This window comes from Jaculus jaculus, chromosome 6 (genome assembly GCF_020740685.1).
Source record: "Jaculus jaculus isolate mJacJac1 chromosome 6, mJacJac1.mat.Y.cur, whole genome shotgun sequence".
Taxonomy (NCBI): Eukaryota; Metazoa; Chordata; class Mammalia; order Rodentia; family Dipodidae; genus Jaculus; species Jaculus jaculus.
The window spans coordinates 73,925,926-73,998,014 of record NC_059107.1 but is presented as its reverse complement, the minus strand read 5'-3'; positions in this window follow the sequence as shown (position 1 = coordinate 73,998,014).

Here is a 72,089-nt window from a genome sequence, read left to right as displayed (position 1 = left end):
CTCCGAAGGACAAATTTAATTACTTCTTTAACCTAAAATTTAAGAACAAGGACTATAAAACTGGTTATTTGATATTAACTGAAAGTTTATAGGAACATCCAAGTTGATTATTGTGACATTATATTGAGACAAAGAACACTGACCTCTGATGCTATGATTTTATAAGTTACATCATCTTTCTGTTTGGGGGGTTATGATATATATATATATATATATATATTTATATACACGCACACACACACACACATACATACATACATATATATACACACACATACATACATATACATACATATATCTATATATGTATATATATATATATATATATACACACACACACACATACATACATATACATACTTATATATATGTATATATATATACACACACACATACATACATATACATACATATATATACACATACATACATATAAATATAAATATAAATATATGATATAAATATAAATATAAATATATATATATATATATACTCATGGAGAGACCTTGGTAACCACTATTACACAGTAGTATCAGACAAAGCCAAGTTGTGACTTTGGCATGTCTGGATAAAACACAAGACACAGTCACAACTGAAGACAGATAAAATATAAACAATGCCCAAGACATAAAAATGACCAAAAATACCCATCATTGACAACTTGAATGATGGTGCTCCTTCCACAAATCACAGTCTAGCTTGCTCTCTGCCTCCAATTTCTGTATAGGGTTTCACCATCATAGAATTCCCCACACTGCCCCTGCAGCTCACCCCAGATCCCCAGATTGAGCAGATTTCTCAAATGTGCTGACATATGCTTAAGTGCCACATGCTAATTCCATCATTGTTTCCTTAATTTTTAATTAGATATTTTTATTGATTGATAATTTTATACATATATAATGTATTTTGATCTTAATCCCCTCCAATTACTTTCTCTTGACCACTCTCCCCATCCCCTTTCCAGTTAACCTCTTCTTCCCAACTATTACAGTTCTAATTTGTTGTTTTCTTTGGTGTGCAGATAAGTTTAATTAGGGTTGCATACATGGTCAGGAGTAGCGGGTTGTTTACCAGAGTATGTGGGGCCTAGCAGTGGCTATGCCTCTATAGAATATATCTCCCACTCACACAGAAAAGAGCTATCTGTAACTCCTTATGGAGGGATTGGGGCCAATGCCTTCCTTCATATTCTGTGTTGGAATAGAGACTGTCTCAATATTGTGTGGGTCTTGTGCATGTTAACAACATGATTTTGACTCATTAGGGGCATTGCATTTCCCAAAAATGTGAAGTAAGATCAACTTGTTTATATATAGGAGTGTTGCTGATGATTTTTGTGTCTCATTTTTTTTTTTTTGAGAATAGGATATAACAGAAGAAGTTATTCTACTTCATTAAATCTAAGAGGCAAGGAGTTGCAGGAACAATCATGACTATGCAAATGTACTGGAATTGTCCATCTTAGAATTAGAGTAAAACTATGTTTTTGGATCACATTTACTTTGTGAAGTTGGACACATATTTAGCAAAAAATTAATTGAATGTTGAAAACAATATTTTATTTTGAAAGAAGTATGTTCCCTTTAACAGGCTCCTAAAAGGGCTGGAGGGATGACTTAGCAGTTAAGGTGCTTGCCTGCAATGCCAAAGGACCCAGGTTTGATTCCCCAGGATCCATGTTAGCCAGATGCACAAGGTGGCACATGTGTCTGGAGTTTGGTTTTGGTCATTTTTATGACTTGGGCAATGTTTATATTTTGTCTGTCTTCAGTTGTGACTGCAAGGCCACAAATTAGAACTGTAATAGTTGGGAAGAAGAGGTTAATTAGAAAGGGGATGGGGAGAACGGTCAAGAGAAAGTAATCGTCTGGAGTGCCCATTCTCTCTCTCTCGCTCTCTCTGTCCAATAAATAAATGAATAAAATATTTTTTAAAAAAGGAAAGAAATAGTATTAAAAATAAAAATAAAAGGCTCCTAAAATATACTACAAGGAAAAATGTATCTGGTATCAGCCTGAAGGAGACTTGGGAGAAAGCTAGCTTCTTTTAGGTAGTCTCAGTTAGGGACAGAGGCCCAAGGAGAGCACCAGAAAGTGACACTCTACCTTGGCTGGAATGGAACTCTTGGTGGGAATGGTGTAGATTCACCTACAACATCTGCAATGCCCCTCCTGCCCACAGTCTAGCATACTACCTAAATTGGCTGGACTATGGCATCTGCCCTTTGAATCTACAAAGAGTACCACAGCAGCACTTGCTCACTGTGGATTAGAGCAGATGGTAGAAAGAAAAAAATTATATAGAGATATACACACATATATTTAAAAGCTGTTCAGAACAGTCCATGAAGGCAGAGCAAGTTGGCAATTGCCATACCATATTATCTATTATTTTTAGTTAGCAGATTCCTATTTATTTCACACAGGGAGTGTTCCTATCTATACTACATACTTTGAAATAAGAGAGTCTGGTAAGAGTGGGTAAGATTAGGAGAGAAAAGTGACTCAGTGGAAAATGAGCACACACGCTATAGCAAATTGCCTTATCATCTTCCTAGGCGAGCAAATAGACTGGCTAATGAAATTGTCTCAGGGCTTTGGGGGCTCCTGAGCTCAGTGCCAGAGACTGCGGTAAGGTATAGTCATGCTTCACGGCCCGCTCCCATTCTTCACCCTGTCACATGCACTACCAGTGTTGTTAGGTTCATAAACCCCTTCACTGGTGTCTGGCTTTAGCAACAACACAATGATTTCAGCACTTTGGCTTTCTGTGAACAAAAAGATATCTTAAAATTTTCATTGTAAGGGGGCTGGAGAGATTCCCTAGTGATCAAGGCACTTGCCTGCAAAGCCTAAAGACCCAGGTTTGATTCCCCAGGACCCACATAAGCAAGATGCACAAGGTAGTTCATGCATTTAGAGTATGTTTGCAATGGCTGGATGCCTCGGTGCCATGTCTATTCTCTCTCTCTCAAATAAATAAGTAAAATATTTAAAAACATTTTATTGTAGTAAGTGAGACACAAGCACTAGGAATAAAACCTTGCACAAATTATCAGCCTCAATAGTCTTGATTAATCCTTTTCTTAAGATCCATTTTTATTTATTTATTTACTAGAGACAGAGAGAGGGAGACAGAGAGTGACAGAGAGAAAAAATGGGTGTGCCAGGGCCTCTGCAAATGAACTCCAAACGCATATACAACCATGTATATCTGGCTTACATGAGACATGGAGAATTGAAACTGGGTCCTTGGGCTTTGCAAGCATGCGCCTTAACTGCTAAGCTATCTCTCCAGCCTTTTGTTTGTTTGTTTGTTTGTTTGTTTGTTTGTTTGTTTGTTTTGAGGTACAGTCTCACTCTAGCTCAAGCTGACCTGGAATTCACTATGTAGTCTCAGGGTACAATCAAACTCATGGTGATCCTCCTACTTCTGCCTCCTAAGTTCTTGGATTAAAGATATGTGCCACCACACCTGGCTCTAATCCATTGTGTATTTATTTATAAAAATATTTTATACAATATATAATTATTGCTAAGATGCCCCACCCCACTCATTTATAAATAGCAGAGTAATGGGAAGGGAAACATAAATAAATGAAACTGCAGAATGACCTCAGTGTTTAGGGGCACCTGTGAACATTAATTTTTCTTTCTCTTTGACTATGGTCACACTGTCTCAGGGTCCCTACCTCCTCTTTCTCCTGTCTCTCTCTTGTTCATATATATATATTGCACATATATATGTATGTGTGTGTGCATGTATCATATATATATATATTCATATTCAAACTAGTTTAACAAACTTAGAAGTATGAGAAGAACAATCCATTTACCTTATAAAAGTTTGGGGAAGGAGAGATAGCTCAAATGCTAGCCTTGTAACCATGAGGACCTGAGTTCAATGTCCAGAAATCATGCAAAACAGCCTGGTATGGCAGGCACTCACACTTGTAACCCTAGTGCTGAGAGCTGGGTCTGCCTTAACTGGTAAACTGAAAGCCAATGGTAAACAGTATTCCTGAGAAGAAATACTTGAGGTTTTCTGCCTACTTTCTTCACAGGCCAGAATCAGATAGTGCTCAAATGAATTAATCAAGGCATTTAGACCATTTTTTTTTTCCTTTAGTCCAAACAAATCATTATAGGAAATCCATGAATCTAACACACAGTGAGTTAGGTATTTTATTGCCATGGGGGCAGGAAGCTAAATTAGCATGAATTGAAGTCAGGAAGTCAAGTTTGGATATAATTAGAGTTACAGGTAAAATAAATACACATGAAAATCATTTATTCATTTGTTTTGCAGTAATGTAATTTTTATGGTTTTGCCACAACTAACAATAATTATAAAAGTTTTAATAACAAACATATTTTTTAATACTATACTTATGTGCAAACTAAAATCTTGGCATTCATTACTTCTTTAAACTTAAAAAATTCCTTTGCAGTAAGTGTACCAATGTTCTCACACCTCAGAGGGAAAAGCAGGAGAGGACAATAAAACTTCTTTCTACTCTCTTGTCACTGGAGATGCAAAACTATATTCTAATTTAAAGCCACATATTTTTGCATTTTACTTCATATGTACTTATAATTTTCTACACATTTCAATATTCTTTTTAGATATACACTGTCTTATTCACAATTCTGCAATGTTCTTATAGGTACATGCATGCAAGTTAAATATAAATAATAATACATGATTCCCCATCATTCTCTTATGTTATGGAAAATTAGTTATCCTTTCCCCAAGTACCAATATTATTTTAGCAGTTTTCAATACAGGAGAAGTACTTGTCTTTACTCTCAGTCAGCCACAATACATGAACACATTATGCTGTACTACCAGGACATTATTGTAATGCCTAGTCAGAGCCTAGTATATCTCTAACACGAACTGCATCATCACAGATCTTCAACAACCAACACCTCAGCAGGGGAAGCAAGGTGATGATTCTAAGTAATAAAATATTAAGTAATGTTAGCAAAAATAAAATTAAAATAAAAAGATGTACTAAGGTCACTCAGTGGCACTAAGAAGTTCAAACACCCATTGAACTATGATATCAGTAGTAAATGTACTGACTGAGGAGTTAGTAGAACAAAATTAATTACTAAAATAATAAAACAAACAAAACCAGTATTTTCAATTTTTTTATTGCTAAAAGAATTCATCAAAAATATACTTGAAGTACTTTAAAGCTAAGAGTCCACCAATGATATATTGCTATACCAAAGAACTATAGCAGTTATAGTTGAACAGATTTCTAATAGAAATGTAAAATAAATTTTACCCTCTTATTCTCAGGTATTGAAGTGAAAAAAGTTTATGCATCAATATATCACCTGTAACTTAGTAGGTTATGGGTTTTTTTAATAATACAAATACAAATTCTAGTGAGTGTTGTTGGCTTCATTCCTTCCTAAATTCTAAGAAGGAAAAAGGATAATACAGTGGTATGTTTTCAAAGATTTTCAACTAAAAACTTCAGAACTTTCTGACTTTAAAAGGACTAATGTCTATGAGGACTTAGATTTGATACAGACAAAATCTGGAAGGGATTTGTTATTTATTTTTATTTGTTAAAGAGAAGTCATTATTTGAATCTAAATGGAGGTATGTCATAGGTAGATTTTAGAACATATTTGGAGGATGATAAAATTTTATTATCAAGACAATTGCCAACGGAAACCAATGTGTAACACATAAATTTTGAATTCTTGCACAAAAAGGATAAAATATTTCTATAATTACAAGGATTATACATCTCAGGGCAGACAACAGACAGAATGGGATCAGTGACCTGCATAAGAATAGCAGGATTTGACAAGAATAAAATTATGCCTTAGGGAGGAAAACCCAACAGACCAGTCCTCAGGCATTGTCTTAGTTACATATTCTGTGATAATATATGTCAAGCAATATGAAGACAACATATATCACTTATGATAAAATAATTTTTAAGGATATGATGTGACAATTTATTAACAATTTAAACATAGTAATTGTCAGATCATACAATCATATTTTTGGCCAGAATTGAGGAAAAGCTCATTTCATTTATTTCCTAGAAAATATGAAAGAATATGTGATAATAAAATACTTGTGAAAATTAAATTCTTATTTCCTAAAAAATGTAATTTGCTTGAGTGATCACATATTATACATCTGTTTCTAAATATAAAAGTCAAGGTTTTCTTTCTTGAAAAATTAGAAAGTACTTAGAGTGCTTTGTCAGTTAAGATTGAGTCCTTTATAAAGACAGAAATGTAAATTCTTTCAATCAATAGAAGTATTTACCTGATAGTTTACATGAAAATCAATAGACTAACACTCATTAACTATGACCTAGCAATATTTCAGAAATAGGGGAAGCTTTTAACATATATATTATATATAACATATACCTTATTGCATCTCAACAATCAAGAAAATGTATCAATTTTTAGGTAGTGATAAGAAATCTACAAGAGATCTTATTTATAGATTTGTGTAAAATTAAGGTTTCATATTATTTTGAGATTAAAATCAAGATTTCCTACATTCTCAAACAATGCTTAAAAAGTGGTGCACCTCTGTACAAAGTGTTCAAATTTTAAAATATTTACCATAATATAGAACTTTTTCCATCATATATTTGGCCAATACCATAGAGACTTTCTAAAAGGGTACACTTGAACACCATCAATTTTATAAACTAAAAGATCAGGGTTTCTTGACTATCCTTCCAAGACACTACTCAGAACTTGATTAATGAATACAAAAGATTTGTGCAGAACATATCTTCTGTTAAAATTTGAGCTACTACATACTTTAAGATGCGGCTTTCTGAAATATTTCTCATTGAGAATGAACAGCAAAATTGGAGAGAGAGTATGTTAAACCCACAACACAAAGAAGAGACCACCAACTCCAAAATTTGGCCAAACTGAAGCAAACTGTTTTGTGCACTTGGAAAATAGCCAGTGACTGTCTTACCCAAATGCAAGGTTTATGAGAGTACCCCTGAACACAAGAGAAGTGAGGGTTTTATAATTCATAAGCTGTAAGGTTGAAAGATTTTCAAGAGAGCTTGACAAGCAAAATGCAGAAGCAAATAGCAGTTAACAATTACTTGGCATAACATCTTGGGAGGGTATGAGTAGAGGCCTTGTCAGAGTGGGGAGTAACTCAGGTTCCAGGAAGGATCAGAGGTGGGGAAATTTAGGCAGGTAGTCAAAGTGCAGTCAGGCCAAGCAGAAACTTAGGTTTTACAGTAAACAGAAATGAAACTATCTTGACCTAACAACAGGAGACTTCTGGTTAAGATGGCACCGTAGGTACCACGCCAAAGCAGCCTGGGGGGAAAAAAGACCAAAAACACTCAGCAAAATACACACTTTTACTAAAAAGTGAGGTGCATAGGAAATTGAAGCAGCAGCAGAGAAGTAGGAGAGATCCAGAGCATCCAGAGCCCGCACAGGCCGGCAAAAGCAGCTCCGGCAGCTCAGCCAACCGCCGTGATGGCGGGGCGCACCAGAAAGCCGCCAGACTCGGCTCCAGCCACAGGAAAAGCCCAGTGCGGGCGCTTCCCCTCACACCATGCTCTCCACAACTCAGGAAATGTGAAGGGAGAGCGGCAGTGAGCTACAGAGGAGCAGACCACAAGGTAGAAGAACACATGGAACAGTGAGAGAACCAGAGCAGCTGCAGCTCCCTCCCCTCCCCCACCGCCTGAGCCCAGCTCCAGAGAACAGAGCAGCGGTCCAGGACCCGGCCATGCCAACTTGGGCCGACAGCGGGACCCAAGCAGGAGCAGAGTCCAGGAGCAACATCAGCGGCTCTGGCACCGGTAACAGTGGCCCAAGCAGCAGCAGACCCAGGAGCGGAAACAACAGCTGACCCAGCAGCAGAAGCTTCAGCTGCTGACAGACCCAGCAGAGGCAGCTTTCGCAGCAGCAGTTCAAGCAGCTGGGGTGCTGATCTGCAGGGCCACAGTTGCCAGGCTTGGCTTGCCCCACAGGAAAAGCCAGTGCCCAGCTCCAGAAATCACAACAGCAGCCTGACGACCCAGGCAGCAACTTGACTGAGACCAAACTCATCCAAGGTAACTGGGTTTGCACCAGGGAAGGGTCTCACTTGGTCACAAGCTGACTTGGATCCCTCAACAGACCAGAAATCTTAACCTCTATGTTGATAGAGGATCTGGTTGTTATAATAACTACTCTGGCATACATACTTGGGGCTGTTTTTGACTGAATGGGTACAGTGTTTAGTTAACTTTTAGAATCTACCAGTATTTTATTCCACTCAGCCTACTTGAATACCCCCATAGCAGGGTAACTCAACCCCTAGGAGCACCTTTGTAGATACTCTCAGAGTCTTAAGAGCCACATCTAACACTTTAAGCTCCTACACTGAAAATATATAACATCAAACCAATTGATACAGCTAAGAATACCCAGCTAGCTAGAAAATCCAAGCATTAACTTGACCTAACAACAAAATGGTTCCAGACTCTAAAATGGAGTCAGACTGGTTCATCATTGCCCCCTTGTCTTATGTGTCCCTTTCAAGTCCTTGATTGGGAACTGAGTTCTGTCTGTTGCATAGGTTGATAATGCTGGTGGAGGGCAAATACCTTCACACTTTTTCTTTGGCAAGAGACAAAATTTGTAACACATCAGAAAATACAAGGTCCCATTCTGAGTAACATCAAAAGGAGTGTTAAGGGACCTGCAGCAAAAAAAAGAGTAGTTAGCCAGGGGAACCAGTTGACTAGTGATTGATAACTATTTATTTTTTCCTTCTTGATGGTCATATAGTTGGTTTTAAATTTGTTTCTTACCATAGCTAGGGTTTTTCTAATTATGCCTGACTGACTGGCATAGAAGCAACAGGTTTCTCCTAAGGCCACACATAGCTCTCTCTTGTTTCGTGAAGAATAAGTCAAGGCCTCTCCTACTCTGTAACACCAAGGGGTCTACCTGTCTTTCCAGCCTAGGAACTGAGTTTTTTAGAAATCCTAGATCTTGTTTAACTTGAAAGCTTAGGGTTTTGAACTCTTGTATTTAAAGGACTAGTGCTGATGTTCCTAAGGCTGCTAATCCTATTATTCCTGCACCCACTAACAACAGAACTATAATGGGAACTTGCTTAACCAGAGGTTGTCAGATGTTAGAGCTAAATGTAAGGGACCTGAGTCCCCGTCATAAACATAAACTTGAGGAAGAATGGGAATGAGGATATAATACAATGGATGTGTCCCATGTGTAATGTGAGAGACTGACAGGCATTGTGTAATACCATTGGTGCATGCCCATCAGGCATCAGAGGGGGCATGAAGGAACAATTGCTTTTCCTCTGTGCCTTTCCTAGTTAGGTCTTGTATAATGGTAGCACAATTTTCTGAATAAAGAGATGTCATTAGAAAGGTTGGACATGATACATAGTCCCTGTACATAATCTAGGGTTAATTTGGGCTGGGACCAGGAACAAACATCAGCAGTGGCTTGTGGCAACACTGTAAGAGATAGATTATTAGTTATTCTTACATAATAATGGGGTTTTGGGTCTAGGCAAAGCCAGAAATCTTGTGTTAAGTTAGGTGCAGAATGATTGAGTTAGAAGATAGTCGCCATGATCATAGTTAACAGGGAACCTCCACTGGGAGGGTAGACATGGGTAGTGGGATCTTGAGCAAGAATGATTTACTAGAAGTCAGGACTAGTGTTGTAGGGGTGAATTTCTCTCAGTAAGGAGTACAACGGGCCCTCAATAAGGCAAAAGGCAGGAGATTGACCCAGTTACCACCAGTCTCAAGGATAAATCTAGTTTCTTCCAATGTTCTTTCTATTCATCCTCTTTTCCTGAGGTCTGTGGATGGTACCTACAACATAGTTTACAATTTATGTTAGGAGCCTTTGAAATTCCAGTAGAGTCTGGTGGTACTCTCTGAGTGACCTCCTACCTTCTTCCATCCTATAGTCCCATTGTGATCTCCTTTTGGGTAAAACTTGGTCAATTGTTTCCATTCTTTGATCATTAGTAAGAGTGCTTATCTTGGGCAGAGCTTAGCTGCCTCTGTCAAGACTTGTTCTCTCTCTTCTTTGAAGAGCGTGTGGAGAATCTGTTGGCAGTCATCCCAAGTGGGGAGGTGGTTAAAGAAAACAGTTAATCAGGGAAATCAAAGAACTAGGGACTTCCCTGAAAGGGGAAAGGTTTCTGGTTTTTCCAACTGTAAAGATCCATCATAGAAAATGGAACATACATGTACCAACCATCAGGGACTTATCAGAGAGGAAGGACTGGCACTTGGGTCACTTCTGCTTCAGGAATAGAAATAGAAATGGAAGTCACAGGCTGGCCAGGGGAAGAAACTGAATCTGGCCATGCATAGGGGTGGCCCTGATGAGTATGGGGAGGAAAGAGACAGGAGGCGTCTCCACAAAGAGGGGTGGGGCATACGGAGTAGTTGAGTGAGGCAATTGCAGGGCAGGCTGAGGAGGAAGAAGAGACAGTAGGGTTGGGATAAATGGGGAGAGGGGAGGATAAAGAGGAGTACATGGGAGAAGAAGAGGATTCTCCTGAGAGTCCTATAAGACAGGGCTTTTGAAGATTTTTGATTTCCAGTTGAGGGCTCCTGGCGGTTTTTCCTTGTCACAATCAGGGCTTGGCTATTCTGTCCATTCCAGACCATACAAACCTTCAAACATGGGGGTGGATTGATTGTTGTCTCTGCATAAGGTAGAACATATACTAACTGGTCCAGGTGGCCAGGACTGCAAAGAGGACCAAAAGTGCCTTCAGGGGGCCAGTCCATGCCTAAAGTGGACCATACTATCTCACAGAAGATCCAGAGGTGACTTTCAGTGATGGGGTAGACATAATCCTATTTAATTAAAGGGAGGAAAATTTTACCAAAGTTTCGTACAAGTTAGAGGATTGTCATGCTTATTTGTCTGTCTTATTACCCATTCTATCTGTTCAGTCACCCCAAGTCCAGACCAGAAAAGACAAAAAAATAAAGAAGACGAGACAGAAAGAACACAGAGCAAGCCACAGGGGACCAAAAACCAGAACCAAAGAACCCAGAAGGCAATGTGAAAGCTTGCTAGTTCCCTGCACAGGAGTTCATGTGCCTAATCAGGCACCTCACTGTACCCCAAAAGCAATCCCACCAGAATCAATACCAGATGTCACAGAAGGATACCCCTTACTATGACTTATCCTTGCAGGCCTACTTAATTAGGTGCCTGCTAGTTCCTTGAAGTGTGGCAGTTCCCTCCAACAGTCCACCATACTGAAAGTACACCTCAGAGCTTTGGAACATTTTAAGGTGTGCACCTCCTGAGGCAGCACTCTGGTCCCAGAATTCTGGAATGAAGTTCTGGCTTCAAAATTTGGGTGGGTAGTCCTATCCCACTGATGCCTCCCAATATTAACCCACCATGCAAAGAAGAGACCACCAACTCAAATATTTGGCCAAATTGAAGGAAGCTGTGTTGTGCACTCAGGAACTAGCTAGTGACTGTCGCATCCAAAGGCAAGGTTTATGAGAGCAGCTGCGAGCACAAGAGAAGTGACTTTTTATAATTCACAAGCAGTAAGGTTGAGGGATTTCCAACAGAGTACTTGGCAGACAAAATACAGAAGTGAATAGTACTTTACAATTACTTGGCATAACATCTTGGGGGTTAATGAGTCAAGACATTGTCAGAGTAGGGAGTAACTCAGGTTACAGGTAGAGCCAGGGTTGGGGAAACGCAAATAGACAGTCAATGTACAGTCAGGCCAAACAGAATCTTAGGGTTTTTTTTTTTTTTAATTAATTTATTTATTTGAGAGCGACAGACACAGAGAGAAAGACAGATAGAGGGAGAGAGAGAGAATGGGCGCGCCAGGGCTTCCAGCCACTGCAAACGAACTCCAGACGTGTGCGCCCCCTTGTGCATCTGGCTAACGTGGAACCTGGGGAACCGAGCCTCGAACCGGGGTCCTTAGGCTTCACAGGCAAGCGCTTAACCACTAAGCCATCTCTCCAGCCCCAGAATCTTAGGTTTTACGGTAAACAGAAATGAAGCTATCTTGAAATAACAACAAAATGGCTCCTAACTCTATGATGGAGTCAGACTGGCTCATCAGGTACTTTGTGTGTGAGAGAGAACAACTGTTTAGAAACAATAGTCATCAAAAGTCTGAGGGTCTAGCTCAGTGGCATAACACTTAGTGTGGTTGGTTCAAATGGAAAATGTCCCCCATAGACACATCTGTTTGAGTAGGTAATCCCCAGTTGATGTCATTGTTCTAGAAGATTAGGGAAACTTTGTTAGGTGGAGGCTTACTAAAGAAAATAAGTCATTGGGGGCAGGCTTTCAGGTGTGACAGCCCAGTAGGTCTTGCTATTTATCCTGTACTACTTCCTCCCTGTGGATTTGACAATGTGGCTGACACTGGCTGTCTGTTCCTGCCATGCTTTCCCAGTCATGATAGATGGTCTGATAGACTAACCTGGAAACTTTAAGCAGGAGTAACCCTTTTTCTTTCCTAAGCTGCTTCTGCTTGGATATTCACTCTAGTAAGCAAGTAACTGATAGACTTATGATACACAAGGTCTAAGGTTCCACTACTATTACTGTAAATGAGTATTGACAATCATTTTATGAGCCATGGTTTTCATAGAAATTTAGGGATATTGGCTACTATCCCAAAACCCATGAAATAGCAATTGTTTAAATTAACTCAACTTGAAATTTTGTTTATCCTAGTAAAAATGTAAAAATTATTGTATTTCAATGTCAGATGGCCCTATGATTTGGAACTGTCTCTGGTAGTTATTAGAAATGTTATGCTAAACTACTGTAGAGGATATTTTAAGGTAACAAAATCAAAGGCAATTGCAAGGTGAGATGATACATCCTATATTTCACAGTATTTTACTACACAGTCTCATATAGCTCAGGATATACTGGAACTCACTGTGTAGCCAAGGTGACTTTGAACTCCTGATCTTACTCCAGCCTCTACCTCTCTCCTGTCCAATGTGATACTAGAGATCAAACTACTCTACCAATTTTGCTACATCCCTGCACTGAAATGTTACTGTTGCATACCAAAGTACCTGGCAGCAGCTCAAGACTTGTTCTTGCCTTTCAGTATCAAGAATCTCAAGTGCTTTTTCACAATATTTAGTTACTCTATCAGTTTATTGTAAGGGAGAGGGAAGATCACTCCACCAGTAACATACTTAGCACAGAGATCTTAATGCCTATGCTCCATTTGTTAAAAATAAAATTCCTTTAAGAAGCTTGATTTCATTATAAGTTTTTTTAATTTTTATTTATTTATTTAGTTTTATTCGTGTGGGTGTGCGTGTGTGCTTGTGAGCATAAACACACGTGCACAAACATGACAGGGTATGTTGCTACTACAAATGAATACTAGTCACTTGTATCACTTTTTGAAAGCAGCTTACATGGGTGCCTTGGCAATTGATCCTAGGCAAGCAGGATTTGCAAGCCAGTACCTTTACCCACTGAGCCATGCTCCAGCCCTAGAACTTGACTTCTTTTTTCTTTCCACTTCTTTTTTTGATATTTTATTTTTATTTATTTATGTGAGATAGAGAGAAATGGGGGATGGGCATATCAGGACCTCTAGCTAAGGCAAATGAACTTCACATGCATGTACTACCATGTGTATCTGACTTCTGTGGATCCTGGGGAATTGAACCTGGTGCCTTTGGTTTCTCAGGCAAGTAACTTAACCCCTAAGCTATCTCTCCATTCCAGAGCTAGACTGCTTAAGGTAGAAATTTGACACTGGAGCAGAAAACTTCAAGATGAAGGAAGGTCATTTTACTCTTTTGGAAAGTAAGGAAGAGTTTGAGCAAATAAAGAAAAATGTAATCATCATGTAGAAACTAACATAAGGAATCTCCCACAATCATACCTGGGATAATTTTATTGTTAAAAGGGATAATAATATTAACAGACTGTATAGAATTGGTTAAAATCCATTGTCTGTTGGGCCCTGAAAGGCCCAGGCATGAGGCCTAGTGGAACTTCCTGAGCCTAGCTAAAGTTTGGCAACCTGTCTCTGGCCAGCAAGGACTCAACAAGATGCCTAATGGCTTCTGGCCTGCTATCTCCGCATGGCAATTGTAATTACCATTTCAATAGTTAAAGTTTACTATTGGCCCTTACTTCTTCCCCCATCCTAAAATCCCCACCTTCGTCCCCAACATGATATAGGCAACTGCTCAGAGTAATGAAGCGAGTTGTTTCTGCGAGTTCCTGCATCGAAAAGTCTCCCAACTCTGTGGTTTTTATCCGGTGGCCAAGAGAGGTTTCTGAGTCCTCCGACGTTCATCCTCCTCCTCAACCCCTAGGGAGGAACCAGCAGGCCTGGTCCTTCCCTCAGCACTACCTGACCGGAAAAGAGCCCCTCAATTGTCTACCATATGCATCCATGAATTCACACTAGGTTGAAAATATAAATTAATTAGTAAATGACTGAATGATGAATAAGAAAAACTTGCTCCTATTTGAGGTAAAATGTCATCTAATAAATTAATAATGTAATTGGAGTAACCAGCAGACCTCTGATTAGATTTGAGGCCCTTTGGTGGGAGACAATTCATCCCTTATAGTAAAAAATCTAGTCAAAAATTAATGGTTGGAAAGATCATAATCCCTACTACTATTGTTTGGCTAAATGGATATGTTATAAACAATAAATTCTAAGTATTTATGCCAGTATATGAATGCTGTCTCACTTTTGATTAGATAAGCTTCTTGTCTCAGATGGCAGTGACTACTGGTGGAATTCAAAGCTGAAGAGAAGTGACTAATGAGTTTTCATCTCTATCACACAGAGTTCAAGGCTGAAGGGCCATTGCAGAAAGAGTGGAGGAAAGAATGTAAGAACTAATGAATGGAGTGAAATGCCTTGGAATGTGGTCTTCCCTAGACAAAATGATGGCTACGTTCATGGCCTCACAGCTGCTGTCACTACTGTACAATGCCTACATAATATTATGCCCACTAATAGGTTTTCATGGAGGATAAAGGATTACAAAAAGTCCATAAAAATATCAAAGTAGAAGGCCTAGTTGTAAAAGAAGAAGAGATTTCATGTGGATTGGGAAAAGGAGGCCACGGAATCTGGTGGGAGAGGATTATGATGAGTGAACATAGTGCATATGTAGAGAGTTTGTTAATACAAAGATTTTTAAAAATAACAAAAAGATAATACAGCCACAAATATTAAATCACCATTTACTGATATATCAGAATTCATATATTTCAATTTTTTAATATTAATTCTAAAGAGGAAAGCTACATGTACAATGGAAAAAGCTTCAAGAAGTCATTGTAAATGATTTACTAAAGTTTGCATCATTGTCATCAGTAATGGTATAAACTGACCATATGATAAGAAAGACATTTTTTTTCAATAATATAAAGCTTAAATCACATTATGAACAACATGAAGCAAACCCAAAATGAGCTAATCTCTAAATAGCAAGTGAAATTAGTCTCCACAAAATTTGATATCAAGCACTATAGCACAAAACCAAAGAGAAATCATAAATTAAGATGAAAAAGCATAAAATTTAATGGCACGCATGGACTAAAATTTTTGTTGTATAATGAAAATTTTAACAGAAAATTGTGAAATTTGAATAAGTCTACAGAAGGCATTAAAGGAATTATTTTACTTTTCTCAGTTAAACTTGAAGTCATATAGAAGAATGTATCTAACATGAATATTAGTTTTGGTAAAACAGCAGCATGTCCTCAATCTATTCTCAAATAGATTAGCAGTGCATATAATATATATTAATATATTATACTGGTACATTATTTATATATGTAATTGGTAAGATAATATGTTAATACAAATATGGTTAAATACAAATAGGGGACTCTAGAAAAATGACACATGGGAATTTGTTTAACCATTCTTGGAAATTATTAGAAATATTATATTAAAATAAAATTATTATATTAATATTTTGATCTTTTCTATCCTAGGTGTTCTGGGGTTCGGTCAATTCAGCTTCGATTCCTTAAACACAGAGGTTAATTTACTGGATTTTTTTTTTTTTTTTTGAGACAGGGTCTTTATCTATATCCATGACTATCCTAGATCGTGTTATATATATAAGCCTGATCTTAAGATTGCTGCAATTTTCATGAATCTGTTCTATAATTTTTGGCTTTATAGATATTAGAAATGTATTTTATGGTTTCTGGAGTGGCTCAGGGGTAGAGCACTTGCTCAGAATATGCAAGGCCTTGGGTTAATCACCTGTAACCCAAATTTCAAAAATATTAAAATTACTAGATGGCACAATAAAGTGGAAATGTAAAATTTGAATGTGACTTCCCAAAGTATTGGATATTTAACTCAATTTAATCTTACATAAGTCATTTACCTGTCTAGGTGTCTGCACATCTATGAAGCCAGTAAAGTATTCTGAGGATCAGCTGTAATGGCATGTTGTTGCATCTTCTGTAAACTATAATCTGGTGTATATCTGGATTATACTCATCCCAAAACACCCTTCTTATAATTTGAAAATTCTAGCAAACTGTGCATATTTGCAATCGGTTTGGCAACCCTCTCTAATTTGATAAGCATTTTCATCACACCATGTATTTCATGTAGTATAATAATCTAAGAGATCTACAAGACACAGTTATCTTAATAGCCATAGATTTCTGACAATCTACAAAAGTAAAAAATAAAAATCTAAACACTTGGAGAGGGAGAGTCTTCCTTTAGGTCAATTAACTCATTTGGGTTGAATATATGATGTCCCCAATAGGTTCATGTGTTCCAATACATGGATCCCAGCTGTTCAGGAAGGTTGTAGGATTTTTAGGTGGTAGTGCCTTGCTAGAGGGAATGGGTAACTGGGAGAAGCCCTTGAGGTTTTATAGCACAGCCTCACTTCCTTTCCTGCATCTACTTCTGTTTCTGCTTTCTGATGTGATTAGTCTGCTTCCTGCTCTTGCCACCATTCCGTCCTCGCCATGAATCTTACCACAGAAACTGTGAACAGGCTTAAACGTTTTGTTCTTTGCAGTTGCTCTGGTCAGGTATTTGTTCATAGCAATGAAAAATCAACTAATAGACAAATTTGTACTGAGAAGTGGGACGTTTCCTTTGATAACCCCTGGTTATGTGATTTGTGGACTTTTGGGACTATTTTCTGGGAGGAAAAATGGAGGAGTTTGGAACATTGAGCTAGATAGTGCTATAAGCAGAGGTTAATGGGCCATCATGATAGGAGCTTGGAAGAACAGAATGCTGAGAAAAATACTGCTAGTGGAGCTTGCTCATGGAGATTCAGATGTAACATTAATGACTGTAGCAAGAGCTGGGCTAGAAGCAGTTCATGTAATATTCTGCCAACGAATCTGGCTGAATTCTGAATTCAAAAATGAATCATACATGTAATTAAAGTGAGATAGTACCCCAAATAATGACACAGATAGATGGGAAACAGAAAACTACCCAGGGAAGAGCCAGACTTACAGAGATAAAAAGGCAGAAAGAGGACTAAGATTGTAGGCAAAAACCCACGCAGGGGGTCCCCACGCTCTGCCCGGATAAGGCGACACCCCAAATCACTCACTCACGAGAAGCGGTCTTGATGCAAACTGCAAGAGGATTTTATTCCAAGCGCGCTGGGGCCCACAGTCGTACACCGCACAGGGGTAGAGGACTGCAGAGCCCCGAATGCAGGAATGGGGTAGTTTTTATAGGGTTTCTAACAAAGCCTGTGTATTAGACCAATCATTATTTAATATCAGGAGCCCCTGCAGGGTGTTAGCCAGTCAGTTTGTGCCACCCCACAGTTTCTAAGCCAATTAGTTTACTTTGCTCAAGCCCCTCATGGACCAATCACTCTCTTATGACTATGACCTTGGTGGTCAGCGTTTGCGCAGGTCCTTGGGTGGGAGTAGCAGAGTGTGGTATCAGTCTCCTGTGACCTTGGAGGTCAGCACTTGTGCAATTCCTTAGGTGGGGGTAACAGAGTATGGTATCAGCCTCCTATGACCTTGGTGGTCTGAGGCAGGCTGCTACAGCCTATGGTGCGAATTACTAAGGCTTACAGTGTAGGCTACTAAGGCTTACAGTGTGGGCTATTAAGGCTTATGGTGCAGGCTATTTACAGAAACTAAATAAGTGGTTTACTTTATTATTTATTTCCCATCCCTGAGGGCTATCTCATGCCCTTTTTACCTAGTTTTATATTAGGAGTGGGCTCTGATACAATGAGAAGAGGGATTCTTTACTTGCTTCTGACAGAGAGTAAACCCTGGAGTTTGAGGTATGCAGGTGGCCCGCTTAAGCTCCCTTTGGAGCGTGATAGTATTTCTGAGCTTCTGAATTCTTGGGCCTTTCAAGATCAGCTGGGTCAATTACAAAACTGAATTATTTCCTGGTATATAAGGGAATTACCTGATTGGTTCACAGATTTAAGGTACTAACACAAAGGATAGCCCACCTAGATAGTGTGCTACACTGTGGAGGTAGCATAGGACACTGCAGTAGTTGTGGATGAAAATGGTTAAGATGGAAGTTCCATTTCTGCCAAGACAAGATGGCATTTTCTGGTTCCCTATTTGGGCTCCTAGTCCAAATTAAAACTGATTAAAATAAGCTAGCTTTTCTCTTTTTTATCCTTCACTATAGACAACAGAACTGGAGGGGTAGAGTTAACCAAGTTTTGAAGCCCTGCCAACTTCATCATGAGTTCCAGATACCAGACATGGAGTTTCAAGATTTGGTGGTTGCCCTACTGGGTTTTGGTTTTATATTGGTCCACTCTATTTGGCTATGCCCTCATTCCTCCCTTTTGGAATGGGAAGGTAAATTCTGAGCCATTGTATCTTGGAAGTATATAAATTCTGTTTTGATTTTATAGGGCTTATGGTTAAGTGACTTCTTGAGTCTCAGGTGGTCATGGAGGCTTGAACTTTTGAGTGTGGGGCATACTAAAGTCTATGGGGACCTCTGAAGCCGAAATGAATTCATTCTGTATAATGAAATGGCCTATGAGGGTCAGAAGCAAAATGCTGTGGTTTAGATGTGAACTGGTAATAGACTACATGTGTTTGACTACTTGATCCCCAGTTGGTGGCATGGTTTAGGAAGGATGTAGAACTTTTAGTGGGGTGACACTTGTGGGAGGAAGTGGGTCACTGGTAGGAAGCCTTAATAGGTCACTTGGACTTTCTGATTTCTCTTCTTCTTGATTGTAAACTCCATGTGAAGAGCCAGCTTCCCTCTCTTACTGTCAAGCCTCCTTCTCTGCCATAAAACTTTTCTTAAAAATGTAAGCTGAATAAAACCCATCCCTTAAATTATTACTTGTCAGGTGTTTTTTCATAGCAACAAGAGAATAACTAATACACTGACCAAAAGTTAATAGACTATGTTACATGAAAAACAGATTTAAATTAACATCCAACAAATCTGGTATTTAAAAAAGTTAATATGAAATGAAAACTAACATGATTAAAAAATCATAGTGTTATGAAGTAGATTGAATTTTAATGATATTTTCATTAGAGCTTAGCAATATTTTCTGGTTTCATGCCAATCTTATCCTCAAAGTATTTATTACTTTTATTCCCAAAGGCATTCCCTTCTTTCATTTTCAAAAACTTTGAGATTTTTCATTCCCAGAAGTGTCACTAATGTTTTATTGACATGGTGACATTGATATGATTATCAAACTTTCACCTTATAAACAACTCCTTAGTCTATCCAGGAATGGAAAAAAAAAAAAAGAAAAAAAGCCCTACAATATCCTGGTGGAATGTTTTCTAATAAGTACTGAGGGAATTAGAACAGTTCATTTTGCCTAATCTTATATAGCTATAACAGTTTACCTCTACTTATCTCAAAAATTTATGCACAGCAAAACATAATTGGGATTTTTCTGATTTATTAGGAAAATGTTGAAAATGGCAACTATTTCCTACCTTGAAAATAATGTATTCATTATCTGATAAATATACTATGTTATTTATCTATGAACCAGGCTATGTCCTTTCCTGGTTTTTAATGAAGGACATTTCTCATATTTTGTTTTCACATATTTATTTTTTAATGTTATATTATTTATTTATTTTCAAGCAAAACTTTGGGAGAAAGAGACAAAATGTGTGCACCAGGGCCTCTTGCCATTCCAGATGCATGCACTATTTTGTGTATTTGGTTCTTCATGGGTATTGGGAAATGGAACCCGGGAAGTCAGGCTTTGTACCTTGAACCACTGAGTCAACAGTCCCTGCTCATATTTCTTTCTTGTCTAAGTTCAGAAGTAGGTTTTTTAAATTTAATTTTTATTAAAATTTTCCATGATTATAAAAAACATCCCCTGGTAATACCCCCCACCACACTTTCCCCTTTGAAATTCCATTCTCCATCAAATTACCTACCCATCTCAATCATTGTACTTACATATATGAAATACCAACCTATTAAATACCCACCTCCCTTCCTTTCTCTTCCCTTTATGTCTCCCTTACTGGCCTCTGCTACTGAAAGGCCCAAGAATTCAGAAGCCCAGAAATACTATCACGCTCCAAAGGGAGCTTAAGTGGGCCCCTGCATACCTCAAACTCCAGGCTTTACTCTCTGTTGGAAGCAAGTAAAGAATCCCTCTTCTCATTATATCAAAGCCCGCTCCTAATATAAAACTAGGTAAAAAGGGAATGAGATAGCCATCAAGGATGGGAAATGAGTAATGAAGTGAACCACTTATTTGGTTTCTGTAAATAGCCTGCACCATAAGCCTTAATAGCCCACACCGTAAGCCTTAGTAGCCCGCACCATAATCTGTAGCAGCCTGCCTCAGACCACCAAGGTCATAGGAGACTGATACCACACTCTGCTACTCCCACCCAAGGACCTGCGCAAATGCTGACCACCAAGGTCATAAGAGACTGATTGGTCCACGAGGGGCTTGAACAAATTAAACTAATTGGCTTAGAAACTATGGAGTGGCACAAACTGACTGGCTCGCACCCCGCAGGCTCCTGATGTTAAAAAAATGATTGGTCTAATGCACAGGCTTTGTTAGAAAACCTATAAAAACTGTCCTGTTCCTGCATTCGGGCCTCTGCAGTCCTCTACCCCTGTGCGGTGTATGACTGTGGGCCCCAGCGTGCTTGGAATAAAAATCCTCTTACAGTTTGCATCAAGACCGCTTCTCGTGAGTGATTTGGGGTGTCGCCATATCCGGGAAGAGCATGGGGTCCTCGTTTTGGGGGTCTTACACTACTAAGTATTTTCCTTTGCACACAGAAGCCCAATCATCTGTAGCTAGGATCCACATATGAGGGAGAACATGTGGCGCTTGGCTTTCTGGGCCTGGGTTACCTCACTTAGTATAATCCTTTCCAGATCCATCCATTTTTCTGCAAATATAGTAACTTCATTTTTCTTTACCGCTGAGGAGAACTCCATTGTATAAATGTGCCACATCTTCATTATCCACTCCTCAGTTGAGGGACATCTAGGCTGGTTCCATTTCCCAGCTATTATAAATTGAGCAGCAATAAACATGAGATGATTTCTTCGGATATATGCGTAGGAGTGCTATAGCTGGGTCATATGGTAGATCAATCTTTAGCTGTTTTAGGAACCTCCACACTGATTTCCACAATGGCCGGACCAGATTGCATTCCCACCAGCAGTGTAGAAGTGTTCCTCTTTTTCCACATCCCCGCCAACATTTATGATCATTTGTTTTCATGATGGTGACCAATCTGACAGGAGTGAGATGGAATCTCAATGTAGTTTTAATCTGCATTTCCCTGATGACAAGTGATGCTTAGAAGTAGAATTTTTAAAAATTGAAAAATCTACTAAAGGAAAATAATCTATGCCATACACAAAGGTAAACACTGTTAAGATTGGATTGTAAGATTTTAGTCATTCTTGCTACATGTAGATACACATACAGCATAATGTTGGAAACAGGAAGTACTCAAAACTTTCTGTTCAGACAATGTATAAGTGGAGCATTGATCACACCACAAGAGATAGGGTGAGAAAGTGTTAGTGGGAGGGAAAATAGTTGGAAGAAATTAAAGTAGGTTTTTTCATGTTGTTAGGTCTTCATGTAAGAGGCAAAGGTCTTGGCAGTTTAGGTTGCTCAGTGATGTAATGGGGTGCTAGGGGTTCAGGAAAGTCCTTGAACCCCAAACCCTAGGTTAATTTCTAATTTTAATCAAGAATTGAATAAAAAGAAGACTAAGAAGGATAATTATTGAATTATTATATTTATTGAGGGAAGTACAGAGTGAAGGAAAGATACCCACATGGCTAGAGGTCTCACAGAGAGGAAGAAAAGACAAAAGGAAGTTCAAGGAGCTACTGCCATGTGGGTAGCAGGAGGGAATAAAGGACCCCATGTGGAGAGTAAAGGCTAGGGGCCTTCCTGGCTAGGCCTACCTGAGGACAAAACTCACTTGCAGTTGAAAGTTCCCACCCCTTGCAAAGGTATTTCTTTCAGCTGTGGTGAAATAGAGGGACAGCTGGTTATTTGGGGTTAGGGGCAGTCTGAGGAAGAGATTAGCCCTGGCACCAAGTTCCAGGTGCTGAATTTGACCAACCATAATGTTTAAGTCCTATTAAAAAATCTCCCTCCCAGGAGGGTGTTGGGCTCCTTCCCGCTCAGGTAGTGCCAAGGGAAGTACCAGGCCTGCTGGTTCCTCCCTAGGGGTTGAGGGGATGATGAGTGTGGGAGGACCCAGAAACCTCTCCAGCCACCATAGAAAAACTACACTGAGTCAAGAGTCCTTTGAAGCAGGAGCTCACTTTATTGTTACAGGCCGGTGTTTATATAATGTTGAGAATGAAGGCGGAGACTTTAGGGTGGAGTGAGATATAAGGGCGAATAGCATACCACGACCTTTGAGATGATTGGTTCTAAATGCACACAAGTGGGGACTCCTGTGTGGAAGTGGCAGGCCAGAGGCCATTTGGCCCCCTGCTGAGTTCTAAGTGCCCACAGGCAGGAATTCTAATTTCCTGTGTGGAAGTAGCAGGCCAGAGACCATTTGGCCCCCTGCTGAGTTCTAAATGCCCAAGGGCAGGAATTCTAATTTCTTGTGTGGAAGTAGCAGGCCAGAGGCCATTTGGCCCCCTGCTGAGTCATAGCTGGGTGGAGGCAGTTAGGCTCAGCAAGTTCCACTAGGCCTCACATCAGGGCCTCTCAAGGCCCAACAGGAGGGGGTCCTGGTTGTTTGTGGAAAAACAGGTCTAGAACAGGCAAAAACTAAGAAGTCAGACCATCTTTGATTTCTAGCAAGTGCAAACTTTTCTGCCTTTTTTTTACCTTTAGGGATCCAGTCACCCTAACTGTACCCCACTCTTAGTAGTGTAATGTAAAAGTGATTTCTTGGCCAGCAGTTTGGGTAGAGATGTTGACTAGGGCCTAAATCTCTTATATAACAATGGAACCAGTATTAACTGTCCAAGCATGAATCTGTTTAATCAAGAATGTACCTGCTCAGCTCTAAGAAGATTCAGGGAACTCCAATGATCTTAGTAAGATATTAAGATCTGTTTCCTAGGTTCTCATTTGCTCTTGGGTATGAATAAATGGCATGAGTCAGTTATTTTTACAATACTTTCTAACATTCCATCAGAGAAATAAAGTAGGGTAAGCAAGACATATGAAATACTCTCCTGGTGACAGAGAAAATAGCTAACAATAATAATTTTAAGGGAAGGAAGATTTACAAAATAAGTTCTTTAATTTTGAGGATTTTTTTTTCCCCACCATCACAGGATTTTTTGATCAGATCAATGTCAGAATTTGGAGACTCCTTATGTTGGCTAATTTTCATTGACAACTTGACCAGATATGGAATGACCTAGAAAACACACTTCTGGACATGTCTCTAAGGGCTTTCCAAAAAGGCTTAACTGAGGATGGATAGCCCCTTGAATATGTATAGCACTATGCCATGGACTTGGATCATAGACTGAATAAAAGGACAAATGAATGAGCCATCTGGGTACCAGCATTTACTTCTTTCTTTCTTTCTTTCTTTCTTTCTTTCTTTCTTTCTTTCTTTCTTTCTTTCTTTCTTTCTTTCTTTCCTTTCTTCCTTCCTTCCTTCCTTCCTTCCTTCCTTCCTTCCTTCCTTCCTTCCTTTCTTTCTTTCTTTCTTTCTTTCTTTCTTTCTTTCTTTCTTTCTTTCTTTCTTTCTTTCTTTCTTACTGCTTTCTTACTGAGGATAGCATTTGATGGGCAAAAACTCATGTCACCAGGTATTATACAAGTGTAAGCTAAAACACTTTCCTTCTTTTAAAAAAAATTATATATATATATATATATATATATATAATTTATTTGCAAGCAGAATCAAGATAGAAAAAGAAGAGTGAACGAATGGCTGCACTAGGGCCTACAGCACCTGCAAACTCACTTCAAATGCATTCACTACTCTGCATCTGACTTTACATGTTTACTGGGGAATCAAACCTGGGTCTTTAGGCTTTGCAGGTAAGCACATTAACTGCTCAGCCATAAGTAAGGCCAGCCCCTTTCTTTCTTTAAGGTGACTTTGTCAGGTATTGGGTGAAGCAATGAGAAATGTAACTAATACATTAACATTGTTTTGATGATACCATATCAGTTTCTTTCCAATGTATAGCTGAATGATCATGGTTAATAAGCACTGTCCTGAGCAGATCTATATTCTTCAGAACTTTTTCAAAAAATACTGTACCCTGTTATTCCTTCTAAATTGCAATCACTGATTAATTGACCTTATAACTTGAATGGCCACTTTATAGAAGTATCTTTAAAAAGAAGCTATTTGAAACACCCTCTCTGCATCCCAGTAAGGAATCCAAAAGCTCTTGAATGGCAATTATAGACTTTCAGAAAAAATGAACCTAAATTGGAATGAAAGCTCTTTTCTTCAGACATCTGGGTCTTCACTCTGAGGGGAAGCATTAATCCTACTTATTATTTATATGAAAGACCTATTCCCAGTAGGAGAATACAGATCATTTCCAAAGCTTAAAGCAAGTTTTTGAGTTTTAACAACCACAGGCACTTTAATAAGTTCAAGTTTTTAACCAAAAAATGATCCAACTTTACTAACTCAACAAAGCACCACTGTGTTCTACCTTCAGACTGTCAATATTTTATGAAAATAAATAGTGTTCATGCTACCACCAAGTTCCTCTTGGGGAGTTAATGTTCTAAGTTGTTACAGCAATCCCAGGTCACAGAGACACTTAATTGTAATTTTATAATGCCACATCCATTTATTCAACACAAGGCATATTCTACATTAGTCTAGAGGTACATTGGGAGGAGGTACAAGGACAGAATTTTGAGCTTCACTAAGTTTTTATAATATTTAGCCAAGCAAACCTATTTTTTAAAACGAACATACAGAATATATTCTTTGTGCAAATAGTGTATTGTGTAATGAACACCAAAATTTATATTGATAATGGTAAGAAATACTAGAAATTTATCAAAATGTGTTTGAAGATGTAGAAATACTGTGATTCAAGGTAAATGCAAAGTAATTGAAGTGATAACAAACAGAAACACAAGTAGTTGAAATTTGCATTTGGGATATATTTTCCACATGTGGAACCTGCCACTTCTAAAGAGGCCGGTAAGAAGCTGACACAATTAATAATGAACTTTTGCCCTCTTGGTCCTACATGGAAGTATGTCTGTGGACTCAGCACTGTGTTGGTATAAAAGGAGTATTGGACACTATGGTGGGTTCATCAATGCACCAATTAGTTCACATCAGAAGAACAGTTCCCCCAAAGAATGCCTACAGACACAGTTCCTCTTACATTCTTTCCAGCCCCTCTACCATAATGTTCTCTGAGCCTTAAAATGTGTGATAGAAATCTTCTTAGTGTACCACTCTCAGCAGTTTCTTATTTTCAGTTTGGATGAGTTTTGAGTCTCCTCAGTGTCTACCATCATCTCCATAGAGACAGTTCTCTGGCCAGAAGAGACAGCAGCACTCATATTCATTCACCACTTCCTCTGCAATATTTCCTGAGCCCTGTTGAATGTGATAGAGAAGACTGGTCTAGTGGTGAGCACTGGACTTTCTCTTTGTCCTGCCATTTTGGTGAGTCTTGTGTTTCCCCAATCATTGCTGTTGTCTGTAAAAAGAAGGTTCTCTAACAAAAAGTGGCATTACCATTAATCAAAAATCAACAAAAAATAAAATATATAATTTAGGTAAAACATTATTCATTTTTATGCTTTTTATAAAATATTTTATTTATTTACTTCCTTGAGAGAAAAAAGGAGATGGGGGAAGAAAGAGAGAGAGAGAGAAAGAGAGAGAGAGAGAATGGGTTACCAGGGCTGGCTTACATGGGTACTTGGGAATCGAACTTGGGTCCTCAGACTGTAGATTTATTGTTTTTTGCATGTGTGCTGTAATGAAATAATAGTTTGAAATTTCATTATCATTCTATATTATTATACAAGTGTACTAAAAGCATCCATCAGGAGAAACTCAGCCCGAGGTCAAGAAGATTGAGACCTTAAAGGTTAACATGTGGCACCATAGCCATTAGAGAAGCTGAGAAGAAAGAAGGGGCAAGGGAACAATCTAGACACATGATGAAAGGAGAAAAATCAACTGCATATACTTGGATCTGTACAGTCAATTTGGAATGACTTAGAAAAAGGCTTGCAACCAAATGTTGAAGGAAGTCAAGAGCCAGATCATGCAAAATTTTAAGATCATAGGAAAGTTTTTATTTAAATATTTTTATTCACAATTTCCATAATTGTAAACAATAGCCCCTGGTAATTCCCTCCCTCCTTCCACTTTCCCCTTTGAAACTCCACTCTCTATCATATCCTCTCCCCTTCTCAATCATTCTCTCTTTTATTGTTATGTCATGATCTTTTCTTCCTGTTATGATGGTCTTGTGTAGGTACTGTCAGGCACTGTGAGGTCATGGATATTCAGGCCATTTTATGTGTGGAGGAGCACATTGTAAGTAGTCTTACCTTTCCTTTGGCTCTTACATTCTTTCCACCACCTCTTCCACAATGAACCCTGAGCTATGGAAGGTGTGATTGAGATATTTCAGTGCTGAGCATTCCTCTGTCATTTCTCAGTCCCATAGTGCCTTCTGAGTCATCCCAAGGTTACTGCCATCTGAAAAGAGAGGGTTCTGTAACCAAAAGTGAGAATAGCATTAATATATGGGTATGAACATTATGCTTACTGGGAAGTTTGGTGGATGGATTTCCTCCCATGGAGTGGGCCTCCAGTCAAATTAGATGGCAGTTGGTTTCCCCTATAACAGATGTGCCACTATTTCATCTATTGGCTTATTTGGACTAGCTGCCCAAATATAAGACTTGCAGCGTCCACTGTTGAGTATCATCACTGGCGATTTCTCTCTCTCCCATTGAACTGCATGCAACATGGATTTTTCCAGCTTTCTGTCAGCTGGTCTACATGGAGGAAGTTTTTCAGCTCAGCTCCAGCAGTATTTCTCAGTGACCTTGCAGCTCAAGGATGTGGAATCTTCAGGAAAATTATTTTTTTAAAGAACTAATTTTATCTTAGACATTATTGAAAATTTTACATAGGAAAATGTAAGATATTCATTTTGAAGTGTAGTTATCAGCATGGATGGACTAAATTGAATAAGGCAAGAATAGAGTTGGAAAGACCCATGTTTGGTACCTGGCTATCTAAGTGAGAGTGTCTCTCATGTTAGCCAGGATAATGCTATGAACTGGCAAGTGTTCCCATCTCTGAAATTAAAAGTGTGCCACAATTGGCAATCAGTCTTTTATTTGGATCTCTCTTAGTAGTGCATAGGATAACTATACTTCATCAAATGATGACATCTTAGCCTCAGTTAAAATGACATTTTAGTGGTTGTTTGCCAGTATTTCATAATAGAATGCTATAAAGAGTAAGAATTATCCAGTGATCCATCAGAACAAAATAAAATCTCTATACAATATGAAGGGCATATTTGAGACAAAGCGGTGAAGATATAATTAGGTGTTTGCTAAGGTATTCAGGATCCCATATAACTATAAATATTAGGAAAAACAAATGTGATCTTATTAAGTCAGTCAGGAAGAACTCAAAACTTACGATCCTTCTCCTTTAACCTACACAGTGCTGTTAGTACAGACTTAAGCCACCATACTCAGCATAAACACATGCTTTAATATATCAATATTTCAGTATATGTTACTATAATATTATATGTATTCTATTAATGCATGTATGCAAAACTTAATATTTGAAACAGTGTTTGGATACATATTATTTTAGTATTTATTATATGGCAGAAAATGTGTTATTTATAATTTTTTAAAACATTGATCTAAATAAACTGACCACTCAGATTTTATGTTCTGTCCAATTATACTGTAAATTCTTATAATTATTTAGATAACATTAATCTAAAAGATGAGCTTAGTCTTCTATTCACCTAGTAAATATGACATTTATGATTTAGTTTTTCATGTCTAATGTTAATTTTGACTATTTTCATGAAGAATATCCAATCTTTCTTTGAACTGCTTTGTTTCATTATTCTCTAAAAAAGCAACATGTTCAAGACTTTTTCCCCCAAAGATAACCAAGTGAATTTAATAATGAATATATGTGTATATGTTCATTAAAAATAAGTACACTATATGCATCATGCTAAAACATGCTTTGTATTTACAATCTGCTTTTCACAATGTAAATATCACTGCATAGTTTGTTATAAACTAGTCAATACTGAGAAAACTCTAATGGTAAAATTCTCTTTGGATGATATAGTGTGAAGAAACATAAGATAAAACAGAGTATTATTTGGAAGATAATTACAAAAATAACTGACTCATCATGAGGACTGTAAAATAATTGTAATAGGAAAAGTTTTCTTTTTGTAAATATATGGGGAAACTCTGGAAATGTCATAACATGAAGATTATATATACACACTACAAAAAATTAAAAATATGCAAAATATCACACAAAGCATGTAAAGTTTACAACATATTTCTATTCACTGATACATTTGTGGACACATACATGATAGGTATGTACATATAGGCATAAATCTAGATATAGACAGACATATATAGAGAGAGACATGTAGATAGCAGCAACTCAATTGTGATGGTTTTCTTTCTACTACCTGCATCCTCATATCTCTCTAGCACAGGTGCATTCACCCTGCATCCCAGGATAGTCATATATGCAGCCCAGTGCATTTGTAGCTGACAACATCGTGTCACAATGTCAAAGGTAGAGTGCCTGTGATTAAACTTTAAAGAGAAAGGTTTTGTTTTCATCTGGGAAGTTAAGAAGGTTCTAGAAGTGTAGAAAATCCAATTTGTACTACTTGATAGGTGAGTATTTCCTTTTTAATATTTTTATTTTTTTAATTAGCATACAAAGGATTAAGTTTATAGCATTTTCAAATATAATGTGCTTTTGTTGATGATCCTCTTCTTTTATCCCCATACTCCTCCTTCCACGTACTTTCTCATCTCCAAAAGAAACATAGGGAAACCACTTCGTAATAGGAACATAAGAAAGCTGTTTTTGAGTAAAATTCCAAAAGTACAGGAAATAACCCCAGGAATTGACAAAAAGTATTCTATGAAGTTAAAATGCTTATGCTCATCAAAAGAGACAGTCAGTAGAGGAACACACAGTCTATAGAATGGGAGAAAACCTTTACCAGCTCTACCTCATACTGGTGTTGATATCTATGATATATAAAAGACTGCAAGAAATCCAAAAATCTCAATTACAATTGGCAACAGGGCCTGGGGAGATGGCTCAGCAGTTAAAAGTGCTTACTTGTAAAGCTTGTCAGCACAAGTTTGATTCTCCAGTACCCACATGAAGCCAAATGCACAAAGTCATGCATACATTAGGAGTTAGTTTGCAGCAATAAGAAGCTCTAAAACCTTTAAACCTTGGTCCAGAGAGATCTGCTCAAACATGTTTATAGCGGCTGAATTCGTAATAGCTAAGAGCTGGAATCAACCCAGTATCCATCAGTAGAAGAATGGATAACTAAGATGTGGTATATCTACACTATGGAATTCTACACAGCAGTAAGAAAAAAATGACACAGTGCAATTTGAAGAAAAATGGTTGTACCTGGAACAGATCATTCTCAGTGAACTTACCCAATTACAGAAAGATGATCACTATATAGTCTCACTCATCTATAGCATCTAACCTGAATCTACCCAAGATGCCAACATACCCAGCAAACATCTTGAGGACTAGACAACAGGGTGGGTGGGGAGTGAAGGGAGGGCAAGGGAGGGGGTAGGGGACACAAATCTAGACTCAAACAACAATGGTACCATAAAAGTCTACATCTTAAAAGGCAGACCAAATGGTTGAACCTTCACCAGGCCCTTAGAGGGAACACCTGAGTCACAAGGCACTGGAGAGGGTACAATGAAGACTGACCTTAATCTTCTACATTTCTCTCTCTCTCTCTCTCTTTCTCTTTTTCTATCTCTCTCTCTTCTCTCTAACTCTTTTATATTAGAAATCTTTTGCTTCCTTCTCTTAGTGGGCACCGACCTGTAGCTCCCAGTACCAGCAGTTGGCTATCACACACAATGAGCTTTTGATGAGAGAGACCTACAGCATTTCCTAAAAGAAAGACAGATTACTGTCAGAGTACTTGATGACCCACCAAAGGTTAGTGGTAAGACTCTACTGCTTAAGACACCATATGTGGTTGACATGTAACATGGAGTGACATGGCTGGAAGCTGGAAGAGAGTCAGTCCCCAGACAGTCAGCGTGTCTAGTGCCAAAAGGTGCTACATGGGTGACTGGGGAAGAATGACCAATATCTGTCCAAGCAATTCATGGTCTAATTCATGCTACCTACTTAGCAGTAAATACCCTGTTGTGGTTCTCACACAAGTGCAATAGTGGTGCACAGCCATGGTGGGAAACCAAATGCCCTTGATTAGGCTAACTGATCTGCGCAGTGGAATGTGACCCATAGCTGGAGCTGGGAAACAAGTCAGAACCACATTCAAACATAAGCCCACTCTCCATTATCAAGCCACCACCAATCATGGGCCACAAGAGAGCCTACATCTATTAAATTCTCTATTAAAAAAAAATAAGGGTTACTCCATTTATCTGGTGCTAACTTTACCCTCCATTGGAGAATCTGCTTCTCTTTTTCAGATGGACGCAGATCCTAAGGAAAGAACCATCCCATCATACATCAAAAGGGCCCCAGCTGAAACCAAGAATAATTGGCCAAACAAGCAAGGGTGCTGTTTTCTTGGTGAACTGGGTGCCTGCACAAGAGTGAACGAGATCGACACAGAGAACAATCAACTCCTACCAAATCAAATATCCAGAGACACAGAGGCTCCCAACACCTCATCACTGAAGCAGATCCAAAATGAACCCCAAATGGCTCAGGGAAATTTTGTGGAAGAGGGGGCGGAAAGAATTTCAGAGCCACACATTGGGTCAGCACAGAGACATTTCTCCTACCCATAACCATGGGCTAACTCCACAATTCTTGACCCATAGTCTCAAAAAGGAGGGGTCAGGGGGATGGAGTAAGACATGGATGAGCCTAACAATGGTACCAACTTGACTGTATTCACTGAGTACCAAACTAATTAATAAAAAAAAAATAAAAAAATTTTAAAGCCCTGATATATTCATACTATATTTCTCAAATAAATTAATATTTTCAAAATGACTCAAGATCTTTTAAAAATAAAACCTGCCAATGAATAAATGGGCAAATGGGAAGTCATATGTTTGTCTTCCTCAGGCTTTCCAAAGAGATTTCTCTGCCTCCTTTAAAAATGGTTTTACTCAGAAAGGAAAATGAAGGGCGATTCCACACTTTAAGCAAAAAGATCTTACCACTGCTTGTTTATTACAGTGGCCTCTGGGCCACTAAGGTTTTCATGTGAACATGTTACTACTGCAACTTGGGGCTGTAAGGTAGCTCAGTGCACAGCATGTGCAGGGCTTTAAGTTTGATCCCCATGATTAAATGATTAAAGGGAATACATCTAAAAAGAAAATAAACACTTCAATTTAGAAGATAACCTTATGAAAAGTTTTTAAAACCAGAATATTTAAATTTCATGTATATTATTTTTAATTTTTAAACTTTAAATAGTATTTTGACTTAGAAGTTAGAAATGATGGCCTCAGCCATCATTTAGCAGATAAATTGAAACTTGTCAGATACTGGCTCATTTTTTCCACGTTCTCATGACAGTTTTAATGTAATAATCCTTAGCAGTCTTGGCTTCATTGGATTGATCCCATGTCAGCTGGCCCTTGCTTCTTTAAAGAGCTAAACCTTCAGAAAGTTCTGTAAATTTCATTTAGGTCAGAAAAATGGTATTTCACTGGAGAAAATATTTGCATTTTTCTGTATGAGCGGGAGCCCATAGGGGAGTTTTACTGAAGTGTCTATAACATCAGTAATGCCCTTTAAGTCCTGGGCTTTAGCTTCTGACATAGATAACATTTTCTACTTAGGATTATATACAGTGAGGAATTCTAAATGAGTTACAATAAAACATCAGAATAAAGACTAGTGCAAGATTTGATAGTTAATGTTTTAAATAAAATAGTCATAACTATTTTATTTTCCATGTTTTTGTGGGTGGAGATGCTGATATGAAATGTGACTGGTTGTTGCTTCAGGTAAAGCAAGGAGTTAACGAGTGAGGTTAAATTCTAAAATGTAGTTACATTTCTTGTTTTCTATGGTGTTTAAATTGTCCACAGTGAAAAATACAATACTTAATCAGAAGGGACTGAGTACCAGTGTGTTTAACCTAAGGTATTCACCCCAAACATATAACAATTGTAAACTCTATAATATATGAAAGATAATATCATCACTTTTATTGAGCAGCAGAAAATTGTAACAGAGGTACCATTTCTTCACAGTCTGAAGACATTCAGATATTAATCTCATTTCTAAATAACTGATTTTGCTGAGATAAATAGAAATCTGAGACTAATCTTTAGTCATCTGAAAAGGTGAAATGATAAGAATTATAAAGGGGCCCTGGTGTACCCATTCTCTCTCTCTCTCTCTGTAATAAATAAATAAAATCAATCTTTTTAAAAAAGTCTATAAGGGAGGGAGGAGAGAAAAGAACTTAAGGGTATGGTATTGTGTATATGTAAGTAGAAGAACAGATTACAGGGAAGGGAAAGGACTAAGCAAGGTCAGGGGAAGAGACTGTTTAAAAGAAGAGTGTGGGAGAGGGTAAATCAAAATTAAAGATATTCTGAATGAATCATATGAAAACCTACTTTCTTGAATAATGGCATATCTAGAAACCATAGGTTGTTACTAGAAAAGTTTCAGTGCCAGGGCTGGGATACTTTCCAGTGAGTTGTTGGCCAGGGAGGTCCCTGTTGCCTCCAAAATATTAAAGGATATTGCCAAAGCCCTTGGTTTTCCATAAGGGATGGTAAGACCCTATTTCTGAAGGCTTCACATGCCTGAATGGTAAAGACACTGAGAAACCTAGCTGGTGCTGAGATGAGCAGAAAACATTTTCCCTATAAAGAAGCTCACTGAAAGCTGGAAAAATCTTCACTGTATGCAGCCTTAAAGGAGACAGAAGTCATCAGCAATGAAAACAGAGGACACTGGATGCCTCAAGTTTGGCCAGACAGGCAAAATGACTGAACGAGTGCATTAGTGGCATGTCTGCTCTGGGGAAAACCAGCTGCTCTATAATTTGACTGAAGCCCTGCTCTATTGGAGGGAATACATGCCTGGTACTGAAAACTTAATCAAAAGCCTGTGGTAGGGGAGGTAATGAGCCTTAGGGGTATAAAGCCTGCTCTTGTCTGGATAAGTGCATATATTATTCTCACCAAATTGCCCTGAAAACACTACACTTAACATTCATATTCATATGTCAATGTTACTCTCACTTCTGGGTAGAGAAGCTTCTCTAATGGTGATGACCACTGAGATGGCCCAAAAGGCAACACAGTGCTGAGAAGAAAGGATGGAGGAATGTCCAGCACTGAAACATCTCACACTCTCCAAGGGTCAGGGTCCACTGCAGAAGTAGTGGTGGAAAGAATGTAAGAGTCAAAGGAAGGGTACCAAAATGGCCTCAATATCCATGACCTCACAGTGCCTAGCAATACCTACAAAAGACCCTCATAATAGGAGAAAAAGATGATGACATCAAATTTAAAAAGAGACTAATGCAGAGAGGGACTGGATATGCGAGTATGATGGAAAAAATAGTTATGAAGTGGAAAGAGGAGAGAGGAGAGAAATACCATGTTTTGCTGTCTATAAGTATAAAAGTATATAAGTATAAAAGTTGTCTAAAATAAGTATTTAAAAAGTATAAAAAAGTACAAAACAACTATCTCAGCATCAAATCAAATGAGTTCATATGAGATTTAGCTCTATTATTGGTTAAGAGTTTTTGAGAAGGTGGTTTGCATGTAGTACATTCTGCACCAGAAACATGGTGTCAAGTTAGTCAGTAGGGATATAATCTTTTCTGCCATGATAACAATGTCAACACATGTGTATGAATTCTGATGGATATAGTATAGCAACTCATCATTTCCCACAGAAATATACATATTCTGTAGGTCCAATGGCATCTGGATAGAAGGGTAGGAGAAGAGGGTCTATAGTTTTAAAAGCTTTGATTCACTTATCTGTCTACATTGAAATTGGTGTTATTGTATTATTCATGTATGTTATGTTGAAAGATTATTTTCCATTTCTTGTTAGAATAAACAGTGAAATTTACCTCATAGTTTTAGCACATTTATTTATTGAAGAAAAATAATGTTTAAGAGTGCTAGAAGAGGACCACTGGTGTCTTCCTCTAGCACTGTGTCCATGCGGCATGCACATCTGCATATACATACTCATATACCACACACAAACACATACTACATGTATGTTATGCAGACCAATAAATAAGGTATTAGCATGTATTCTAGCACAGGCTGAATTGGAATTCTCTTAGGATCACCTCAAACTCATAGTGATCCTCCTAGGTCTGCTTTCTGAGTGCCTGTGCCACCACTCCCAGCATTGTATATCTTTCTTTAATTATACTTTAATTAATTTCAAATAATGCTTTCATACTTAGGACAAAAGCAGTTTTCTTTAATACTGTCCTAGATGTTGACAATGGTAATCATGGAATTAAAGTAACCATGTTTATAAACTAAAATTATCATTAGTAAAATCTTATTTATTGACTTGTATGTTTATATGTGGATATACCAGAGTCTCTTGCCAAAGCAAACAGATGCCAGATACATGTGCCACTTTTTGCATCTGGCTTCAATTGAGTTCTGGGAAATCAAACATTGGCCCACATGTACTGTACACAACCACTTTTAACAATTGAGAAATCTCCCCAACTTACATGTGACTATTTGAATGGGCTTGGGGTAGGTGGTTAACAGGTTATAAATTTCACATATGTTCAAAGCAGTACCACACTTTCTACTTTCTACTTTATTATCATGACAATCTTCCATCCAGAGGCAGAGGCAGGCTATGCCCTCGTCTAGAACACTCACAACTTAAGCCTCCTTTTCAATCCAGTGATGACCATGACCATGTGACTTCTGCAGCTATGGGAGATTAAAAAAAAAATCTCTACTTTGTTGATTCATCACTCACCTTCAGAAATCAGAACCTGAATTAAACCAGCATACTGAGATATCTATGGTGTGAGAAATCCAAACCACATGAGGATGTCAAGAGTAAAGATTTCATTTTTAACTTTTTTAGTATTTCATTTTTCTGATTCCAGCCAAGGCACTATGAATAATCCAATACTAAATCCAATATTTAGCCAACAATTCACCCCACTCTTGGAATCTTCACAGGGAGAAGCAGTACCAATGGAATAGAGACAGGCCATCTTACTAGATTGTCACAAATGACAAACTCACAACAACCATAATCATAATAAAATATGTGTCTTAAGTCAATGGGTTTTATAATTTTTCACAAAGCCATAGCAGGGGAGAGGAAGTTCACAGGTTGAACCCAAAGTAACCACATCTTAGAAACATAACACATAAATGTAAAAAGTCAAAAGCAATCATCTTCTAATAAATCAGATTCCAGACTTTAATGTGTTTTTATTCAGAAATTCAGAGATAAGGTGATTTCAAAAGGTGAATTTAGCTGCCATAGACTTCAAAGACACTATTGTTAACATAATTTAGAGTATCCTTAAGTACTCGCTTAACAAGCATTCAGACAATGTCAAATTATAAATTGATAAATTATGTCATTTTCACAAAACACACTATTATGCAGAAAGGGAAACAAACAATGGAATGATAAACATGCAGTAACATAGCTGAATTCCAAAATCAATGTACTGAGTAAAAGAATAAGATACAACATGAAGTCAGGCATGTTGGCACATACCTTTAACACAGCACTCAGGAAGCAGAGGTAGGTGGGTTGCTGTGAATTTGAGGCCACCTTGAGACTAAATAAGGAATTCCAGGTCAGCTTAGACTAAAGCAACAGCCTACATGAGGGGAAAAAAAAAAAAAAGGAAGAAGAAGAAAGATACAACATGACCTTATCATGGTATTCTCTTTGATTCATTCTGTCTGATAGAAGAAATGTACATGGGTGCCAATTAGGATATTTGTTGGCGGTCAAGATTAAGTGGTTGTTTAGAATGAAAAATGAGTGATTTCTATAGTGAAAGCAATGTTCTCAATCTTGACTAGAGTTTTGTTTGTCAAACTCATCCAATCATACTATATGTAAGTCTCTGCATTTTAATCTTGGTAATTATATAGCATGTTTTCAATAAGTATTTCTGTAATGTGTGTAAAGTTCCTTTCAAGAAACCTAAAAACAACAGGTTATCTTGTGTTTCCATTTCACTGCACCTAATCATGAAAACATTGAGCACAGAAAACCAAAGTATTATTTGAATAATTTCATTATGAAGAAATGGTTTACATGGCAAAATACAAATGCGATACAATTCACATCTTTAAGGCTGCTCAGATGGTACTGCAATAGCCTCTGAAAGATGACAAATATATTTGGAGGTAAGGAAAGTGAGTTTTTCAACAAATCAGTTACTGTATGTTTCAGTAATCCACATTACTCTATTACTTCTATAGTTCAAATTAGCACGTTTTTTAAAATTTTTTTTTAATTTTTTTTATTTGACAGTGACAGAGAAAGAGGCAGATAGAGAGAAACAGAGAGAATGGGCGTGCCAGGGCCTCCATCCACTGCAAACGAACTCTGATGCATGCGCCTGCTTGTGCATCTGGCTAACGTGGGTCCTGGGGAAATGAGCCATGAACCAGGGTCCTTAGGATTCACAGGCAAGCGCTTAACCGCCATCTTTCCAGCCCATGTTTGCTTTTTATAACAACCGGTCTGTATATTTTAATTTCCAACATATTTAAATGTCTTAATCCTCTTTTTTGCATGTGAATGTGTGTCATATGCAGGTAAATACACATGTGAGTGGGTGCAAATACAGGTGTGTGTAGTGTCCTGAGATTGACATCAGGTGTTTCCCTTTATTGCTTTCTACTTTCATTATTGAGACACAGTATCTCACTTGAAGCTAGAACATGCTGATTCATTTGGCTTGCTGCAGGATACCTGGCCTCCACCTCTTGAGAACTGTAATTGAAAGCAGGCTTCTGTGCCAACTTACATAGTTGCTGGGGATACAAACTCAGGTCTGCAGGTTTGTGCACCTAGTACTTTATCCTCTGAGCCATCAATCTTGCCCCTGATTTGTTAAAATCTGAAAATATCTCACAATGCCTTATGGCTTCCATGATGTTCCAGGGCACCTTGTAATTTAAGTTGGGAGATGTGTATATCAATAAAAATAAATAAACATATATCTGATTTCAAAGTATAACTCAAGGAAGAGTCTCTGGAATTAATATAAGAAAATATGTAACAGATACATAGAATCAGACTGAGAAAATAAAAAAAGGAAACAAGGTAATTGAGTTAGTTGTTGCTTTAAAGGGAGAATGAATAAAATGCTGTCTAACTTTTATACAAGGGAGCAGAATTAAAGGCTACAGAAAGAAAACTACAAAATTGAATATAGTGTTTCAGAAACTAAAATGTCACTTTAGGATTTTGTTCAACAGTATGACCAACAAGCAATAACATTCTCTGAGTCACTCATATTTATGAAAAGTTTTAAAATGTTTAATGAATTAGTTCAAGAAACCAGTTCCTGAATCAATACAAAAAATCAATCACATAACACTTTAAGAGGTCTTTCTTACTAAAATCTGTAATAAGATTATTGAACAGGATTATGAGGTGCTTATAAAGTCATCATCAGTTTATTATAAATGCTTTTAACAAAATTATATAATTTATATAAGCATGAATCAGATGTATTAATAATCATTTTAATAATTATACTTTTAGAGCTCCTGTGACATAAATTGTGACTATAAGAATCATATCAGAACATGTTTACTTTTGTCATGATAATTCCCTGTATACCTTAGAAATCTATAACATGTGGTTGAGACTCTGGAAAAAGAATAGTCCATAATTCATTATTTAAACTTCTCAAACATGACAGCTCTCGGGAAAATTATATCTTTGATACTAAATCTCCTACAGTAGGGAACTTAGTCTCTAGTGAAGATGGGCTGGCAAAGATGCATTTATCCCATGCCTCAAGCAAACAGAAAACATATATGGCAATGGTTTTGTAGATATCTGCAACATGGAACCTTTTCTAAACTCTCATTATTTCATTATTTATTATCATTCTATATGACCTAGGTTCACTTATTTTGCTGTAATTTCAAACTTGTTTTGCACTGCTTACCCAAATCATGTTCAAAAATCAGTCCCAAAGTACTTCATGAAAGCTTTTCTTCTGAAGCTTTTTATGTTTGAGAGCATATGTTTTAAGCAATCTATTGGTAGGTGAAAGGCAACTGTGTTCTGCTTAATTACTCATTGAAACCAATTGAAATTTTATTTATCAGTCATCTAAACATTTAGGAATGATTGCCATTTTAGAAAACATATACCAAGGTTATATTTAATAGTTAATTCACCTTAAGTTGCTACAAAATAGTCCATGTGAGAGCAAGAAAAGGTGCACTCCTTCAGAGTAGTTTTTAATTTGGTAAGTGTGTATGTGCTAGTTGGTTTGTGACTATTGGTAAGGAAACAATGTTCCTGATGGTTACATTGGATACTAGAAACAATCATATTTTTGTGATTTACCAATAATAGAATAATAGAAATATAATACATACATACATATACATATACATATACATATACATATACATATACATACATACATACATACATACATATATATATATATATATATATATATATATATATATATATACCAAGTCATTAATACTTAGGTTTACTTACCATCCTCTTTTGTGACTTCCTGGCAAGACAAAAACAAATGCCTATTCCCCACAGATAGACACATACAACAGACAGAAGAGCTGATTGTAGGCATCTATATTGGTGGATCAATGAACTTATTGTGGTTACTTATAGGAAATTGGGTGATTCAAAGCAGTTGCTTCACTCCACAAAGCTCATTGCACAATGGGTGACAATTCACTGGAGCTCCCTGAAGAACTTGTTGGAAGCTTTGACACAGCCTACTGTTGGCTTCTTATTCCTCCACACAGAAGAATGAAAAGGACAGACAGCAGTGAAGGGTAAACAAATGATAGGGATTTATTCATTCATGTAGGATTAAACCTAAAAGTGGCAATGGCAGCTTAAAGTTTCAGTGGAGATTTATTCATGTAGGATTGCAACCCTAAATTTAAAATAGCAACTTGAACTTTCAGTGGTAGTGGTGCCAGGTGAAAGGGATTGCTGCTCTGAACTCTGGACAGGACTCATGACACCAACCAGTAAACGCCTTTGTGTGGTATAGCTCAAAAACCTTGGCAGACTTTGGGGTACCAGCCAAAGAGTGTTCCACTGAAGCAGGAGCCAGAGGGATCTGTTTTAAAGGCATGAGTATGCATTTTTCCTCTGATCACAAAGTTTGTCCTCAAGGTATGGACCTTTTTTTTTTCTTCTCAAAACAGGTCCTTTTCCTGAGAGAGTGAAATGTTTGCTGCCAAGACAAGTCTGAGAAGCAGCAGGTCTTATTCCAAGGCACAGGGACTCTTCTTCCTATCATTCTTCTTCCTTTGCTCACCTGGTATAATATGTCATATGCTAAAGTCTGTGCCAATGGGTCGATGTTGCCCCAGGTGGGCCCTGATTGGCTGGGTTCATGGAAATGAGCTGAAAATTATGGAGACCACTCAAGTCAGACTTAAGTAACTTCATTTCATTTAAAATATATATATATATCTATATTGCCTTGAATTCATAAGATATCATGAGGTGAAAATATTGAACATGAATATAGACAGATACCTTGTCATGACATAATAAAAAAAAGGAAAATGCAAGTTAATGAAATCAGACATGAGATTAGAGTTATGAGAGTGTTTTTAAACATTATCCTTATCCCTATTATAATTAATGTACAAATACCTGTGAATAGGATTGTGGAGCCCAAATAAAAACAATGAAAAGACATCAGAGTATAATCACCTTGTAACTATGTATTAAAAACTTGTCACAGAGGAAGCATGCAGGAATTATTAGAATTTTAGAACTTAGAAAAGCATTCTTTCTTTCTCCAGTTTCAGTTGCTATTATACTGGGGAGAAGAGGCTTTTTGATGTTGTTTTAAAGGAAGTATGATAAAATTACTACATTTTTTCCTGTTATGTTTTAAATACTATTAGGATATTCTTGTTTATAAGCCATATGGCAGACAACTTGATAAAATAAGGATGTACAAAAGTATGAAATAAATAGCACAAAATTAATGACTGAAAATATCTTCACTCAGTTCATTACAATTAGCAGCATATAACAAGTACTAATTTAAATTACTAACAGTGAAGTCATAATTTTTATTGATATATATCATAATGAAGCTATATTTACTACTTAAATTAGCCCATGTGCACCAGTACATATTTATGAAATGTTGCTGTGTGTATGTATACACATATATAATAATTTTAAATATATACCCTTCTAAAGTGAGACACATCCATGTTTGTTGCTGCTCTATTCAGAATAATTAGGAAATGGAACCAGCCTATATGCCCTTCAACAGATGAAGGAATACTGAACATGTCTTACATATGCACAATGGAATTTATTTAGCACTAAGGAAAAATGAAATGGCAAAATTTCTAGAAAATTGATGAATTTGGAAATAATTACATTAAGTGAGGTGATCCAAATTCAAAAAGTCCTTAAAACATGTTCTGTCTCATTGTAATATTTATATGTATGGATATAAAGGGGAACAAACATAGATAAAAACTAGAACAGTTATGAAGAGTGGATATCAAGAGATAATAAGAAAGGGGTTGGGAAAAGGATAGAGAGACACATGAGACATGTAAACAGAAAGGGAGTAAATAAGAGGAAATAGATAACTAAGGGAGATGAAGGAGGAAGAGAGTCATCCAAAACAAATTTTATTTTAAAATGTCATAGTGATAGCTAAAGCTCTATATGATAACTAAAAATAAATAAAATAAATATATATATGTTAGTATGCCAGGGTCTCACCTTCCAGTCCAAACCTTCCTGGCACTCTAACAACCCTCCTACCTCAGCTTCCTGAGTGATGGGATTACAGGCATTTGTCACCATGCCCAGTTTAAGTATATTCATGCTTTGAGTACTCACCATGATGTTTCTTTGAACTTAGTGTTGTAAGGTTTTGGAATGACCAAGATCATGCAAACCACTGTGAGGCAAAAGTTTATATTCAGGAAAAGCATAAGTTGCCAAGGCTGACTCTCAGGTGCAGAACATAGACAATCAGAGTTTTTACGCAGTGGGCTTTATAGAGCTTTTACAATTGGGGGAAGGTGAGGAAGGGAAAAGAACTTGCGTGTTAAGTTGAATTTTAAAAGCTCCTTTAGGGGAGATCTTTATATTAGCCATTTCAAATAGCTAGGGTGTGAGACTAGAACAGTAACCAGGTAATTTATGAGATATGAGATATGGGGGTAGGAAACCATGACCTGGGGGCATTGTTGTACAAGGAAAGGATAATGGCTGGGCAGTTTCTTGAGGAATGTGGATAATCCACTTCCTTATGCCTCTGTCACCATTCTGCTGTCCTTGGTGACTTCATCTTGGGAGCCCATCCTGACCTAACATTCCAGCCTTTTGTTAATGACAAGGGACAGTGGTTTCTCTCTTCAGTAGTATTGTCATGCTGACCATAGGGAGCAATGAGTTCTTATGGGAGAGGCTGGATAATGCAGCTGATGGGTCTCTCTTCACAGCAGGTGATCAGGAAGTGGTTCCTCGGTGGCTAGAGTCTGGTAGAGACAGGAAGGAAAGGTCAGTAAACGTTGGTTGAATTTTTGGTGGGTGAGTCAGTCCACCTGACTTTACATGCATCTCAGAAGGCAGGAGGGCCAGGACGAGCAGCGAGAATAGCACACATGTAGCCCTAGGAGCAGCAAAAGCCAGAGCCAGACCTTCTCAAAGATGTTTCATGACCCAGAGGGAGATGGTGTTTGTACCTGAAGCTGTATGTCCAGGTTTTTTAGCTTTTTAAATTTTGACCTACTTTGCCTGTTTGGTTAACATAGTAACAGCATTTCTCATTCAGAAAATGGCAGGGTCCTCCTTTGTTGGCTGTCAAGAGGTCTAGGGCTCAGCGGTTCTGAGGCATGACTGACACCAGAGAAGTAAGCTGTTCCTGTAGCAGTCACAAGGCCTCAGTGGACCCCTAGACTGCAGTACTCAGCTCTGTAGAAAGTTTTTCATAAGAGATTAGGCTGTGGCTCAGGCCTCCTGTAGCCAGTCCTGTGGAAGCTATAGAGGCTGCCAAGCTTAACCCTATCATCACAGAGAGGTGGGAAGCTCTTTTGTAATGATGAGCCTGCTTAGGAAGAAGGACTGCCAGCTCACCCTCTGTGTACATGGTGATGCTAAGTGCCAAAATGAGTGGGGTGCAAGGGCCAAAGTGTATTGTCAGAGAGAAGCAAGTGTACAGCATGGAGGCACACCAGAAATAAATTCCCTAAGGTAAGATGTGATTTTCAACAATAGTTATTCCTGAAAGCTCCTGACCAGCACTAAGAGATGTCCTTATGCCAGCAATCAAGGCGGGTCAGAAGAGAAAGTGGGATAGGGATTTTGGAGAGAAGATGCCAGAAGCAGGAGGTATCTGAAGCAGTGGTGACGTTGAACAGGGGAACTACAGTAATGAGGGGACATTTGAGTGAAGTGCACAAGAAGCAGGCAGTGCAATTGATAAGATTCAATTGATTGAAGAGGGAGAGAGAAGAATCAAAGATGGACTTCCAGGGGGTGGTGGAGAAGGTTACATCACACAGATCCTCCTAGAGCTTGCCATGAGCCTGTTTGATGTCTATAAAAGTCTGGATATGGGCATTTCAGGCAGTGTTAGGGCATCCTGGATGGATCTAAATACTTCTACTTGACCCCCACAGTGAGCACTTATAGTTTATTGGGTTGCCACCCCTACCATTCCCATTTGCCCAGTTTTGGTCCCATGGGTCTGTGATGGGGAAAATAGTGAGTAGCCCCAGAGATTTGAGCTGTGGTGGTTGGATGTCATCAGATTTGAGTGAAAGTAGTTGTACTGATAGGGAGGTGAGATCAATAGTGAGCACCCTCCAGCAGTGCCAGTGTGGCATGCTGTTACGACTTGCTTCTGAGCAAAGCAGAGCCTTCTTTCATACCATCCCTATATTGAGCTGGTGTCAGGGAAGTTACTGGTGGCATATGTTATAGAGAAGGTGATGGAGATGGGCTCCACGCACTCCTTTAGTGGACAGAAAGGAAAATTAAGTAGCTTGTTAAGCTTGTCAATGGCTACAACATCAAAATGCCAGGCAAAAGGGGGAAGTAATGAGCACTCAGAGGCAAGGGATAGAGGGCTTGGTGCAAGAGAGAGAAGGCAGAGTAGCATCAGTGGCAAGAGGAACATTCTGGGATTGGGGGAAGAGTAGGAACACAAGAGAGTAAGTTTGAGAGGGCCTGTTGGGATGAAGGTCTACTTATCCCTGGATGAGGTAGGATAGGATGAAGATAACTTGACTCTCTTGAGCTGTGATAGATGGATTCATTTGGAGATTCCCTGAAGCTTTTTGGCCATGGGGGTGGTTAGGATCACCAGAATAGGTCCAGTCCAGAGTGGCTTGAGACACTGTGGGCAAGACTGCTTAAGGCAGTCTTGGGTTAAGTGAGAGAGTGATGGCTCCCTCTGGTAGCTTGGGAAGAATGCAGTAAGCATGTTCCCAAATGAGTTTCCAGATAAAGGTGAAAGTTGGTAAGTACCCATGGCAAGGAGTTTCTGGTAGTGGGGGAAGCTTACTTAACAGGAAGGAGCATCCATACATGAATTCAAAAGGGATAAGGAAGGAGGGGACCCAAGGAATAACTCTGATTTGGGCTAAGGCAAGTGGAAGGAGCTGGGGCCAGGATAGGTGAAGTTCAGAAGTCAGTTTAGACAGGTGAGTTTTGAAAATAACATTTGTTCTTTCTACTTGCCTGAGAACTGAGGCCTATCTGGAATATGAAGTTTCCAATCTATTCCCAGGTCTTTGGGTAATTTCTGGGTTACCTTGGAAATGAAGGCTGGCTCATTGTCTGATTGAATGTTAAGAGGAAGGACAAAGCAGCGCAGGATGGATTCAAGAATATGAGCGCCAACTATATTTGCAGTTTCCCCTGTCACAGGAAAAACTTTAGCCCATGCCAAGAAAGTATCCACCATAGTGAGAAGGTATTTAGTTTTTGTGAGGAGGCATGTGAGTAAAATGTATCTGCCAGTCCACTCTGTGAAGTAAGCCCCTGTATTGGTGGGGCTTGAAAGAGGGAGGGGGATGGACTCCATCTTGTGGAGATGGTTTGGCATAGATTGAGCAAGTCTGGTCACAGAGGAGATTAGCGAGGAGCCTCAAGGATGGAAAAGGATCAGGGTCAGGACTTTGAGGAGGGTGGGCTCCCACATGAAATAGATTATGTAGGTGGGTCAGGATTGTAGTAGCTTGGAGATCATGCAAGCAGTAGAGGTTCCCCAGGAGTGGTCAGCCTTGTGGTCACAGGATAGCACCAAGTTTTGTGAAGAAAGTAGGGGCAAGGAACAAGGCTGAAGCTGAATGCCTGCTATGTCAGCTTCTTAGGGTTCACACACATTAGTGAATAAATATATTGGACATGTTATTGTTGGTTTAAATGGGCTTGCTACTTTAAATGTCATTTTAATGACTTTGCATGTTGTAAAAATGCAAGACACTACAAGGTGACAGGAAGACCACCCAAGGGCTGGAAAACACACCAGAGATAATCACTTTCAGACACAAAATGATGGCACAATTTAGAGTGGATATTCAAACACAGTGTGTATTTTCAATGTATGCAGGAAGCTGGCTTTCATTTCATCACTCCAAGAGGATTAATATAGTCCTAATTATTTCTTGTGCAAAGGGAAACCCACTCTATCCAACACAAAGTGATGCCTTAGGAAATCCTAAGAAACATCTGCTCAAGAACCTATATAGCAAAATCTATTTGAGCAACTTAAGGTTATAGATTTCTCAAAACCAGCAACTGACAGTTGGACACCCAACTGTCCAACTTCCTCCTTTTGGGAGTAAACATGACTTTTACTTTAATGCATCAGATTTGCACTAACTGTGATAGCCAGATGTGGTGTGTGCCCTGGCACTGCAGGTCCTGTCTTCAACTTTTGACTTAATCTGCCAGCTCCACTGAGGACTTGGAGCTCACATCCAGCTCATGGCTCATACATCCCCAAATGTACATCAACATTTGAGTTTTCTACAGTAAGGGTAGATGGAGGCCCATGTTCCAAATTCTTAATATTTGTAATAGATATAATCTATAAGTTTTCAGTGGATTTTTCAAGCTATTGTGTCCCTGCCACCCTGCAGGAGGGAAAATTTCAGTCCAGAGGGAACAACAACACAACATGCTCTACTATGTGCCACCCCAAGAGAGTTACATTTTCTTAGTTTGATTGTCTTTATTTTACTAACAAACAAACCATGCCCAGTGGAAGTACTACTAGACATTTCAAGTTAAACTATTAAAAAATAAATTAAATACTACCATAGGTTATCTTAAGCATAATAATTAGATGCCATATAAATCTAGACATGAGTCTTGAAATGCTGGATCCAGAGTGATTTGCTTGTGCAACAGAATCCATGCTGCTCTGCAACATGGTTTCTCTTTTTAAACCTTGAGCAAAACCTTCAATTTACTTTTCCTACAAGGAAAACATGCTTGCAGTATGCTCACTTGAAAAGCATGTCAAAGAAATAATAGAAGGTGTAAAGAAGGGAAGGAAGAAGCACACAAGAGAAACAGGCTCATAATATAACTGACACTGGGGACTTTATGAATGGAGGGCTTTGAAATGAAATACATAAGGATAAAGCAGATTATAGATTAAATGCTATAGTTTGAATATGAAATGTCCCAAACTTATATGTTGAACATAGCTGCGGCTATACTTACTAGCTGTTACTGCCTACAGCATTTAGCTTCTCATTTCTAGGACAAAACACCAGACCAGAAGTAGCATATAGAAGGTATGCGAGTTACCCTCTCATTGTTAGGACAAAACACCCAATCAAAAGCACCTGATGTAAGGAAAGACTTTATTTGGGGTAACAATATTAAGGGGAAGTTTCATCATGCCATGGAAATATGGTAGATCAGAGACTGAACTCAACTTCTTGTCAGCTGTGAGGAACCAGAAAGAGTGAAGTAGTTAATGGCCTCTAGCAGGGCTGAACTAATCAACCTCAAGGTCTTCCCCAATGTGATATACCTCCTTTCACACCAGTCTACCTCCCAAAGGCTATACAACCTGAGAGATTAAGTATGAGGCTTAATCACCAACACACGAGGCTATGGGAACCTTTCACATTCAAACCACTATCAAAGAAAAGGACTTACAGTTTTGAGGAAGAGTTTCAGCATAGCAGGGAATCGTGGTAAAAGTGGGAATCTGGTGCACATTGTCATATAGTGGCAGGGAGAAAGCAGTGACAGTGAGCTCATTATGAACATCCTGTTGGGCTGGACTACTACACCCCAGAATGATCCCAATGCCACACCTTCTCCATGAAGGCTCCACCTCCCAAGTGTTCCCCCAGCAGGGGAATAAGTATATGGTTTAATCACAGACACATGAGGCCATGAGGGACGCTCCACATTCTGACACTGGCCCCTTAGAGTCATGGGCATCTAGTGATGCAAAAATGTATTCAATCCAATTTCAAAAGTCCCATAGTCTTTACCAATCTCAATGTTTTTCAAAAGTGCAATGTTCAAAGTCTCATGTGAGACCCAAGGCAATCTGTTAATAGTGAGCCCTATAAAAATGAAAATACAAAAGCCAGGTGTGGTGGTGCATGCCTTTAATCCCAGCACTCGAGAGGCAGAGGAAGGAGGATCACCATAAGTTTGAGGCCACCCTGAGACTCCATAGTGAATTCCAGGTCAGCCTGGGTTAGAGTGAGACCCTACCTCAAAAAAAAAAAAAATCAAAATACAAATTACACAATTACAACATATAATGATACGAAATCAATGTCCCCATTCCAAAAGGAGAAATGGGAGTACAGCAACGAAAAATAGGACCAATGTAAGACAGAAAATCATCTGAGCAAACAAAATCCCATAGTTCCACATTTGGCAGCTCGAACCCAAGAGGAAATCCACTGGATTCTCCAAGGTTTGTATATCTATACCCCTCCAGCTGTCATAGAATCCTCCTGAGCCTGCTGTTTTCCTTGGCAGCTGTCCCAAAGTCCTGGTATCTCCAAGATCCTGGGTCTCCACCGAAATCCATGGTTCGTTTTCATAGCTCCATGGAATTGCCACCCATGGGCTTCATGTTGTGATTTCAATCCAGCCTCACATCACCTAGTAGTCATATGTAATTCCTGCACCTTAATATTTCTCAAACTAGTGCCAGTTGGGCTCTAGGCTGCTAACGTTGTAAATCCAATTGCAATAAAGCCTAACCTTGAGAAGCAAGAAACTTCAGCATTTTCCTTCTGGACCAGCTCTTTCAGCCCCTGCCCCCTTAGGCTTCAATGGTCTTGGTAGCCCTCAAGGAATTCATTTCTATTGTCTCAATGCAGAGAGCTGGTTCATCCTCAACAGGGTTAATTCCTTAACAATTTCAGCTGAGATACCAGATGTTGCCAGTGCTTAAAACTTATTTTCTCATATTTCCTTCTGTGCCAGACTTTATATCATTCATATCCTTCTGATATGGACCTTCATCCATCAAGCTCACCAGTCAACCATCTTCAAAATAACTGGCTGATGAGCTGGCTCAGCAGCTAAGAGGATACCTGAGAGAATATTTGAGTTTGATCTCCAGGACTGACAGAATCAGCTGGGTGTGACCATATTTATCTGAAGGAAGCACAGAATTCAGAATTATTGGAGCTGGCAAACTAAAAAAAAAAAAAAAAAAAAAAAAAAAAAAAAAAAAGGCAAGCACCAGTTTAAAACAAAACAAAACTGGCTCAAATAAAAATGGGCAGGAGAACAATGGGGTTGGACACCTGATATTTTATTCTGGCAAAATTAGTCACATGCTATCGACAAGTCACCTGGGGTGATGCAGGGGCACATACACTTGCCTACACCATACAAACACAGAAGACAAATTAATAAATCTAAAATAAAAAACCTTAACTTTGCCCGAGTTAGAAGATCACATGCAAAATACAGTCAACCTCTCTGCCAGAAAATCACATGATTAGCCTCTATCCAAGTTCGCAACAAAGTTCTCTTTCCTCTATGAAAATCCATACATCAAGCCAACACAATTCACACTTGTTTCTGCATTTTGTTCTTTCCAGCCCTCACCAGAATACCACATTAAGTTCTGCTTATGGCAAATTTTCTCTAGTCCAAAGTTCCAAATTCTTCTATATTCCTCCTGCAAACCAGTTCCATTACTTATTGCAATTACTTATTGCAGTAATAGGCCCACTTCTCCTAACAATTTTCTGTAACAGTTATCTTCTCACTGCTGGAAGAAATTTTCCTCCCCACTTCCAGAAGTAGCTTATGGAATGAAAGCATTTATTTCCAATTTACAAACTCAGGAAGTTTCATCATGGTGTAGAAAGCATGCCAAGAGCAGGAAACTGGCTCACATTGTCCACATCAGCAGGGAGTTAGCAGCAGGTAAGAGCTCATAATGAATATGCAGCAGGGCTAGACTAATAAATATCAAATCCAAACCTTAATAACACAACTCATTCAGAAAGTCTCTATGACCTATGAATTAAGTATGAGGCTTAATCACAAACACATATGGCTATGGAGGACATTCCATATTCAAACTACCATTGTGCTATTTAGGAAAGTTCTGAAATCCTTATGAGGAAGGGCATATCTAGAGGAAGTAGATCACTAGGGGCATGACAATAAATGTTATGCCTTGCCCCCACTGTCTTTCTCATCCCCTGCTCTGTTCCTTATGTAAAGAAGAGCCTCCTCTTCTACATACTCCCATTCCCCTTGACATTCTTCTTTACTAAGAACTCAGAGACAAAGGAGCAAAGAAAAATGAACTGAAATGTCTGAAACTGAGACAAAATATATCTTTGCTCTGTTAAGTATTATATCAAGTATTTGATCACAGTGACAAGAAACACTAATTAATAACTAATTAATATCTTGACCTTAAATGGGAGTGATGATATATACAGAACATAAAAAATTTCTGCAAGCATGCAATAAAGCTTGTTAGCAAGAAAAAACAGTACTGGCATCTTCAAAGTTAATAGGAGGTACCTTGAAAAGGATCAGCCCAGTTTGAATGTTAAAACATCACCAAACCAAACATAGCACCCGTTCAACCACTGCATACCAACTCACAATAAAGAAATTATATTAATATATGCCTATCTCAAGGTTGGGGAGTTTGCTCAGCAGACAAAGGTGCTTTCTTGAAGAGCCTAATGGCTTAGGTTCAATTTCCCTGTACCACCATAAGCCAGATGCACAAAGTGACGCATGCATCTGGAATTCATTTGCAGTGGCAGAAAGCCCTAGCACATACATTCTATTGCTCTGATACACAATTTCTCTGTCTCACCCTCTCTCTCTCTCTTTTATAAATAAAAATATTTTTAAATGATAGGTCTATCTCTATAATATTTATAAATTGTTCAAAATTATATTAGCTAGATAATAAACTACATGTAATTCCACCTCCAGTACTGATAGATTCAATACTGAGTCTATAGACATTTTTAACATTCTGTTATTTATGATTTTCATCTATAACTATGAGGAGGAAGTATGGAGTGAGGATAACCCAGTGGACCATGTTTATACAGAAGGGAAGAAAGAAAGGAAGGAAGGAAGGAAGGAAGGAAGGAAGGAAGGAAGATAGACATCAAAATACAAGAGGGATTGGTTGGGAAGAAGTGGTTCAGTAGAAGTGAATAGGAGATAAGTTCAAGAGAATGTAATAGAAAGTGATTCTGAGTAAAAGATATACATGTTAAAATGTCAATAAATAAAACATTTCTTTAGTTTCACAGATTAAAGGAAGGTATAATCTACCTTATGGGTTCAGTATACTAAAGCATTATTTTCAGGGATTTGGATTTGACAATACTGTCCAAATGATGCCATTTTATTTGTGTTGCTGTTGGCAATTATTTAATTAGACTTCAATATTATACTTGTTAAGAAAATAATTACCATGTTGATCACAGAAATCTGGGTAAATATTGCTCTTTCCAACATCCAATTTGAACATATTATTGGACTTCCCCTTCGTTTATGAAACTATTTTCAATAAATAAAATAGAAACAAACAAACAAACAAAAAAAGACATTTCAAGCATTGGACTTAATTTCTCTCTAAGAAATTTGAAATTAGCCAGGCCTCTTCCTGGCTAGTTATGCTACATGTTACATTTGCATATCCCATTTTGTATTAATTGATTAATTCAGAAAAAGGCCCTATTAGCAGTACTTGTATGTTAATAACTAATTAGGAAACTGGAAACAACAACCACTGAGTACTTCCCACAGAGGGAAATCATTTAAAAAAATGACAAATTCATACACTGAGCAAGGGTACCACTTGTCCACTAACTAACGAATAGTGTTGGCCAGAGGATTGTTAGTGAATGTGGAGGAACATCCCATTGAAGGCAAATCTACTCTACTTTTAGTAAACCAAGAAAATCTTTCAGAAAAAAAAAAAAACACTTTATTTTATTTCTTTGCTATGCTAACTCAGAGAGCTCTACACAACAAAATAAAGAGCATCTGCAGGATGTTACATTGCTAAGAACGTAAAGACAGCTGGCTATCTTGCCAACCTCAAACAACAGTTGTAAAAGCTTGCATCTTACACATGTCCTGATGATTATACATTTGCATGGTTAAAGGTAAAGTTCAACAATACCCTCTTAAATAAGTTTACAGGAAAAATATGTCACTCAAAGTTTATTATTCTATCGAGCTTCTGAATTAAGCTGTTTCTCTTAATATTACTTTTGGATTTTCTACAGAGGCAGAAAAAGTCATCAGATAGTGGCATTTGACAACTTTTTATGTTCAAACTAAAATGATTTTTGAGGTAGTGTTTCACTCTAGCTCAGGCTGACCTGGAATTCACTATGGAGTCTCAGTCTGGCCTCAAACTCATGGTGATCCTCCTGAGTGCTGGGATTAAAGGCGTGAGCCACTACGCCCAGCTAAAATGGCTTTTATTGAAAACAGAAAAGTCAGAATAGTACAGGACAGTGATGTTTTCACAGACAACTGAATTGTTGAATTAATTGATTGTGATAATAGCTTACCTTTAAAACTTAAACTTTCTTCTCTCCTTTTTTTTTTTTTTTTTTTTTTTGAGGCAAGTTCCATAAACTAGCTTTTATTTTATGCACATGTGAGAGAAGGAGTCATAGAGCACTGGTACTCCAGGGCCTCCGCCAATGCAAACAAATTCCAGATGCATGTGCCCCCTTGTGCACATGTGCAACCTTGTATGCTTGCATCAGTGCATGTGGCTTACTTGGGACCTGGAGAGTCAAACATGAGTCTGCAGGCTTCACCGGCAAGTACCTTAACCACTAAGCAATCTCTCCAGCCCCCTAACCTTTACTTTCAACTTACATGTTAGAAACAAATCTCCCCAGAAGCAGATGCTGAAGAGAAAATCACTGGTAGCTACTTTGATGAAGTCTGATATAAACTTGGCTCAAGAGCTAGACATTTCATCTTACCACTAATTAATCATTCAAATAATTTTATTGTATTTTATGAGTATCTAAGTGGACATAGTGGTTAATACTGACCCCTGAAGTCACAAGAATATAGAAGACCTCTCCAAACCATTTCTCACAAAGCAGCCAATCATTTGCAAATTGTTTCACCCTCTCTTCTTCCCAATCTAAAACAGCAGCAATTTAGAATGAAGCCACAGATGGAAAGCCTGTCAACTACAATTTGTTTCATAAGTCTATATAATTAGATCTATATCATTAGAACTGCCCAGAGAGATATCATGACAGGTCATTTATCTATCTCTGTGTTAGATTTATGATTGTATAAAATACTGAGGCATGAGTATTATGGTTTATTAACAATATGTTTTCCATATTTTATTGGAGGATACATGAAACCAGAAAAGGGGTGACCCTCCGGAGTGCTGTGTGTTCTGCAAAACAGTGAGTTTTCCATGAAACAAAGCAAAATTTCAACATGTTTACCCTCACTATCTTTAAACATGATTCTCCATCTCTGGCAAGGATCTCTTCCACCCATCCTACATTTTTCATCCTAGTCTTTTCTTTCTATGGTGGCTTAAATATGAAATACCCACCATAGACCCATATGTTTGAACACTTTGTGCTGTTCATAAAGGTTGTGGAGGAAGTGAGTCACTGTGGGTAGATTTGAGGCTTCATCACCCTGCGTGATTCCTGTTATCTACTTTCTAACTGTGAAAGCAAAAGTTCAAGTTGGTTTTCTGCTCCTGTTGCCATGTCTTCCCAACCATGGTGGAGTGTATCTCATTTAAATGCAAGCCTGAATAAATCCTGTCCTTCCTTAAACTGTGTGGTTGTTTGAATAAAGTGTCTCTTGTACTCTCATGTGTTTTGAATTCTTAGTTCCAAGCTGAGAACAGTTTGAAAATTGGAGCCTTGCTGAAGAAGGTGTGTTGTTGGGGACAGGCTCATGGATTTTATAGTCAGCTAACCCTTGCCAGTGTTTGACACACTCTGCTGTTGCTATTGTCTACCTGATGTTGGCCAGGACATAATTTATAGCCTGTGCCATCCCATCCTTTCCCCTGGCATCATGGAGCGTCCCTTAATGTCCATATTTCAAAATAAACTCTTTATTCCCATGAGCTAATTTTGATTGGGTTTTTTGGGCCAGCAACATGAAGGTAACTAAAACAAGCTGCTATTTATTTTTTTTTTTTTAATTTACTTATCTGCATGGACAGAGACAGAGAGGCTGAGTGAGAAAGCCAGGGCCTACAGCCATTGCAAACCAGCTCCAAATGCATGTATCACTGTATGCATATGGCCTAAGTGGGCACTGGGGACCAAACCCTGGTTGTTAGGCTTTCCAGACAAGCACCTTAACTGAGATATTTCTCCAGCCCACAAACTGCTTTTTTCCTAGATACGTATCTAATACAGTTACTCTATCTCTTTTTGGGGGATCTTATTCTTTTTATATGTGTGTGCATTTGTGTATGTGTGTAGATCGCATGTGTGTGGAAGTGCATGTGCATGTGTGTGCGCATGTGTGTGGAAGTGAGATTCTGATTTTGTGTATGTTCCTAAATTGCTCCTTGCTTCATTTACTGAGACAAGTTCTCTCAGTTGAAAACAGAGCTCCCTGACCAGATAATCTAGCTGGTCAGCTTGTTTTAGGTGTTTCCGACCTCTACTTCCCCCACGCTGAGATTGCATGCCGGTCACCACTAGCATGCAGCATTCGCAGTGCTGATACTCTGAATGCAGATTGTCATATTTACCTGGCGAACACTTGATCAATATAGCTATCGCTATATCTGTTTCTGGGATATTTTATTGCAATTTGTCTTGAGTTATCCTAAATTGATAACAACTCTGAAACATCCAGTTCAAGGATTCTGACATCTAGCTACATTAATTAACTGTTGCACATTTCCATGAGATTTGACCCCAGAATTTTACATCCACGTCCAAGTCAATTCTTTTTCCACTTTGCCTCTGCTCTGTCTCTTTGTCCACTGCTCTACTTCTACCCATTTACCTGGAGTCATCCTTGATAAATGTCTACTATTTTTCTTCATATAGTATCTACTTCTAAGTAGTGTTGGATGAACCTTCAGCATGTACCTTGGGTGCATTATCTTTATAGTACATAGTGTTTCACTCTTACATGATTGCACGCCTTGAGTAGGGCAACATAAGGGTGACACAGCACCCCTAGTCTCACTTCCAAGCTGTTCTCCAACATCAAACCATCTCCATGTCTGTGAGACAGTATCTTCCTGTGTGCTTGAAAACCTCCATTGTCTCATTAATGTTCAGTAAGTCCTGGAGGACAAAAGTCATTGTTCAAAAAATGGCATTGTAGGTGAAAAGTGCTGGCAGCAGCAACCAAGATGTCTGGAAATTCTAAGAAATTTATCTCCTTTTATTACATGTTTATTTCATCATTCCACCTTCTCACCCTATCAGCTACTAGCAGTCTCAGGGCCACCGTTAAGCCTGTGGGTGTGTTCCCACAAAGCAAATGGCCATGCCATATCTACCTTTTCCCCCTTTTCTCTTTTCTCCTCTTTTACTCCATCGACACTGACTGAATCTTTTTTGTTTCCCAGATTCTCATTAGGTAACTACTGAGAGCAAAATAATGGGTAAATCCTGAAAGCAGTGGGAAAACAATGTAAGATAAGAATAGTGGAAAAATTAATAGCTACTTAACTGCTGGGTCATCTCTCTAGGCCAAAGAGCTACTTCTTACAAGAAACCATGGAGGTCAGGATAATGATGGACAATAACTGCCAAGTGTTAAGAGAAAAAATATCTATCCAGAATTCTAAACCTAGTGAAAATATGCTCCAAATAAGGGGAAATAAAATAAAAAAAACAAATAAAACAAAAGTAAAAGTATTATTTTCCAGCAGAATGTCTTAATAAGCAAAGATAAAAGAAGATCTTTATATTGAAGGGAAAGAATAAAGGCAGAAACTCAAATCTGATGTTAGAAAAAGATTAGAAAGGATAAAAGACCAGGTAAATAGGAACGAAATAAGTACATATATTTGCTTTGGGGTTACCATCCTCTTAATTTCTTAGGTGGTTTACAATATATGTAAAAATATAATGATAATAAGTTGAATAATTAAATGAAGGAATTGACCTATATTGTTGAAATGGTTTTATTTTCATTTGAAGTGCTTCCATATTCATAATAGAAAAACTGAAAAGTTGACATAAAACACTATCAAGCATAAAAATGTTAACATGAAGTCTTGCTAAAAGATAAATGAAACAATGTACCTATAATAGTGAATACTAAAATAATCAGAATAATTCAGTAAAGGTGAAATGGGGAACCCCAAAATAGAAATGAATGGACAACAAATAATAAAATTGCATATACAAAGCTAAACATAAGAAAAATTGTATTAAATGCTAATGGATAAATAAAAAGTATTAAAAATTGAATCCTAACTACAAGGTGTCTGTAGGCTTTAAACATAAAGTGTTGTATATGATATGCAAATAAATATGAAGAAATCCAATTCTTTGCAAACTGTGAACAAAGGAAGATTTCAGTGGTATTTCATCCCTGAAGTGGTCACTTTTGATGCAGATGAAAGTTAAAATTCAGTCCAGAAGCCAAGATACACCTGTTTACCTGACAAAAGGGTATAAAAGATTTTAGAATGAGTTGCATCTCTGATCACAAACAGGTTCAGAATAGTTGGCATTTGTCTGTATTGTACCTGGGGACTAAAGCCAGAGTGAGAGTCAAGGGACAAGTAGCCTGCAATGTTTGTATTCCCCACCTGCTCTCCAGGATGTGTGCATTTGTGTGCATGCATATTGTGTCCTCTACTTTCACAGGTTAAATATCTATAGAATCAACCAAACTCAAGTCAAAAATATTTTGTAAAAAATGCACCTATATTGAATATGTGTGGGCATTTTTCATCATTTTCCCTAAATAATATAGCAACAATGTATTTCCACAACATCTGTATTTTCCTAGGCATTATAAATAATTTAGACATAATTTAAAATAATGATAGGATGTGAATAGGTTATATGAAAACCCCATGCCATTTGAGATGAAGTATTTGAGCATCTGCAGATTTGGCATTTTGAGTGTGAGTACTGGAACAAATATTACATAGATGTGAAAGGGTAATGTAGATTGAGAAAGGAATTTTAGGGAATTTCTTCATGCAAACGTGCAATCAAGATAAATACAAAATGTGCCCAGTTGATAGGTGTGTAGAAGAACCAGGCAAAACTTTCAGTGTGAGTCAAAAGGCCAGCTACTGGTGGAATTGCTTCTTGCCAGGAAGTGCTCAATCTTGGGTCTACTAAAGGCGTCAGTTGATTGAATGAGATATCTTGTGGTTTGCATGTAAAATATCCCCCATTGACTAGTGTTTAAATACTTCATTCCCAGACAGAGACACCGTTTGAGAATCTTGTGGAACCTTTAAGAGGTAGAACCTTTCTAGAGGAAATGGGTCACAAAGGATGGAATTTAAGAGTTTAAAGCCTAGCCCCACTTCCTGTTTGCCTATAGCTTCCTGACTACAATGTGACCGGTAGGCTTCCCGGTCTGCTCTCACAACCTCCTTGCCCTAACAGACTAGACACTGGAACTATAAGTAGAAATTAATCCTGCCATCCTTAAATGCCTCTTGTCAGTTAGTCACTTGAGTGAATAAAGTAATAATACAAAATCCATCCACATCCTTGGACTTTCCCTAAGAGCTATCTTGGGTGGGTTTGTTGTTGTTCACTGTTGGGTAATGAAGGACTCAGTCAGTCAGTCTCTGTGGTGGTGGGGGGAGACTGTGTCTCAGGATATTTTTAATTATCCTGTGGCTCTTTCAGTCTTACTGTCCTCTCTTCCTCAGTGATCCCTGAGACTTGGCAGGTCTGTTAGTAGTCTGTTTAGTGTTGAGTTCTCTGTAGCAATTCCTATAGCAGTTTCTAACACTGTAGGGGATAGTCAGGAAGGAACTGGTTCCCCTTTCAGTTTCAGTGTGGAGTCTACAGCAATAGTCTTATCATTTAGCTCTGGCAGGTTGATTTAAATATTAATTGCATCCAAACAACATCATCACAGAAAGAACAAAATACGTGGACACCTTAGCCCAGACAAGTTGATACAAAAAATTGACCACCACACTCACAAAAACACACATTTAAGTTATTCAAGAGTCCTGAAGAGATTGGTCGGTTTGTTAAATATATACTTTACTAATAAGATCCCCTAAATTTAGTCCCCACACTGAACTAGGAGACACATCATTAGAAGACACATTAGCTGGGCTGGAGACATAGCTTAGCGGTTAAGCACTTGCCTGTGAAGCCTAAGAACTCTGGTTCAAGGTTAATTCCCCAGGACCCACCTTAGCCAGATGCACAGCTTGCAGTGGCTTGAGTCCCTGGCGTGCCCATTCTCTCTCTTTATCTCTGTCTCTCTCTCCCTCTTTCTCTCTCTGTCTGTTGCTCTCAAATAAATAAATAAAAATTAGCAAAGAAAAATTTAAAAAAAGAAGACACATTAGCTAATTGGATAGAATTATTACAACATATTATCTAATTGGATAGATCTTTTTCCACCATGTTTTGCTTTTGGTTAAGTTTTTGAAAACTAATAGAAAGCCAGATTGTTTCATTACAGTTTTGAAAGATGTCCATGCTTGGTGTCACATGACTTAAAACTATGATGTGGTGCAGAAATGAGTTTTCTTCAGTGCTATTACAAGAGTTACCAATAGGCACTTGCTTAGTTGTACATGCCACAAATGGTATTTGTACCTCTTTGCTGAGGTTTCCAATATTAAAGGGTTTTTTTGTTGTTTTTTACTGTAACATAATGACAATACCTGGGAAATTGTCTAAACCTACATGTTTTTTGACAGTTCAGGAAAAGCTAAGCATGTTCTAATGAGCCTTTCCTAAACAAAGGAAGGCAAAACAGGTCTTCTAAAATTGAATCATCTGCTTGATGCAATGAACAGAAGATGCTGACTCATATTCAAAAAAGTTAACCAGGACCATTGCAAATAAATAAAAAGGACATGAGAGTAATATGAGCATAAAATATGATGAATAAAATCAAACTAAACACAATGGCTCCTACACACAAAATTCAAGTTGAATTTCTTTATTGTGACATTGATACAGTAGGTCAGCACTACCAAAGCTCTGTACAGATTATGTTGTGTGTTTTAAAGTTCCTGAATAGGAGAAATAAAATAATAAAATGTATGGTACTCAGCAGTAGAAACCAAATGGCAATTCAAGTTCTATCAAAATAAAATGTCTTGTAGTGTGCATATAAATTACAAGTGACAAAAATGACTAGTGATAAACAATTGACTTATGTCCATTATGCAAAAACATATGGTTTTCAGTTTATTTTTAACCATCTCATCTCTTAAATCTCATACTCATTGGACAGTGCAAAGTTGTGTTACAGTAGCTTTCTAGGCCACAGTTCCTATGTGTTACTACAAGAAAAAGAAATGTAATTTATCCTTAACTCCCACTGCTCTGCACCAAACTCCAAAGCAATAAAAACCCAATCATTCTTATCAGGCTTTGCTTTCATGATATTAAAAAGAAACACTTTGTCACTTTTCACCATAATTCCTCAAATTCCTTAAATATGAGAACTTCTTCTCCACAACGTCAACCTACTTTGTCATGGCTTCAGAAGTGCATTTGTGAATGGACATGAAATTTCCATTTGTTTTTTTCTGAGGAGTAGCCCCAGTCTGAGCTTAGTTAGAAAGCTCAGGGCAGGAAGATAGATATTAACTGAAAATTTCTGAGTGTAAGCTAATGGAACAAGACAGTAGCCCACTGGGTAGAATAGCATATTTGAAATATATTTCCATATTGCTTGTGAGTGACTGATTTATGTATTAGTTCTCTGCAAGCTTCCTTCCCTAGATAAATATTATTCCACAAGAATATCTGAGAGCAGGATGGGAGACACAAAGAAAATGATAGTCCCTTTTCTGCACCTCACATTTATCAAATATGTGGGCTTGCAGGCATAGTGCTAAAATGTCTGCCCCCTTCCCTCTGAAATGAGCTGGAATTAAAAACACACTGGTGCGTTGTTCATTTCCTCTCTGTAGCAGACAGCTTCAGGTTTGCTGAGATGTTTTATTAGGTTGTAGTTTGCATTTGCAGCCACGTGCCTGGAGGTGGTATCACTGGGTCGATCTTAAGGTGTGGTGGTGGGTTTGAGATTTCAATCTAAAGTTATGCAAACTATGTCTAGCTGGAGTTCCTGAAGTGTGCTGTGCTGTGTGGCTTTTGATTTTTGGTTTGTGCTTTTCTCTCTGTGTTTGGATATGTGAAGGGAGGCCAGCTTCTTCTGCCATTATGGAACTTCCCCTGAATCTGTAAGCTTCAATTAACATTCCTTCCTCCATAACTGTGCCTGGTCTGGAAGTTCATCTCAGCAAGCCTGAAGCTGTCTGCTATACCAATAAACATCCAAGAAAATGTTCTACATCCTTAACCATTAAAACTGCTTTGAAATTTCATCTCACTCCTCTCAGCATGGCTATTATCAAGAAACCAAATGACAATAAAATCTAGTAAGGAAACTTTCTACACTATTGGTACTATATTTTATACTGGTACACCCATTGTAGAAATCAATGTGGAGATTCCTGAGATAGCTAAAAATAGATTTACCATAAGACCCAGCTATAGCACTCCTAGGCATCATTGTGATACCTTAGAGATACTTGCACATCCATGTTTATTGCCACTGTATTCACAATAGCTAGGAACCAACCTAGATGCCCCTCTAGTGATGAGTGGGTAATGAAGATCTGGTACATTTATACAATGGAGATCTAGTCAGTGGTAAATAAAAATGAAATTTGCAGGGAAATGAATGAACCTGGAAAGACTGATAACTTGAAGGCCCAGAAAGCCAAGCACCACATGTTATCTCTCATATATGGGTCCCAGCTACAAATGTTGTATTTGAGTAGGAATGAAGCTTGGTAGCAGAGGCCAGTAAGGGAGAAAGGGGCTATAAGTGAGGGAGAAGGGAGGGAATTAAGGGGATGTTATATTATATACGTAAGTTGAAGAACAGCTTACTGGGGATGGGATGGCCCAGGTGAGGTCATTCCCTTTCTCCTTCCTTCTTCAATATATAAATAAATAAGGTGTTAAAACACATTAATGTGGTATGTGTTAAAATGAGAAAACAAAACGTGACAGGGTCACCAGCTAATTTAAATCTAGAAGATATCCTAGAGAGATCATAAAAAAAGGAATACTTGACTTCAATCTCAAAAAATGTTACAATTTCCTCAGGAAAAGACAAAGTCAAAAGGGGCTTTCTGAGGAAGGATGGATGCAGTGGTTGGTCCATGGAGCTACCTGAGTCTTAGCTCAGACACATCTAGAGTATATTCACATGCAGTCTACCTTATGGACACTAAACACCCAAATGAAGAAGTATGGCTTTGGCTATCTGTATTTTATAATGATAACTCTGGATTTGCTTCAAGTCCTTTGTTTTTCCTTGAATAGTGATACCTATTAAAGAAGTCCATGGGTTCTTTAGATGTCAGGAGAACCATTTTTTCTTCTTGCAAGCTTTGCAAATTAACAATGACAAAGGAGAGATCTTTTAAATGGTTTTGAAGGCTTAAACATGACCCACCCTTATATTCAGGCCTGCAGGAATTGCACGGTACTGTACCACATGCACCCTCAGCATTAATTCACCAGCATTCTGTAGCCAAGTATCAGTTATAACTGTGTCTGTGAGAAAAGTATCAGCCCACACAGAAGCCATCTACAAGGCCAAGAGAATCTATCCCATAACAGTAAGGTAAGGAACACTGACATCCACTGTGCAGTAGCAGGTTTAACTTGGAGAGTATTGTCTTAGCTCATGGTACTTCAAACACTGAGTAGCACTACTCCATCCATTGTTGGGTTCTTTTTTTTAGTATTGCACCAAAATAAACTGTTTAGAATCTGGCAATAATGTACTATATTTCTACACATTAAAGCTTATTTCTCAAATGAATATTTTTCTTTGTATTTTAAAAAATATTTTTATTTGTTTTTTGATAATTTTATGCATATATACACATCAAATACATATTGTAATTTGATCATGTAGAAAGAACTTCAATTCCTCTCTGTTGTTCCCATCCCACTGAACTCTTTCTTTCTTCTTCCCCCATATACTAATAGATTTATCATTGAATAAAATGATTACACTTGCCCAAAAAACCATTGGCTATGATTTGTTAAGTGTGTGTGCGAGTGTGTGTGTGTGCATGTGTATTGGTTGAGTCTTGGGTATACATGTGCCACACATACATGGGCATTTGGTCTTTCTTCCCACCTTGCTGTAAATAAAGCCTCAGCTATTGTTTGTTCTTTCTGCTGCTGCATGTCTCTTTCTCCTGGCTCCACCTCTCATTGCTATAGGAGTGTTAGGATTACAGATGCATGGACCACTTTATATCTGGCTTGGGTGCTGGAGAACTGAACTTGGACTGGCAGGCTTTCAACTTTGCAACTGCTGATCCATCTTCCTAGGCCCTTAACTACCATTTTAAACACCTTAGCATACATGCCTTGGTGAACCTGTGTGGGTTACTTTGGTAGTTCTTATAAAAACTCATAGGGAATTTATTTATTTTATTTCTTTCTTTTTTAGGAAAGCCCAACAGACTGGCCTTTTTTATGTGAGAAAGCATAAGAGAGAAAGAGAGAATTGGTCTGCCAGGCCCTCCAGCCACTGTAATCAAGCTCCAGATGCATTCACCACCTTGTGTGCATGTGCGACCTTGCACACTTGTATCACCTTGTGCATCTGTCTTAGGTGGGTACTGGGTAACTTCTAAATTGGCCAGTTGCTCCTGGCTGTCTCTTCCCTGCCAATCCCCACACCATCACTATGGAAAGCTTCCAAAAGAAGTATCGATCAGTTTATTCCTTCTCTAACTAAGCACTGGAAATGGAATCCACTTTGCTTAAAGATAATTCACTCACATAGCACAGCAGATTAATCTGAAACTGCATAAAACTTATTTAATCAACCTTCTCAGATATACCCTTTTCCCAGAATAGAGGGCCTTTATTTAGGCCTACTCATCAAATGCAGCGTCTTAATGATTTCATGTTCACTCGTTTGCTTACATGATGCATACTTGTTGGTAGTAATGGCATTTTATTCTTGAACTATTGACATAAAAATTGCTTTCAAGCATTGCACTGTGTTTGTATCCTAGATTGCCTCTCTCTCTCTCTTCCTGTGTGTGTATATCTACTCATTCACATGTAAAATTTTACTGTATTCTCCATCACAGGGTTTTAATTCTTTGTTCAAAGGCACCCAAGATCAGCTCTCACAGTGACACATAACTGCCCAGAGAACACTGGTAGTAGCGTGACTGCTAGCCCATATCCTCGCCTTTACCCTGAGTATCTCTTGTTTATTACTAGAATTTCTTCTTGTGTTTCATTTTTAAGGAGTTAATACTAAGGTTTCAACATTTAGGCTTTTTGTTTCTAAATATAAAGATTGGATACACACACTGCCCAGACATCAAAAATGAATAGCAATATGTGTATGGATACTAAGCCTGCTTGAACTGTAAACCTCAGAAAAGACAGAGTTTATTTCCCTGATGATCTCCAATAAGGCAGGATTTTGTTAAAGGGATGCTATCCCTAACCTTCTCATTCTGCTGTGGATTATTATCTTTTTTTCTTCTTAGCGCATGTTTTGTTCTTTTTTTTTTCTTCAAATTATTTAACTTCTTCACTACAGCTACTTAGTGAACTGATAAAATGTAACTTAAACATAGTCACTAGAAGTGTCACCATATCCCTGACGCTTGCCTTGCCCAAAATGTTTATGACTACCATGGCTGCAAGCACTGCCAACATTGCAGAGAACCAGACCAAGCTTTGGGTATGTAGCTGTCTGCCAGGAGGGCCACAGAACCAAGCCTCGGATACTATATTGACTCCAATGTGGACCCATAACTGTTCATCTGGAAGTTACTCATCAACAAGAATAATTAATCATTTATGTAAATCCCATCCTGCTTGTCCATACCCAAAACAATCAGATATTCAGCTTACCCTCTACTAAAAACCAACTCTTGCTTTCCTACAGTTCTGCATTTCTCCTCCTGCTTTGGCATCTTAAATGGAGACTTAGCCTCAATGTGCCTCCATGATTGTCCTGCTTGTTACATTTCTTAAATCATGTGAGAAGTATATGACATGTCCCAGTGACTCTAGGTTTTCTGTTGCGCATGAGATTGTTCTCACAGACAGGTGCTTTTGACTGTTCATAATTAGAGCTGTTATGTAAATTAAAGAGAGAGATCAGCTATTCCTGTTGACAGAAGATTCTTAAGAAAAATCAATATTTCCTGCATGATATTGACACCTATATACAATGGGATGCCCTTAACAGAAGCTTAGAAAATGAAGAGAAATAATAAAATTTTTACTAATTGTGATGTCTATTTTCAATTGTCAACTTGATTAGATGAAGAAACATTTGGAGAATTAATAAGATACATACTTGGATGGGTCAGTGAGGATGTTTTCAAAGAGGTTTAATTGAGGAAAGTAGACACACCCTGAATGTGGGCAGTAGCATCAAGTGTATTGGTGTCCTGGACTGATTAAAAAGGGAAGACAAAGAAAACGAACTCAGTACCAGCACCTCCCTCCTTTCTCTGCTTCCTGATGCATGAAGATGTGAGCCAGTACCCTTAAGCTTCTGTTGCCAACATTCTCATGCCATGGAGGACTGTATCTTCAAGCTGTGAGCCAAAAGAAACCCTTCCTTCCTTAAGTTGCTTCTTGTCAGGCATTATGTAAAAAAAAAAAAAAAAAAAAAAAAAAGTTACTATAGCAAGATAGGAGAATTTCACTGTAATCTATCCCTATTTTCAGTCATGAAGACAAACACCAAGATTCATTTAAAATCCCCTGTTTAGGTAAATCTGATTTTTAGTTTAGTCTTATTTTGTTTTGTTTTGTTTTTTTCCCATACAGAGATAAGGAGGAAGCTTGTACTCATTACTCAAAATAAAGCTGATGATTGCTGGCATCCCATTTCTTCAAAGATCAACAATTTCTGCACAAGCCAATGCAGATAAAGGTTAGCACAACCTTCAAGCTTGCTGTCGGCTGCTGCCAACAGCTCAAGTGTGCCCCTTTCTGTGCCATCTCATCCCCAATCAGTTACTAAGAAATACTAAAGGTAGGACTAAGAAACTTACCGTCAGGGAAATTTTTAGGAATAGGGCAGAATAACTATGAACATGGCAGAACAGATACTGCATAGTAGTTTTTAGCAAGTGGATTTTAATATTCAAAAGCCTTGGGTTTTCTGGCTTGTGGCTCCAGCCTATTGTCATTAGAGCATTAATGCAGAAGTAGGAAGTGATAAATTCCACTGATGTCCAAAAAGACTGCATGTGTAAAAGAAATGAGAATGATGTTGAACCTTGACAAATTGTGAGGACTTAAGCAGAGCAATTTTCAGTCACATTTAGGGTAACAACTCTGGAATGATGTGACACAAAAGAGGAAAAATGTGATGTATTATGCTGGCTTAGAATGGTGAATCTATGAATCAGTAAGCAGGCACAGTGAATGATGAGCTTCCTAGAATCTTCTTTCACCTAACTCATAGGATAATGCCAGAGTCTCTCTCCAGGTAAGGTCCTCAGTTCTAGGGGACTTTGTTCAAGGTTAGAACTTGTAGGATGCTGAAGCATCCATAGACTGGGAAGATAAGAGTATGAAGACCATGTTGAGACAGGAAGGCCCATAGGAAAGTAGAGATAAAACAAATGCAGCTGCTTAACATCTCACATGCACCCTGACCCTGCTCTCTGTAACAGCTGCTGCAGAGTTGGACTCAGGTGTATGAGTTCAAATCCAGATCCTCCTGGACACTGCATCCAGCTGTGCTGACTTCTAGATTCATCTCCAGACTTGGATTGCTCATTTTCATCTTTTCAGGATCTGTTCAGCTCTCAGCATCTGAGGTTTTTGCCACCAGTAAGGTTTTGGCCTTCCCACCTTGTCAGCTTAGCTTCTGCCCAGGTAGGAAAGGATATACATGGGCTGTTAAAACATGTGGATGTTTCCACTCCTCACCCATTGGTTCTCAGACTGACCTCTTCTACCATTCCCCCTTCTTTGGTCTGCAGACCCTCCCTCACCTTTCCTGATCCTTATAAAATAAATATACTAATTCACAAAAAATTCTTCTCATGTCTTGTTTCATTTCAATTTAAAAAATAGTTTATTTATTTATTTGAGATAGAGAGGAGGGAAAGTGCCGGAGCCTCCAGCCGATTCAAAGAAACTCTACACACATGTGCCACCTTACGCAACTGGCTTACATGGGTCCTGGGGAATTGAACCTTGGTCCTTTGGCTCCACAGGCCTCAATGATTAAGCTATCTGCAGTCCTTATTTCTATTCGTTAAAGCAGACATGAGTTTAGGTTTTGGGTTTGTGTTTAAACTCCCCAAAAGTAAGTTCTGTCTCAGTTGGAGTTTTCCCCAAGATCTTAAGAGAAGGATGAATTATTATATATTACTTAACTTCCTGCTGGCGTGGGAATGGGACACGAAGCATGTATTGCAGCTGTGCACAACTCAAAGGCTGCTACTACTTTTTGCTTGAGATTTGGGCACTGTGGTTGTTTGATTCAGGTGTCCCCATAAACTTAGTATTCTGAATGCTAGGATCCCAGCTGATGGAGATTTGGGAATTAATGCCTTCTGGAGGCAGTCTATTGTTGGGGGCGGGCTTATGGGTATTATAGCCATTGTTCCCTTGCCAGTGTTTGGCACACTTTCCTATTCCTGTTATCCACCTAATGTTGGCCAGGGGGTGATGTCCACCCTCTGCTCATGTCATCATTTCCCCATGCCATCATGGAGCTTCCCCCTTTAGCCTATAAGCAAAATAAACCTCTATTTTTCCCCACAAGCTGTTCTTGGTTGGGTGATTCCTGCCAGCATTGTGAACTCTACTGCAACAGGCACTTTCTGGTTTGCTTTCTAAATGGAAATTCCCAAGGTTAATCTGAGAGACAAGCAGCTACATGGGAGCTGAGGGACACCTCTTGCTGTCTCTGACACCTGGACTTGTTCCTGGGTGGAGGATCACCATGAGGCCTGCAGCCAGCAGTCTGAACTTGGACAGACCAGAGGCACTGAAGATGGTATGATGGTTGGGGAAAGCTGGTGTGCCTCCACAGGGTCCAGACAGCAGTGGGCAGATGGGGGATTACAGCAAGGCCCTCTTCAACTTTTGGCTCATCTGGGGCTCCACCCCTTCTGTAACCTCACAAAACCATAAATCATCCCCATTCTGGCCATAGGGACTACATAGCCCCCAAGTCTCCATGCATGCCTCTGGGAACTGCCACTTGATGAGGTGGGCTGACAATGTTGCAGGTGCTACTGCAGCTGAGCCACAACCCGGCTTTCTCCATCCACCATGCTTGTAAATAGTAGCCATACACACAAGCGTTCTCCATGTTGCTGGGGCCAAGCCTGTTTTGGCCTGAGCCATAGTACATGAGAATGGGAAGGGCCAATCTAGTCCCAGGCCTTGACCTTCTAGGTAGCTGGATGCCACAGAAAGCAAAGATGACCTGTGCCCTTCAGAGGGTACAAAGCCACAACAGGAGAAGGCTCTAGATGGCACCTAGGCCCCATAAGGCAACAAACTACATTATAGAATTCTCTCTGGTTAGAGATATTTGTATGTAACTACATTTGGCATTTTCCAGTTTGTTTCTGGCTTCAATGGAACAGATAAACATAAGAAAAATCAAAAAAAATACTTTGGACTGCTTAGAGGATTATTGGGAACAAAATTTCTACCAGGTGTGATGGTTCACATCTTTATGTGGCTAATGGGATCCTGCTGGTTGCCATGGTGCTGTCACTTGGAAGGAGGAGGCAACTGGACCAACTTTTCCAGGCCAGCCTGCCTCCAGGCAAAAACAGTGAAAATATGCTTGACCAACAGTGTTTTATCTTTGAAAACAGGTTTAGCCAAGGTTGCAGTAGACTGCTCTATTTGTATGTGTAATCTGACTTTTCAAGTTCATTTGTTTATAACCCTCAAAGCATATTCCTTACTCCAGATATAGCTTCATGCTCAAGTGATCTTCCTGTAAGAAAAATGAACTCAAGTTCCACTGTTCTGTTTCCAACCTTTCCTGGGGAATTGGTATGCTTTCAAACACAAGTGTCAAGACTTTATGCTGTCTTATTGTCTTTTCCTGATAATTTCTAGATTAAGTTAACGGGTTTAAATTTGTTGATGAAAATATTTTCAGAATTTATAATATGTTCAGCCTGCACTTTTAGCTGTTAGATATAAACCATGCTTGCTTTCTGTGGCCAACACTGTTATAGGACAACTAAACTTAGATATTAGACAAAATGACTTTAAGCTTTTGTTCCATTCTTTAACTAAATTTGTTTCACTAATTGGATATGCTATATATCCACAATCTGGCATGACCATTCTCTCTCTGTTGGTGTCCGCTCTATCTCTGATTGAAAATAAATAAATTAAATTAAAAATTCTCTTGTGTTTAATAAATAGGGATATGTCTATTTAAATACTACTTTAAGCATATTTTATGAATTTTAGTCTAATACTTTTATGGTTTTATCTTCAAATTCCATTCAGGTGGCCACTCTAATCCATGAGCTCTTCAAAGAAGTCTTTCTTAAAAAAATATTTATTTATTCATTTTTTTCATTGCTTAGTATTTATTAGAGTTATATTGAAGATGTATATAAATTTGGGAAGGTTAAGCATTTCCCCACTCCTAGAAATCCTTGTAAGCATATGATGACAATAATGTAAGCAGCTTTTCTGAATGTATAGTGATTTTTAAAAATAGTCTGGACTTTCTAAATTATTGCAAACACTATTCAAATTATACAAATTATTGTGCTAGTTTCAGATTTTTGTTTTAGAATAATGAAAATCTATACCTGTGACTATATGTTTATCTCTGCATATGTGTTCAAATACACAACCTTTAAAAAACTCCCAAAAAGAAGTCTTTCTTTAAAATTTCTATGGCATGGATATTTTAATTTTTCTTTATATTTTAATGGTGTTGAGAAAAACTCTTTGCATATCATTTCCTTGACACTAGTTAAATCTTCCTTAGTGACCTTACTATGTAATCAATTTATAATTGTCTTTGTTGTCTGTAAAAGACCACAGAAACTATACTGATTGGATGCATGACTCATGCTCTATAGTCATTAGAACTTGCTTTTCAATTATGTCTATCAATTTAACTATATACTTAATACTACATACTTACATTTGATCAGTTTATAATAGCTTTTATTAAAATCAAGATAATGGCAGTAAATGTGTTTTACAATTGTGAAGCACTATTTATTTTAAAAGGCATTCTATTCAGCTGGACCTTTTGGCATAGGGCACTCATTTCAGCTACCCAGGGTCTGAGGCAAGAGGATCACAAGTTCAAAGCCTACCTGGGCTACAGAGCAAGTTCAAGGCTGGCATGACCAACTTAATGAGAACTTATCTCAAATCAACATTATAGGAGAGCTTGAGATATAGCTTTTGCTTAACACATAACATATTCTAGACTCAAAAGGGAAAGCATTTTATTTACATAGTATTTATTAAATTATAGATTCTCTTCTATTTGTAGTTTTTAATTGCATATGTATGTTATATGTATGTGCATGTGTGTATTACATGGTAACACCAGTGTCCAGCTTCATGGGCAGCTTCGGAATTGAACACTGCCATCAGGCTTTGTAAGCAAACATATTTAACCACTGAGCATTTTTCCCAGTCCCACAAATTTTTTTTTTCTTTTCTTTTCATTTCTTTTTCTTTTCTCTTTCTTTCCTTTTCCTTTCTTCTTTCTTTTCATTCTCTTTCTCTTTCTTTCTTTCATTTGTAAACAGAGAGAGACACAGAGAGATAATGGGCATGCCAGCACCTCTAGCTGTGAACAATCTGAAAATTAAAATATTCATCCTGAGACCCATTTCAGAACTAGCCCAAAGTCCATGGTAGGGAAGGTCATAAGACCCTAGTTGAGAAGGTTATTATAGTTGTTTGACTAAATGGATGTATTGTGCCTTTCAAATAGCCCCTAAAATTTATATTACTTTTATATTCATAGATGAGTTCTGCTCTTACAGTTGGCTAGAGAAACTTTTGTTTTTGTAGATGGTGATGGATACTAGGGAAATTGAAAACTCGTCAAAATGCTAAGAAGAAGAGGGTATTGAGTGCTCAATGCTAAACAAAACATCTTTATTACTCATCCCAAGACTTAGTAACTATGGTGGAAGAGGGACAAGAAAGAATGTAAGAGCAGGGGGAGGGATACTTTGGGACACTATTCTCTTTACATGAAGTGTTCATTGCATTCATGCTATCATGGTTGCACTTTCATCTCCACAAGACCTGCACATTATTGAGTCCATGGACATTCTAGCATGGAAAATGGAGGAGGGCAAAAAAATTTAAAAGTGAAATATATCAAGGAATGAGGGAGTATCTGGAAAAAAGAAGAGTTTCAGTGGAATGGAACCAGAGGAGGGGCAAGAAAAGACAAAAATGGGAGGAGATTATGATCAATTACCATATGTTCATGTATAAACATTCTCAAAGAATAAGAATTGAGCATAAAGTACCTGAAATAGTACTGTATGTATGTATTTATGTATGTATACATATATATGTTTGTGTATATATAACTATCATATGTCATATCTATTATATACCACATTATAATATATAATGTATATATTATATATAATGTATATAATATATACAATTAACCCTTTCTGTCATTTTCTAAATTTTTTAAACCTAATGGTCTTAAATAAATTTAAATTATATATATATATATATATATATATATATATATATATATGTGTGTGTGTGTGTGTGTGTGTGTGTGTATATATATATATAATTTTCCCAGGCCAGATGACAAAACATATCCTTTAATATTAGTTTATTTCCCATTTTGTTTTCTCAGCAAGTGATTCATGCAGATATAATGCCTCTGAAAGCAGAGCCCTTTATTAGCAGAGTTCTGCCTGTTATTCTCAGATTATTTTCATTTCATAATTCCTTTATTGATTTCCTTAGGGACATTATCCCACAACAAAACAAGAAACACCTGCTGTATTGTATACAATTTTCAATCAATTCATTAGCAGCTTCAGTGACAAAAAGTAATCAAGCAAACTAGTACTACACTTGGGAATTATGAGCAGATTTTTAAGGATGTGAATATTTTTATTTCACAGTAATTTGGTTTCTTTGCCTTTTTCAATTATGGACCACCAAGTTCCTTTTATTTTGCCATGCACACTATTCACCATTGAATACTTGTCAGATAAACAAAGACTCTGAACTTTGGGTACTGCAAATTACAAAGATATACACAAATACCCCACATACCAAGACATTAGGTTAAGGATTTGCAATCATTCTATACTTCAAATTCTAACCTCTTTGTATACTCCTTTCACTTCATAACTTAGCATTTTGATTCATAAGTAAAAATGTTAAATTTAAATAATGATTTCTTGAATGTCTGTTACATAATAATTGCTCCAGCTCTGAGGTTTACAGATCCAGCTTTGAGTTTTAGCTGTACCGTAATTAACTGGGTTAGCTTTGGGCACAAAGCTGAAATTCCATAAAGATTCTATATTTTCATCTATAATATCATCATAATATCCTCAGATTAAACATTAGTAACTCAGAAACAAGTCAGAACAATCACGAATGGTGAAGTTACTAGTTGAGTCACTTATTAGTAAGTGACTCAATGAGCACTGATGAGCCATTAGCATGTCCTCAGTGTTATGCAATGATACTCTGCCCTAATCACACCTTTATTTCTCTTTCTTTTTTTTCTCTTTCTTCTTGTCTTATTTTTAATGCTGCTTTGAAGATTGCTTATTTTCAGCATAAAAAATGATTTACAAATCAAATTATTCCTAGGATCATAAGCAATTTTCTTTTGTCAATATTTATTTATTTGAGAGAGAGAGAGAGAATGGGCACACCAGGGCCTCCTGCTGCTGCAAATGATCTCCAGATACATGCACCACTGATTGCATCTGTCTTTACTTGGGTAATGAGGACTCAAACCTCAGGCTTCAAGCTTTGCAGGCAAGTGCCTTAACCACTAAGCAATTTCTCCACGCCTCACAAGCAATTTTTGAATATTTATTGCAATAATCTAAGAAAGTAACTTGATCACTAGAAGAAGTTGCTTCCTTTACATTTTCTCAAAAGATAATGTACATATGGTTCAAATCATTCATAAACCATAAATAAATGCAATAGAACAAACAACTTTGCATCTATCTCCCCATCTCTCTCCAGGATGGGGAGGCTAGGAAAACCAATTTTTATTTTATAATATTGGATGGCATTAAAATGAAGTAAAAAAGAACATATAACTAAATGTTTTACAATAGCAACATTGGTTGGAAGGTATGGTTTGGTCAGTAAAGTACTTGTCATGCAAGCATGAGGTTCTGCATTCAAATCC